The sequence below is a fragment of the Pelophylax lessonae genome (genome assembly GCF_965119305.1).
Source record: "Pelophylax lessonae genome assembly, chromosome: 4".
Taxonomy (NCBI): domain Eukaryota; kingdom Metazoa; phylum Chordata; class Amphibia; order Anura; family Ranidae; genus Pelophylax; species Pelophylax lessonae.
This window is the reverse complement of record NC_138771.1, coordinates 302,816,041-302,888,129: the sequence shown is the minus strand read 5'-3', so window position 1 is coordinate 302,888,129 and position 72,089 is coordinate 302,816,041. Positions and strand designations below refer to the sequence as shown.

The following is a 72,089-nucleotide window of genomic DNA, read 5'->3' as shown; positions in this document are numbered from 1 at the left end:
TTAATATCTCCTAAACCTGCATGGTTTAGGAGATATTCAACCTGCATGCAGCCGCTGACATCTGCGGACCTTCAGAGCTCCTTGCCGGATCTTGCCGGAAAGTGAAACTCGCAGCTCCGGCCAGTGCCGGAGCCGCCGAACCAGGAAGAGACGCAGAGGGAGCATGTCAGTTCCCTCAGCGTTGTCCAGACGACCGTGCCGGGCTTCGTTCTAAGGTAAGTATTTCATAATGAGCTAGTATGCGATGCATACTAGCTCATTATGCCTTTCTCCTGCAGGGTTTGTTTTTTTTTTGTTTTGTTTTTTTTTATGAGTATAAAACCGCTTTAAGTGCACAAAAGCACAGCACCTCTATTCCTCTTATTTCTGTAGCTGATAATAAAGTTAGGCAATCCACATTTCACATGGAGCTAATTTATAGAAAAAAATTCTGTGTGATTGTCTTAGTAAAAGGTCTCAAACAGTCTTAATTTTGTCAATGAAAACATTTTTGTGGAAATTTTCCTTAGTGGCCTTTTTACAGTGATGAAAATGAAATGAAAAATACACCACATTTGCATCCACTGACGAAAACTATAATAAAAATGAATTCCAATTTTGTTAACAAACAAAAACAAAATGAAAATATGAGGAAGGGACGTTTACCCTTGTGAACTTCCAGTTTCCATGCAGCACCGCCTGCTTCCACTCCTAGCAAGCAAGCGACTGGAGTCTGTAGTGGGCTTCACTTAGCAGCAGTTAGCAACACTGTGCAGCCAGCATTACAGGCCTTTGAGTCCTCAGACAACCGTCCAGAGCAGCACTATGCATTATAAGCCTGCTGACGACAGTCCCACTCCCGACAATGATTGCCCAGAGCAGTGAGCACTGTGAGTGTGTACATTACAATTACAGGCCTTCCCTCAAACCACAGTCCATCCAAAGCACTGTGTGTGCATTACAGGCCTCCTCTGACCACCAGCATCCAGACACTGTGCATTAGAGGCCATCCCTCAGAACTGAGACCACCATTCAGCAATCTACAGCATTACAGGCCTCTAATACCACCATCCTGAGCACTGTGCCGCATTACAGGCCTCTCATACCACCAAACAGAGCACTGTGCAGCATTACAGGCCTCCTCAAATGACTACCCAGAGCACTGGGTAGCATTATCGCCACCATCCGTCCAGAGCACTGTGCAGCATTACAGGCCTCTCAGGCCACCTTCCAGAGCACTGTGCAGTATTGCAGGCCTCCTCAGATCAATGTCCAGAGCATAGTGTAGCATTACAGTCCTCCTTACACCACTGTCCAGAGCACTGTGCAGCATTACAGGCCTCCTCATATCACTGTCCTGAGCACTTTGCAGCATTACAGGCCTCTGACCACTGTCCAGAGCAATGTGCATTACAGGCTTCTTCAGACCACTGTCCAGAGCACTGTGCAGCATTACCGACATTTCAGACCACTGCCCAGAGCACTATGTAGCATTACAGCATCCGTTCAGAGCATTGTGCAGCATTACAGGCCTCCTCAGAGCACTGTCCTGAGCACTGTGCAGCATTACAGGCCTCCTCAGACCACTGTCCAGGGCACTGTGCATCATAACAGGCCTCCTCAGACCACTGTCCAGAGCACTGTGTGCATTACAGGCCTCCTTAGACTGTTCAGAGTGGCCATAAATAATACCATAATATTCAATTTTTTTTTTTTTTTACTCCAGGAGTATATAAAGCGTTTAGAAATTGTAGAGAAATTCTTAAATAATGCATCACAATTTAACTAAACCCATGAGATTTTAGATGACTAAAATGTACTGGAGATTTTAAATACGAGTCGAGTAAATACAACGAAAACATTTGTAGATGACTAAAATGGGACTAAAGCTTAAATGGCATTTTAGTCAAAAGACTAAGACTAAACCTAAATCAAAAATTGCTGCCAAAATCAGCACTGCTCACAAATGATACCCATAATGTTTGTGATATGTATGAATTGTCAGTTTCTATTTGTTGCCTTTCACCAGGCAAATTTTACTTTTTCTAACACTGGAACCTAGGAGAAAAATAGCCTTAAAACAGTGTTCCAGCTGGTGAAAAAAAAAAAAAATACTGTAGCTGCTGACTTTTAATAAATAGACACTTACCTGTATAGGAAGCCCGCAATGTCAACACCCCAGCCAATTTTGGGATCGGCTGCCAGGTGCTGCTGCTGCCATTCATTGTAAGATAATGCTCAACAATGAGGCCTTTCAGTCTTTCGGCTTCACGGCCCATTGCCTACTGTGCATGCGTGAAGCGCGCTGCACTTTCTAATTTCCTGGAGGTGGGGGAAGGAGAAGCGGGGGCCAAACATCCAAAGGAACGACACTGTGACGGCGTCTCCCAGAAGTGGGGAATGGTACCTGTCAAAAACAGGTACCTGTTCCCCCTCCTCCTGAAAGGTGCCAAATATGGCATGAGAGGAGTACAGGAAGCTGATCAGTGGAAGTTCCACTTTTGGGTGGAACTCTGCTTTAAGGTGGTCTTAAAGGTAAGACGCCAGCATTTGTGTTGCCCCTCTCTACCCCCTTATACTTATCTGAGTGCTAACTTGATCCAGCTCTGTGCCCGTCTGCTGCAGCACCGCTCTCTCGCTTTCTCTTCTCAAAGGACAAAGCAGTGGGAGCCATTGGTTCCTCCTGCTGTCAATCAAATCCTGTGAAGGGGTGGGGCTGAGCCACGTGTGTGTGTGTCTGTGTATAGCATTTTAAAAAGTGTCCCTGTCTGCCAAATATGAAGATGTATCTGCATTTGATTTTCTGCATCTACTTGTATCTTAGCAAAAACAGTGTTTATTGATTTATCCAAAACACGTATCTTTAAAGTGATTGCAAACCTTTAAAATGAAAAATGAAAAATGACTAATGCATATCCTTCTATAGTGTAGACTAGGCTCAATCCAAAGCACATTAGTGTGGGTCCTATCTGATCTCTCCTCCCTCTGGTATCTGCACGAGTCACCTCTGATAGTCAATGCAGACACCACAGAATTACTCTGTGCATTACAATTGCACAAAGTAAAAAATCTTTATTACTAAAAAAAAAAAAAGAGAGACTTTATAACCACAGAATGTTCAACCAAAAGCGTTAAAGAACATTCAAAAGAGAAAATAGCCTAACATTATAGGCTAAGAATATCTGACCAAAAGAGAATATAATATGAGGGAGACCTCTGCAATGTAAACTAAAGGGTTGTTTTATGAAGAATTTGCATAGTTATTCATTCACTGAAAGTGCATGTACATCTATCTGTGTAAACAGGAAAAAAAACAAATGTCATTAGGCTATATTATGTGCTGTTTGAATGTAAATGAATAATTGAAAACAGAAAATACCAAAGGTGAATCTAAGTATTAGTGTGTGGATATTCCTGTGCTTGCCACTGACAGTGCAATGAACCAGCTACTGCAGACAGTCAGCTATATAGAACTGATACAATGTTGCAGAGACAAAAGTCTATTGTTGGACTAGTTTGCTGGACTAAAGCCTTTTTTTTTTATAGAAGAGCAGATTCCCATCCAGGTAAGGTAAACAATGGAGTTCAGTCTCTGCAACATTGTATTGTTTCTGTGTAGCAGTTATGGCCCCTTTCACACGGGGCAGATCTGTTTGGACGGACTCCATTTTTCTCAGTGGGGATCGTTCCATTAATCCCTACTGAACAGGCGGATGACAGGTCCATTTCCGCAGAGAAGGACATGTCAGATCCCCGCTCTCTTCTATGGGGAGATTGGATGAAAATGGACAGTATGTCCTTTTTCATCCGATCCAATTAGATTCGACCCACTTGATGGATGGCGAACGTATCGGCATATGTCTGTTTTGCAGCGGATTGTCAGATCGGATGCCAGACAAGTATGTCACCTCTGCCTCCCCGTATAGGATAATGGGTGGCCTGATCAGGTCCGCTTAGAAAATGGACAGGCAGACCTGATCGCTCCGATGGTGTGAAAGGGGCCTCACTCTGTGCAGTTGTGCAGTTGTGCAGTTGTTGATACATAGTACCCCAATGTTGGTCTTAATGGAAGGAATAGTGCCCCATCGTTGGAATGGAAAGAATAGTGCCACATCCTTGGTGTCAGTGGGAGGAATAGTGTCCCATCATTGGTGTCAGTGGGAGGAATAGTGCGCCATTGTTGGTGTCAGTTGAAGGAATAGTGCCCCTTCATTGGTGTCAGCGGGAGGAATAGTGCCCCATTGTTGATGTCAGTGGAACGAATAGTACCCAATCGTTGGTGTCTTTGGGAGGAATAGGTCTCCATTGTTGGTGTCAGTGGGAGGAACAGTTTCTATCATTAATGCCAGTGGGAGGAATTGTGCCCATTCGTTGGTGTCAGTGGGAGGAGAAGTGCCCCCATTGTTGATGTCAGTGGAAGGCATAGTGCTCCATTGTTGGTGTGGAAGGAATAGTGCAACATTGTAGTGTGTGTGGAAGGAATAGTGCTCCATTGTTGGTGTGGAAGGAATAGTGCCACATTGTTGGTGTCAGTGGGAGGAATAGTGTCCCATTGTCAGTGTCAGTGGGACGAATTGTGCCCCATCATTGGTGTCAGTGGAAAGAATAGTGCTCCATCGTTGGTGTCAGTAAGAGGAATAGTGTCTCATTGTTTGTGTCAATGGTAGGAATAGTGTCCTAGAGTTGGTGTCAGTGGGAGGAATAGTGCCCCATCAATGAATGCCAGTGGGAGGAATTGTGCCCCATCGTTGGTGTCAGTGGAAGGAATAGTGCCACATCGTTGGTGTCAGTGGGAGGAATAGTGTCCCATCATTGGTGTCAGTGGGAGGAATAGTGCCCCATTGTCAGTGTCAGTGGGAGGAATAGTGTCCCATCATTGGTGTCAGTGAGAGGAATAGTGCCCCAATGTTGGTGTCAATGGAAGGAATAGTGCCCCATCATTGGTATGGAAGGAATAGTGTCACATCCTTGGTGCATAGTGCCCTGTCATTGAATAGTGCCCTGTCATTGAATGCCAGTAGGAAAAATTGTGCCCCATCGTTGGTGTCAGTGGAAGGAATAGTGCCACATCGTTGGTGTCAGTGGGAGGAATAGTGTCCCATCATTGGTGTCAGTGGGAGGAATAGTGCCCCATTGTCAGTGTCAGTGGGAGGAATAGTGTCCTGTCAGTGGGGGGAATAGTGTCCCATCATTGGTGTCAGTGAGAGGAATAGTGCCCCAATGTTGGTGTCAATGGAAGGAATAGTGCCCCATCATTGGTATGGAAGGAATAGTGTCACATCCTTGGTGCATAGTGCCCTGTCATTGAATAGTGCCCTGTCATTGAATGCCAGTGGGAAAAATTGTGCCCCATCGTTGGTGTCAGTGGAAGGAATAGTGTCACATCATTGGTGTCAGTGGGAGGAATGGTGTCCCATCGTTGGTGTCAGTGAGAGGAATAGTGCCCCATTGTTAGAGTCAGAGGAAGGAATAGTGCCCCATCGTCAGTGTCAGTGGGAGGAATAGTGTCCCGTCAGTGGGGGGAATAGTGTCCCATCGTTGGTGTCAGTGGGAGGAATAGTGTCCCATTGTTGATGTCAGTGGGAGGAATAGTGCCCCATCATTGAATGCCAGTGGGAGAAATTGTGCCCCATCGTTGATGTCAGTGGAAGGAATAGCACCACATCGTTGGTGTCAGTGGGGGGAATAGTGTCTTATCGTTGGTGTCAGTGGGAGAAATAGTGCCCCGTTGTTGGTGTCAGTGGTAGGAATAGTGCCCCATCATTGAATGCCAGTGGGAGAAATTCTGCCCCATCGTTAGTGTCAGTGGGAGGAATAGTGTCCCATCAATGGTGTCAGTGGGGGGAATAGTGTCCCATCGTTAGTGTCAGTGGGAGGAATAGTGTCCCATCATTGAATGCCAGTGGGTGGAATTGTGCCCCATCATTGGTGTCAGTGGGAGGAAAAGGTACATTAGGCATTCACAGGATAAATAAGTAAGTGTCGGCCATGAAAGGCCCCAAAAATTTGTCCACATGGGTTTACCTGACAGCTAAGTACGTTGTATTCTGTGGCTGAAGGTACATTAGGCATTCACAGGATACAGAAGTAAGTGTCGGCCAGTATAGGCCCCAAAAATTAGCCCACATGGGTTTACCTGACAGCTTAGAATGTTGTATTTTGTGGCATAAGGTACATTAGGCATTCACAGGATACAGAAGTAAGTGTCGGCCATAAAAGGCCCCAAAAATTAGCCCACATGGGTTTACCTGACAGCTAAGAACGTTATATTCTCTGGCTGGAGGTACATTAGGCATTGACAGAAAAAAACATTTTGGCCATGAAAGGCCCCAAAAATTAGGCATTCAATGGACATGAAATGCCTTTATATGCTGCTGTATTTACCGAAGACAAGGACCATGAATTGTTGTGGGTGGATGGCGGTCTGCCGGATATTTGTGGCCTGTCATGAGGAATTGTAATCAAACATGGTCTACTGGTTACATGTGTTGAACTCCTCAGAGATCCATGCCTCATTCATTTTTATAAATGAGCTAGGCAAGTGCGCTTATCGGTCATGATCCCCCTGCTTCGCTGAACGTCCTTTCGGACAGGACACTGGATGGGGGGCCAGCCAACAGTTTCATTGCAAATTGTGCAAGCTCTGGCCAGAGGTCAAGCCTGCCCACTCAGTAGTCCAGGGGTTCATCACTCCTCAGAGCGTCCACATCGGCCGTTAACCGATGTAGTTGGACCCCTTTCGGTCTAGGCGTTCCCTGATGCTGGATCCGGAGTACAGCTGTTGATGGGTCGGCTGAAATAAAATATCTGAAGTGACCAACACATCTTCAAACCGCCCTCTTTTTGTAGGCGCTGTTGGATTGCTACCCAAAACTGTTTCTCTGTGAGTGGAAATTCATCTGCCAGTGCACGCAAAAGCAGAGTGCAGCATTTCTCGCAGCAAGGCCTGGAAGTGCTGCATTCTGACCGCCCTCTGTGATGGTGGTAACATTTCCGCCATTTTTTGTATGTACTGGGGGTCTAAGTACATTGCCACCCAGTACTGGTCCTTGTCCTTTATGCTTTTTATACGGGGGTCCCCCTTACAACACTGGAGCATGAAGGCCCCCATTCGCACTAAACTGGATGCGGTTTAGTGACCTGTCTCCAGCTCGTCATCCAGGATAATCTCGTCCTCGTTCTCCTCCCCCCTTCCACAGACAACACCAGGGATCCAAGACAGGTTTAAAGCATGCTCTTCTTGCTCCTCCTCATCCACCCTAGCACCATCCTCCTCTGACTCCTCTTCAGACTCTTGTTGTTGTCTTGTCTCAGATGGAGAAGCACCCCCTGGGAATTCATCCAACATTGCGATTGCAACTTCCTCATCTTCCTGCTCCTGCTCCTCGACGGCTTGATCAATGACACGACGCAATGCACGCTCCAGAAAGAAGGCATAAGGTACAATGTCACTCATGGCGACCTGGCCGTGACTGACCAATTTGGTGATCTCATCAAATGGACGCAGAAGTCTGCATGCATCGCGCATGAGCAGCCACTGGCGAGGTGAAAAAAACCCAAGCTCCCCAGAACCTGTCCTGCCGCAGAGTTCGTACAGGTAGTCGTTAACTGCACATTTCTGCTGGAGCAGCCTATCAAGCATATGCAACGTTGAGTTCCATCGCGTCGGGCAGTCACAAATAAAACGCCAAGGCGAGCCATGGCTGTGTAAGATCATCTGAAATGGCCCAAGATTTTCCTGGCCTGCCGCAAGACGTCCTGGACCCCAGGGTATTTGGCAACGAATCGCTGCACGACCAAGTTCAGGACATGTGCCATGCATGGCACCTGTGTTATTTTGCCCTGTTTCAGTGCGCTCAGCAGATTGGCACCGTTGTCGCACACCACTTTACCAACTATCAAATTGAGCGGTGTCAGCCACTGATCTACCTGTGAACGCAAAGCTGAAAGGAGTGCAGGACCAGTGTGGCTCTTGGCTTCCAGGCACAACAGATGCAGCACAGCATGGCAATGTCTCACCTGGTATGTGAAATAGGTTCTGGGGATCTTGGGCGGGGCAGCAGAAGATACGGTAGCAGTGGAAAAGGAGGAGTCAGCCGAGGAGGAGAGGGAGGATGGAGGAGGAGGAGGAGAAAAGAGGCAGACCTGCATGCAATCCGTGGCGGTACAACCAAATCTACACGGGTGCCACGGGTTAAATGCTTGACGGCCGTCAGAAGGTTCACCCAGTGGGCAGTAAAAGTGATATACCTTCCCTGCCCGTGTTTACTAGACCCTGTGTCTGTGGTCAGATGTATCTTGGCACCGACACTGTGTGCCAGAGATACATTCACTTGCCGCTGAACATGGCCATACAGCTCTGGAATGCCCTTCTGTGAGAAATATTTCCTGCCTGGGACCTTCCTATGTGGTGTTCCAAAGGCCACAAATTTACGAAAGGCCACCGAGTCCACCAGTTGATACGGCAGTAGTTGGCAGGCTACCAGTTCCGACAAGCCAGTAGTCAAACGTTGGGCAAGAGGGTTATGCGACGTCATCATTTTTTTCCGCTCCAACATTTGGGCCACAGAAGCCTGCCTTTTTCCAGAACAACGTGACAACGGCATCATGGAAGGTGGAGTGGAGGACAATTGTGAGGAGAGAGGAGAAGGAGAAGAGGCTGGACGGTGAGAGCCTGGAGTGTGGCTTTGTGGGTTCTGACAGCGTGGGCTCGGTGATGGGAGTTCAGGTGCCTTCTTAAGGCGGTCGTCCCTAGGTGAGGGTTGGGCTTACTGCGACTTGTGCAGTTGACTGCAAAGACTGCAGATGGCAACACTGTTGTCAGCAGCGGACACATTAAAAAAAGCCCACACTGCGGAGCCATGTGACGGTGTCCTGGGAGCGCCAGATGTGACTGTAAATGGTTGATGGCTCACTCCTGATACATTTGCAGTCTGCTTTGTCCCTCCTGTGCAATGCAAGTTCCGCCTGCTTATCCTCCCTATCTGCTGGTCCGTCTCTCCCTCTGAACTCCCCTCCTCTTCCTCTCTTGTGGCCACCCATGTGACGTCCATAGACACGTCATCATCCACGTCACCTTCCCCAACACTAACATTCAAGATCTCGGAGTAGACAGCAACAGCGGGGTCCAACCTCCTAGTGCTGATCTGGGTACTGTCGTCAGACTGCTGAGTGGCGGCTGTTGCTACCTCCTCTTCCTGATCCAATGCCAAGAATGGCTGTGCATCGCAAATGTCTTGTAATGGATCGGAAAATAATTCCAGTGACTCAAGCGGAGGGTATGTGGTGGTGGTGTCTTTGGGGGTGCACACAGCAGAGAGTGAAGAGGGTGCAGATAGAGAGGATGAGGAGAGTGCAGAAGAGGAAGGCTGAGTGAGCCACTCAACCATGTCTGGTGCATCCTTTGAGGTAATCGAACGCACCTTCTGAAACTTCACACTTTGGCTCCGGCCTACTGCTCATGCCCTACCAACCCTACGTAAGGGCCTGCCTCTTCCTCTGCCTGTCATTTTTTAAATTACCCTGTGACAAAAGTCTCTAGAGAAGCGCAGTATATCTAGTATATAACACGCCGCTTCAATCTGTGGTATTGGGGGGCCACTGGTATTACCAGTTGTACAAAAAATTGACCAGTGAGTTTGGCACTGTGTGTAGCAGAGTTAACGCAGCAAAGAGACAATATTGTTGCAGAACACAAATACACTTATAAAAGTATACTCAGATAAAACCGCACTTCAATATGTGGTATTGGGGGGCCACTGATTATCACACCAGTTCTACATAAAATTGGCCAGTAACTGTTGTCAATGTGTGTAGCACAGCTAACGCAGCAAAAGAGGCAAAATTTTTACAGGACTAAAACACACTGTTATAAAAGTATACTGTTAAATAACACCCCACTTCAATATGTGGTATTGGGGGGCCACTGGTCTATCACACCAGTTGTACAAAAAATTTCCAGTGAGTTTGGCACTGTGTGTAGCAGAGTTAACGCAGCAAAAGAGGCAATATTGTTGCAGGACACAAATACACTTATAAAAGTATACTCAGATAACACCCCACTTCAATATGTGGTATTGGGGGGCCACTGGTCTATCACACCAGTTATAATTCTTTTTTAAAAGTGCTTTTGTCACTGTTTGTAGTATTGCTGCAGAAACGTTCAACACACTAGTCACAATGCTACACAGTGCACAATACAAATCCACTATAATGTGCTTTTTATATTAGAAAGTATATTATAAGTGTATTACACGCCTATATAGTGCACTGCACACCAAAGAATAGTACAGCTATACCAAATACCTGTCCTTAAAAGGACTTTTGTGGACCTTAACAGAGCGATTTGTGTCACTGGTGATCTGTCCCTGGTGCACACAGCAAACCTCTCCCTACACTGACAAAAGAGACAGTACACCTATACCAAATACCAGCCCTTAAAAGGACTTTTGTGGCTTTGTCGGGCGGGGCCGGTGCCGCCCCCCTAATCAAACCTCCACCGGGGGATTTCTACTGTTACTCCTTAGGCCACTAACTGTTTCTGTTTATGATTATGTTGTTTTGGTCACAGCTTTTCTATAAGGTTCTTGTATTTTTATGAAAATCCAAATAAAATATATTTAAAAAAAAAAAAAAAAGGACTTTTGTGGACCTTAACAGAGAGATTTGTGTCACTGACAATCTGTCCCTTGTGCACACAGTAAACCTCTCCCTACATGACAAAAAGCAGAATGTGAAATGGCCACCAGGTCAGGTCTGTTTATAAGGTAGGGGGTATATCCATGTGCTGAAATGTTTCAATTGACTGTCCCGTTACACCTGATGGCTGTGTCATGGGTCAAAGTTCTCCCCAATGTAAACTAATATGGTCGCCGCAAACAACGCCATATGTTCCCAAAATCGGCGGGCTGCGAACGAGCAAAGTTTGCCTCGAACCGACCGCCGGGAGAACCACAAGGCCATCCCTATCTGCAACAGCTGCAAATGTGCCCTTTTCTTCCTCCATCACCAGTAACTTACTGCAGGAGGCTTTTCGAAAATCCATGTTACCTAATATTGAGGAAGAAAGCACTAGGGAGGGCACATTGGGCTTGGGGCAGCAATTGGCTGTAATGTTGCTGCAGTTTTCTGCCAACTTGTTAACTCAAGTGATGAGGAGGGTGGGAGTGGCAGACGGCTTGGGTGCCAGAGATTTTAAGAGAAAAATGAGGGAGAGACACAACAGCAGCAAGGCAGAGTTTCCTCCAGGGGCAGGGGAAGCTTGCAGAAGCCTGGATGGAGCAGTTGTCCTGTTCCACCAGGTGGTACTGCCCCACATAGCTCATCAATCTGCATTGTGGTTTGCAACCTCTGCCTAGACTCTCCAAAGACACAGACATGCTGTACACGGATCAGTTGTCTTTAGGAAATTGATGTCCTGTGTGGTTGAACCTTTAACTAGAAAAATATTTAGGCAAGTGTCCACCCCAGCCCCCCCTGCCAGTCAGTGGATATTGCTCGTCAGTTATCTCTACTGACTTAGAACTGGATCAGGGTAAAGGTTCTAGGTAAACAGGCTGTTGTGTACAGAGATTGCCTATGCGCTTAAGACCCACTGGGTCCGGGTTGTGGGACCTATCGAGGATGAGGAGTGGGGGGAGGCTCTGGAGACCTGTAGGCAGGTGTCCCCTAAATTGTCCGACAGACTCACCCAAACGTTCATAGTACACCAGGCCTACCTTACACCTCTTCGGGTGGCCAGGTACCACACTGATAGTGATCCTGCCTGCCCGATGTGCCACGAGTTGGGGGGTACCTTTTTTCACTTGCTTTGGAGCTGCCCTTCGATCTCTTTTTCTCCTCACACAGATCCTGTCAGTGAGGGGAAGAAGATGATCTGTGCTGCAGCCAGGGGGATCAGTGAGTTTTTCTAATTACTCACTGATCACAGGGGGGGGGTCTGTGATGGTAATCAGAACATTGATTACCAGTGCAGCCCTGGGGGGTGCCACTAGAGCCACCAGGGATGCCCACCCATTAACCACCAGGGATGCCCACCATGGCCACCAGGGATGGCAATCAGGGCTCAGAGAGCCTGCCAGTGGTGCCCTCCCTATCAGTGCTGCCCACCAATGCCATCTATCAGTGCTGCCCACCAGTGCCCATTATTGCCATCTATCAGTGCCGCCCACCAGTGCCCATTGGTGCCGCCCATCAGTGCCAATCAGTGCCGCTGATCAGTGCCCATCAGTGCCCATCAGTGCCACCTATCAGTGCACATCAGTGCCCATCATTCCCGCCGATCAGTGCCCATCAGCGCTGCCTATCAGTGCCCACCAATGCTGCATATCAGTGCTACCTATCAGTGCCACATATCAGTGCCCATCAGTGCTGCATATCAGGGCTACCTATCAGTGCCCATCAGTGCTGCATATCAGTGCCACCCCATCAGCGCTACCCCATCAGTGCCACCCCATCAGTGTCTCCTCATCAGTGTCCGTCAGTGCGGCGTCATCGGTGCTCATCAGTGCAGGAAAAAAAGTATCTATTTACAAAATGTTATAACCTAAACAAAAAAAAACAATTTTTTCAAACTTTTCGTTTTTTTTTTATTTGTGCACCAAAAAAGAAAAAACCTTTGTGGGGAAAAAATGACACAAATTTTGTTTAGGTACAGTGTTGCATGACCGCGCACTTGTCATTCAAAATGCAACAGCGCTAAAAGCTGAAAATTGGTCTGGGAAGGAAGGGGGTTTAAGTGCCCAGTATTGAGGTAGTTAATAAACTCACTGTTTTGAAAAAAAGAAAATCAGGCTGTTGTGAGACCTGGTCAGATGACATAACCAGTACAGAACCTGGATGAATCATTCCCATTCACAGCCAGCAATCCTCATTGACCTTATGCTCATCATGACTGTACCAGTAATCCTATACTCTGCACACACATCCTCCATCCAGCACTGTGACTGGGAACAGCTTTCAATTTCAAAACATTATGCAGAATTGCACTGGATGCTTAAGAGGCTGAGGCTAACTCACAATGCTATATGAAGCTTTGATCTTAGAAAAACCTCTCTGTAACTTGAGATCTTGTCCCATGCCTGACTCTCCTCCCTCCCCTTCTCCTTCCTGACCACAGAGAGAGAATGGAGTAATGGTGCTGACAGAAAGGGAATGGGTGACCTCTGCTAATCAAAGGATGGCAGTGCAGGTTGTGCTGCCTCGCACTCCCGCTGCCCATTCCCTGCCGCATGGCCTGGCGCCCAGCAAGCCACAGTCCGGCACTGGTTCCTGCCCGGGGGTTGGGGATCCCTGCTTTAGACTATGTTACCAATATGTGATGTTCCCCCAGGTTTGATTTAGGAATATTGCTCTGTCAATCCAGACCAAATACATTTTTGGTCAAATATTTCCTGACTGGATATGGCAGTTCACTATTAGGACACAAAGCTCTATAACAATAACATTCAAAGAAGTGAATATTTTGTATAGAAATTGATTAAAAAATTAAATTGTTAAAAGTATATTTTGGGCCAGCACCCCCTAGTGGAGACCACTGGAACTGTTCATAATCACAGGACCAGCTGGAGCAATACTCCCCCTAGTGGATGATATTGGAAACACATATTAAAGTATATGTTGCTAAGTAAGTGCAAAACAAGCATAGATTACAGGGAAGCAAAATTATGCTCCAAACTTTATACCAATATACGTTTCTTGTATATACAGATTTGACCAGACACGGGAAGAGTTTAATGTGTTTTCTAATCCCAAACTGGCCCAAGCATACATATAACCAGTAAGTACATAAAAATACAACTGGCATATGCACCAATATAAAGTCAACCTCAATAACCTGATTTTATACTTTATATATATCCCAGTAGCGACATCCAGTTGATTCATATGAGGACCCGAGGACTATAAGCAGGCCCAGGCACAACACAGCACTAACCTCTAAAGTATGTACTATATGACCACATGAGAAACAAATGTCTCAAAATGGTCAAAAACAAAATAAATACCTGATTATCATTCAATATACCCACAGAGATATTTGACATAATTCCTTGATAAAGGCTTTCCCGCTGAAACGCGTAGGAATAGAAACTCTCTCATACCAAGATCCAACGCCAATTCAAGACGTTTGGACCCCAAGAGAGAAACCAATGTCACTTCACCACAATGTCACTTCTTTCATATTCCTCTTCACCCTCACCTATGGGTCTTTAACCCATACACTATATGTATCATATCAGCTGTAACTTGAAACGCATGATATTTACTTTATATGTTATTTTGGAATAAATATTATATTACTTTCTTTTAAAATACCCTCTTGTGTACTAGCCCTTTAAAAAGTCCCACACACCTTGACTTGAGGCATCAAACCTCCCCCCTTTTAAAGATACATAGGGATGACGGCTAAAAACGAACTAAAAAACTCTCAGGGAATCGCACACCTATAAAAGTATATTTTAGCTATTTTTAAGATTCCTCCTTTTAAAAGAAGGGGGTTGTTTAAAAACTGGGTTGTTTAAAAACCAAAGCGCAGTGAATGGGGACAAATCAGGCAGATCCCGGCCTCCCCCCTATGTGAATGAGTTGGGGTACATTGTACCTCTACTCATTCACCAAATTAAAGTGTCAAAAATGAATAAAGACAGGAGGCAGTTTTTGATAATTCCTTCATTTAAAAAATAAAAAAACATAAAACAATGTCCCCTGATGTAGATCCATTGTCAATCATGATGCCCGCCACACTGCTAGACTTGTCAGTGATGTCACAAGCGGGCTGTGCCACAAGGTAAAGTCACCAGGTGGCTCCGTCCTTTACTTATTTAAGAACTGTCAGATGGCAGAGCAGGCATTAAGGGATTAGCCTTTGTTGCGGGCGGAGCGTTTTTTGGGCTTTTTTTGGGGGTCCGGCAGCGCGGCAGGCGTCATGATTGACAATACATTTACATCCAGGGACATTGATTTTTCATTTTTTTAATAAAGGAATTGTAAAAATCTGCCTCCTGTATTTATTTTTTGACACTTTTTTCCCCTGATCCTACCCCCCCTTACTCCCCCCCATATTCACAATGGGGGGGGGGGGGATCTGGAAGCTTTCAGATTTCAATAGGCCTTCTGCTCACAGACCCCCACAACCACCGCCCTGGGTTGTCGGAAAGAGTGCCCTTGACCCCATCATCATGGAAACAAGGTGCTGACAGGCTGCATGCTCGGATAAGGGTCTAGTATGGATTTTGGGGAGACCCCACTCTGTTTTTTTTTTACATTTTGGCATGGGGGTTCCCTTAAAATCCATACCAGACCCAGAGGGACTGGTATGCATGGGGGGGGGGGGGGGTAGACCCCACGCCATTTGTATCATTTTCCTTTTCCATTGCGGGCAATAGCTTGCAGTCGCCACTTTACAAGCAGACTAAGGGGACCCAAGGCACTATATTTAAAGGAATTTTTCATTTTTATTGTTTTACTTTAAGCATCTTTAAAACCACTGCTCCTGTAAAAAATGTTTTTTTTTTTTTTTTGCATTGATGCATGTCCCCCAGAACAGTACTAGGGTGTGTTCGGCCCATCACTACCTACCAGTACTTAGATGTCAAAGCTGCATTTGTTTTCGTATTTGTTTTCTTTTTTCCAGATTAAGAGCAGCGAGTATAGAGAATATCTGCTGATCTTGCCAGAAATGTGGTGTCCTTGTCACTCCTGTGAGCTGAGCATAGGCACAAAGTGACAAGAAATGTGGTTTCCAGATCTTTAAAAAGTATAAAAAGAAAAATTGTGTTGTATCCCCCTTGAGCTTCTTACATAAACATGCAACAGCCTGAATGTCTCAGAATATTGACCCAACCTCTCCCAGTCTGAGTTCTACTGCACAGAGGATTACAAGGCCGATATAAAGAATGATTTGGGCAATTACACTTCTTGTATTTAACAATAAATGTCATGTTTTAATAAAAACACAATTGTATTAAATGGTGTTTTAAATATCTGCTCAAAGTTTAGCTTGCAATCATGCTGACTATGCAATAGAGTGCATTTGTACTGAAATTGTATGGGTTGAAAACATGTGCGAAGTAAATAAAATCTAACTGAGAAAAAAGCTCAATGCCTCACTCATAGATATACTGTATGTATTTTTCTATGACATTCAATAACTGCAAACATGAATGTTATATTTTAATTATTCTAGCATACGGATGCTCCTCTATATTGACTTCTAGTTTGTTTAGACCTTGCACATTTTGTCCAGAGCAAAGCACAGAGTGTTCAGTTCATCTTTGATTTGGCTCAGTCCTGTCTGGACTTTTTGGAGAGAGTCTAATACTTCAATACTGCATGTCAAAGGATCATAGCGAAGTAAAAACTGTTTCTTCATCTTTAGGGCATATTGCCTGCAGAGAACAAAAACAATAATTATGATCAACTCCAGATTTTATGCTTATTTACATGTTTTTATTACTGTTACATTTAATAAATACAGTATATTTAGCAAGTTAATGTTTTGGATCTAATTAACCTTATTATGTTTTTCTTCTTTCAGTCCATTTTTAGACCTCTCTTCATGTTGCACCCATATTTTGTGTGTAAGATGAAGCGTAATCGCACACAACATTCCCCAAATCCCCCAACCCCTTACCTGAATCGCAGGATGCGTCTGTCTGCAGCATTTTGCAATTATTAGAATTTAGCAGGACTGTTCATCGTGTTGCCCACACAGCCACCTCTTCAAGGTCTGGAAATGTCCAATTGAAATTACCACAAATTCCATCTTCCACTGAGGCAGATGGACTATGTAAAGCATGCTGTAGATCAAGGGTCTTCAAACTATGGCCCTCCAGCTGTTCAGGAACTACAATTCCCATCATGCCTAGTCATGTCTGTGAATGTCAGAGTTTTACAATGAATCATGGGATGTGTAGTTCCGCAACAGCTGGAGGCCCGTAGTTTGAGGATCCCTGCTGTAGATCCCTCTCCCCACTCTTTATGCACCCTTAATTTAGCCCAATTACAGCAGGTCCTTACATCCATATGAACCCAAGCCTGATAGGACCAATTGCAAGAGTCTGTGCTTTGCACTCTTGATGCAGTGGTCCTGGAAGCATTGCTCTGCAAACTTTATTGCAAAAAAAGTAGTAAATACCAATTATTCATGAGAACAGGTGGACTTTACCTCTAGATTAGAGGTATTTTTTTCTTAGGTACATCCCCCAACAGAGGTTTGCTTTGATTAATTGGATTTTATACTGTACTTAAAATTTTAACGCCATCCTTTTTTTTACAATTGCCACAAACTAATCATGATTCATGTAAAAAGCTAATGAACATGGTAATTAAAATGATCTTTTTCAATTGTGCTAAAACCTAAGGACATTATGTTGCAATTGAAAAAAAGCTAATTTAAAGTAGCTGTGAAGCCGGGAGCTTTTTTAACTTCAGTATGTAGCTCCCCCCTGCACCCCCCCAATACTTACCTGAGCCCGATCCACAACCAATGATGTGCATGAGAACGGTTGCTATCTCTGCTCTCTGCCTCCTCATTGGCTCAGAGACAGCAGCGGGAGCCATTGGCTCCCGCTGCTGTCAATCACAGCCAGTTAGGAGGGAGCAGGGGTGAGGCCAAACCCCATTCTGTGTGTCTTATGGACATACAGAGTGGGGCTTGGGACCAAGCATGCACGGGTGTCCCCCATAGTAAGTGGCTTGCTGTGGTGGCACTTTGCAGGAGGGAGGATTCGAGAGCACTGGCGGGGGACCGAGAAGAAAAGGATTGGGGCTGCTCTGTGCAAAACTACTGCACAGAGCAGGTAAGTGAGACATGTTTGTAATAAAAAGAAAAAAAAAAAGCCTTTAGTATCAATTTAAAGCATGACAAGCTGTATAAGGAAATGCAACCCAAAACAAACATATGCTGTATATTTATTTATTTATTTATTTATTTATTTATTTATAGTGCTGTCAAATTACACAGCCCTTTACATATACATTTTACATTCACATCATGAATATGAATTATATTGAAGTAAATGAATTTATTTAATAATTCTTGGTTTATGCGTCTGTCTGAATCTGGACTTATAGTTAGTTCCCACAATTTCCTGCAAGTTGGAGAAGGGAAGTACAAGATGGTGAGCCAATATAGTCCTACTGCATTGCACAGTTTTTTCATCTGTGTATTTAGCTGCTTGTCTAGAACAGTACTTTAACTCTTAAATAGGGTAAATTGTGTCTTAAGAAAAAGCTATTATTTTTTAAATTGGTAAAAAATGATATATCTACTACATAAATTCCTTCTATATTAAAACGTTGTGGTGCCTAGGGATACAAATGGAGGGCCCCTTAGCACTTACCATACTGAGGATGGAGAAATGTAAAACAAGATCTTTCGCTTGATTAAATCATGTTTATAGCTAAATGATTTACACACAATAGTGATTGTCTCTGGTCATGTGGTGTGAGGCCACTTAGATAGAAGATATCCTTGGTGGTATCTATCTAACTCATTGTTCTATAATTGATTACCTGGCATAGGTGTGTGCAGCCAATTGCATTAAGGTGTGCACACCAAATCTCAAACACATATGCATGCATGATCTTTCCCTTCTCCTCGTTGGCACACATATCGATAATACTAATGTGCATAGGGTAAGTAGGGTGTGCTCAGGCACATCCGGCACACCTCATGCACATGCCTATGTTACCTGGTAATGTCTTACATGTATGACACTGGTGTTGTTACCATTTTTATCACTGGTAAAGGGAGAATGCCCTGTACTAAGGATAGATAAAAGTTATGAATTCTCTCCTTGATCATGTGTTATCACTCTGCTAATACACTGACATTGACAAAATCTCTACATTTCACCTGCAAAGCTGGCTATAAGACGAATAGCCCTATTCACTAAAATTACAGAAGTTTCCTTTAATGCTATTTTTGTTGTTGTTTCAAAACTGTAAAGATGATTTTCTAACTAAGTACCAATAACTGAAGTGTACGGATATTTGAAGGTCAGCACTTTGTTCTTGCAATAAAACATTTGTACTCTACATTTAACCCATTTTGAAAAGCTACTGTTAGTTATTTACAGATATTCCTTTTTTTCTGACCTGTATTTTTATGAACACCAACTCACCGGAGTTTGGCTTTGGAGTCATCAAAGCTTTCTGACACAAAATATACCGGCTGGAAGCAATTGTCTTCATATGGCTGGACTGCAGTCGTTTCTGGATCAAAAGGCCGAAGCTCGGGCTTATTTGATAATGCATACTGAAATGATACAGAAATTAATGTAAATATATGATACGAAAAGGAAATACAAAAAGATCAAGCAAGGGACAAAAAAAAAAAAGAGGGGCAAAGGATAAGAGATAGAAAATAAAAGAATGTTGAAGTTGGGTGGGGTGGGGGGTTAATTACTCAAAGGAAAGTAGCCTTTAATTTGCTTAAGAAATAGTAATGAGTAGGCTACCAACCGAGCAGAGAATAATCAATGTATTAGAGCAGGGATCCTCAAATTATGGCCCTCCAGCTATTGTGGAACTAGACATCCCATGACTCTGACAATCACAGCCATGACCAGGCATGATGGGAATTGTAGTTCCTGAACAACTGGGGGGCCATAGTTTGAAGACCCCTGTTATAGAGGGAATTACACTGTATCCAAAATGACTACATCCTAAAGTCTTACCTTCTGAAACAAAATCACTGTGAAATCTTGGGTCCCCAGTAGGGATGATCGAACGGTTCGGGTCGACCATCGGTTCAACCCGAACATTGGCTGTTCGAGGTTCGGCCGAATTCCAAACTTTTTGCCGAAAAAGTTCGGAATTCGGCAACCAGAACCGACCAAAATGCAATGGTACAGGAAATGGGCTTTAAAAGCCTGTGATTGGACCAGAACCATCAGTAAAAGCCAATTGAGGGGGCAGGAGAATGCTAGGAATGTGATTGGAGTGACTAGGGGGTCCATAGGCCAATCATTAGTGAATACGCCCCCCAGTATATAAGATAGCCCCCGCCAAATTCCTAGCATTGTTATACAGGGACATGGAAGAGAGTGGAAGCAGTTCTGTTACTTCTGCAACAAAGTGTCATTTAGCAATTTTTAGTGTGAGGAAAGGGATATCTAGTGTAGTTAGGGTGCTATTTTCCACTATAATTAGGTTTTATAATTTAGTTTCTGTAGGGAAAGTGTTAAGTGTAAGGGGACCGTAGTGTAGTGTAGGGTTAACTGACTCTGACTGCTATGGCAGGGTGACAAAACCCTTCCATATCAGGGTGACCGCTATAGAGAAAAGATCGTTTCTCTTAGGTCACATTCAGTGCACTGATATGGCTTCTCGCCTGTGAGCATGCTTTTTGCTGCAGGCATTTATTGGGCTTTTTTGAGGAGATGTTTGGAGTCAGGCATGACATCTGAACATCTGTGTAGGTGTATATATACATACACCCATGTCTGTATATATACACATACACATATATAGCTGTGAAAGTTGCAGAAACATATGCTTGCGCTAATTAAATAATTAACAGGCATATGTCTCCGCTCCTATAACACCTATATATGTGTAAGTGTATAAATACATACAAGTGTGTGTGTATATATACCCCTATACAGAAGTTCAGATGTTTTGCCTGCCTCCAAAGACCCCAAAAAAATGCCCAAAAAAAACGCCAGCTGCAAAAACACACCTGGGCGTTTTTGTAGCTGGCATTTTTTTGGGCATTTTTTGGGCGTCTTTGGAGGCAGGCAAAACATCTGAACTTCTGTGTAGGGGCATATATACATACACCCATGTCTGTATATATACACATACACATATATAGGTGTGAAAATAGCAGAAATCTATGCTTGCGCTAATTAACACCAATATAGCTTCTCTCCTATAACACCTATATATGTGTATGTGTATAAATACATATAAGTGTGTGTGTATATATAACCCTATACAGAAGTTCAGATGTTTTGCCTGCCTCCAAAGACCCCCAAAAAATGCCCAAAAAAACGCCTGCAAGAACACACCTGGGCATTTTTTTTTGGCGCAGGCATTTTTTTGGGCATTTTTTGGGGTCTTTGGAGGCAGGCAAAACATCTGAACTTCTGTATAGGGTTATATATACACACACACTTATATGTATTTATACACATACACATATATAGGTGTTATAGGAGAGAAGCTATATTGGTGTTAATTAGCGCAAGCATAGATTTCTGCTATTTTCACACCTATATATGTGTATGTGTATATATACAGACATGACCTAATACAAACAATCTTTTTTTTTATGGTTCTGGACATGCTACAGAGCTGAAACTTCACAGGTTTTTAGACCCCCCAGACACTAAATCCAAAGAAATTTATTTATTTTTTTTTTTTTATTTTTTCAATAATTGGCTCTCTAGCAAAAATGACAATTTTTAAGAACTTTTGTTTGTGTGATTAATAGTCCCTGGGGCATGACCCAGAACTCTAGGCACCTTTTATGGGCATTTATTGGGTTTTAGGGCTTCAAAATGGTGTTTTTTTATTACCGAAGTTCGGGTCCCATTGATTTCAACGGGGTTCTGAAATCCGGGCCGAACTTTCGGGAAGTTCGGATGTTCTGGCCGAACCGAACTTTTGAAAAGTTCGATCATCCCTAGTCCCCAGTATGTTAAAAATCACTGTTGAGTTTCTAAAACTGTAGCTTCTTTTAAATGCCATACCTGCAGGTTTTTTGCAGCATCCCCCACAGCCTGTCTGAAAAACTACCATTGCCAGTGATCCTGTGCCTTGCCTAATGTCAGGGAAGCAAAATACATTGAACCAGCACACCCAGGTGTGAACACTCTTCCTTATTTGAAATCAGCGAATGCACAATGTGGGTGTCTCACTTTGGTAGCAGCAGAAGCTCCCTCTTCCACACTTCCATTATGTGTGGTCATACTTATTGAATGATTCAACTTTTCAAAGATATAACGATGAAGTGTTCCTAAGTTAGATGCAAGGCCTGGTCCCCAGTATCTGGATATGTAGGATCTGCAGTCTTAACAATTTAGGATATACTTTTTTTTTTTCTCCTGAAACTTATAACAGATGAGAAAGGGTCCATTTTACAAAAATACAATAAAACATAGCACATAAAGTATTTGTTAGGGGACCCTTGTTAACTATGCTATAGGGTCCTGCAACTTTTAATTAGGCATCTCATGATCATATTTTTTGTGCTTGTTCTAATCAGACAGTAAATGGTATATATGGATTATAATGGCTTGTGACAACATGTTTAAAAGTATAATATTTTTCCATTAAACAGTAGATAAAATGTAGACCACAAATCTCCAATTAGACCAGCCAACCCTGTAATTTCAGTCTAAAGTTATCTCTAAAATGTTGCTTACATTCACAATAAAGGATAGAAACTTTAGGGTCAATATGCAATAAGAATTTTCAGGAGAAAAGTTTGCATTTTCAAAATACAGTGCATCTGGAAAGTATTCACAGTGCTTCACTTTTTTCACATTTTGTTATGTTACAGCCTTATTACAAAATGTATTAAATTAATTATTTTCCTCAAAATTCTACAAACAGTACCCCATAGTGTCAACATGAAAGAAGTAAGTTTGAAATCTTTGCAAATGTGTTAAAAATTAAAACCACATAAGTATTCACAGGCTTTGCCAGGACACTCAAAATTGAGCTCAGATACATCCTGTTTCCACTGATCATCCTTGACATGTTTCTACAACTTGATTGGAGTCCATCTGTGGTAAATTCAGTTGATTGGACATGATTTGGAAAGGAACACATTTCTATATAAGGTCCCACAGGTAAAAGTAGACGTCAGAGCACAAAACAAGCCATGAAGTTCAAGGAATTGCCTGTAGACCTCCGAGACAGGATTGTATTGAGGCACAGATCTGGGAAAGGGTACAGAAAAATGTCTGCAGCATTGAAGTTCTCAATGAGCACAGTGGCCTCCATCATCCATAAATAGAAGAAGGTTGGAACCACCAGGACTCTTCCTAGACCGAGCCGTCCGGCCAAACTGAGCGATCGGGGGAGAAGAACCTTAGTCAGGGAGGTGACCAAGAACCCGATGGTCACTCTTACAGAGCTCCAACATTTCTCTGTGGAGAGAGGAGAACCTTCCAGAAGAACAACCATCCCTGCAGCACTCCACCAATCAGGCTTGTATGGTAGAGTGGCCAGACGGAAGCCACTCCTAAGTAAAAGGCACATGACAGCCCGCTTGGAGTTTACCAAAAGGCACCTGAAGGATTCTTAGACCATGAGAAAAAAGATTCTCAGATCTCATGAAACAAAAATTAAACTCTTTGGCCTGAATGACAAGCGTCATGTCTGGAAGAAACCAGGCACCGCTCATCACTTGGCCAATACCATCCCTACAGTGAAGCATGGTGGTGGCAGCATCATGCCGTTGGGATGTTTTTAAGTGGCAGAAACTGGGAGACTAGTCAGGATTGAGGGAAAGATGAATGCAACAATGTACAGACCTTGATGAAAACCTGCTCCAGAGAACTCTGGACCTCAGACTAGGGCAAAGGTTCATCTTCAAACAGGACAATGACCCTCAGGACACAGCCAAGATAACAAAGGAGTGGCTACAGGACAACTCTGAGATTGTCCTTGAGTGGCGCAGCCAGAGCCCAGACTTGAATCCGATTCAACATCTCTGGAGAGATCTGAAAATGGCTGTGCTTCGAAGCTCCCCATCCCACCTGATGGAGCTTGAGAGATCCTGTAAAGAAGGGGAGAAACTGCCTAAAAATAGGTGTGCCAACCTTGTAGCATCATACTCAAAAAGACGTGAGGCTGTAATTGGTGCCAAAGATGCTTCAACAAAGTATTGAGCAAAGGCCGTGAATACTTACGTACATGGGATTTTTTTTGTTTTTTATTTTTGATAAATTTGCATAGTTTTCAAACAAACTTTTTTTATGTTGTCATTATGGTGTATTGTTTGTAGAAAGTTGAGGAAAATAATGAATTTTATCAATTTTAGAATAAAGCGGTAACATAACAAAATGTGGAAAAAGTGAAGCGCTGTGAATACTTTTCGGATGCACTGTATACCTCTTTGTAAACCCATGTCATTACTGGGTCTTCCAACCATTCTTGGCTTTTCTGTAAATTTGTGTTTCGTAGGAGGAGCTGGAAGATATCTCTGGACCTGTAAGGTCTGCCTTGTCTCTGATTGACAACAGACAGCGGTGGACAAATTTCATATCTATTATTGGTCTGAATTGTGGCTAGGGAATATGTCCACTGCTGTCTGCTGTCAATGACATGCCTAATTGGAAACTGGTCTCTCAGAGTTCCCAACCAGTCTCCATTCGGCCCAAAACAAAATTCCTTGGCCTTTCTCCTGTCTGTATGACAGTGTTACTGTATGGACACTTTGACCTCAGTGCTGGTCTCCATGTGACTGGTTCATGTACCTGTTTTTGACAGTTACACAAACCTCTTTATGATTTCCATGTTATATTTTTCTTTTACTTTGCACAGTGAATTTTCACCAAATTAAGTTGTGTTCACTTCAATCTGCCATTTTTTTTAATTTTTCTTGCATGAGTATTCAAAGTGAACACAGGTTCACCTAATTGACTACAATTCCCTTAGAAATGTGAACATAAACTTTTCCAAGAGGACATTTACTTTGATAAGTGAATAGCCTTTATTTAGTAAAACAACCCCATTGAGTGTGTTCTTTTGCACTCACTCTATTTGTTATCAACCCTTCCATATTCAGGGAACATTTAAGCATTAAAGATAAATCATTGTAAAACAGAGGACAGATGGAAATGGTTACAATAGTGGGAAACCTGGGCACTCCTGTAAGTAATATGACTGCTGCTGGAATGTATTAAATGAACAAACTGACAAGTTAAAATAAACGTTACTGTATGCATCTACCTACACATCACTATATATACACACAATTTTACTTACATTTATACATATACAATTTCTTATAAACTTATCCAAGGTAGGATATGGGAAAAGGAAACAGGCTAGAGCCTTGGACAACAAGGTTTTGTGCAGGCTTCAGACTGTCTCTTATTTTGTAAGTTTTCAAGTACAAAATTTTGATGATTAAAATTTCACTACAAGTAGCATCACATCTGTAAATACAGATGTTCTTATTTGCGATTAATAAAAAAAACTGAAAGAAATATAAAGCAATTCTTACCTTAAGCTCCCCGTAAGATGACAGCAAGCCAGCCCCATAGGCTCTGATAGAATCGTTCTGCTTGCAAAGTCCAAACTCAATGGTGAACCAATAAAGCTGAAACACAGGATATCAACTGTCTTACCAAACTACATGTGTAGTATGATACTGGTAAATAAGTACTACTCATAATAACCTGTATTCTATACTATACTATATATATACTATACTATATTTACAGTCATTTCCTTGTATTTTCTATTTTTTTTTTATTGCCATACTGTTTTACTGGAAAGAAAAGCTGTTCACCTATCAGATGTGTGATTTATTCACTTTTACACAAGGTACCCTAAAGAAACGTGTTGGACCTGGAAGAACAAGTGGTTTATAGAATTCATGAAAACATATCTATTCAGTCAGGATATACTATCCTAGGACAATGCTGCCAAAGTAAGTAGCTAGCATTATTCTGCAGATGTTATTTTGATCGTGTATGTTTGCGTAATCAAAGTAGCAATGGTAAGACAGAGTAAATTATGTTGTGCCACATACTAGGGGTGAGTATACACTTTGTATATACATATACTGTATAGACAGCATTGGGTTACTAGCAAGTCCTTGATAGTTAGATAGTTGTTTCCATGATGCTTATTATAAGCTTAATATGGGCTAGTAATTACAATTAGGGTTAAAAACTGGGCAGCACAAATTGTACCCAATTTGGCCCTATATACAAACAGGGCAACACATTTGAGAAGATTGGATGTCTGACAATTGATTAGACTTGTGGATCATGTAGGGAAAACCCAAGTAATTGTATGGTAGATAGAACACTTGGTCATCCATTATCTACCTATTTGATGTCCAAATGATTAGTGATTACATCAGGTAAGAGGAGTGGCATTAGCCACAACCTCTAAAGGGTTTTCTTTCATTCTGAATACTTTCCATTATAATATTATTCATGTTTCATCACTTGGGAAAAGAGGTTGCGAGATAAGGACTAACTCTAAAATGTTTTATTGTAGTTTCTATTCTCATTGTAGAGGTCATTTAGGTTGGCAGTGTTGGACTTACTGTTGCCAATTTTTGTATATCTTCATCAGATGCTCCTAGTGAAGCTAAACCAATATCCTGAAAAATTCAAAAGTAAAAACAGTCCTCAAAATATGAACTGTGCATTTGGTAAAATAATTATTTTTTGTGTTTTTGTTGTTATTACTAGTATTGTGGTAGTATTAGTGGTATTGTAAGTATTAGTAATGAAAACAAGCATAGTCAGAGATTAATTTAAAATTAGGCCCTATAGACTTATGCCTATACATAACTCAACCAGCTTTACCTTACCTTCAATGTATTAGGCATTCTTTTTCTGTTACTACTGGAAGCACCTTATATAGGATTATTTACACATTACTACAATATTTTATGTCAGGTTAGCACCACTAAATATTTTGTGTTAACAAGGTAATCCTAGCAAAACAACATTACAAAATATGCCAAAAACTTGTTCCCTACCAGCCTTCTTTAGAGAAGGATATTAGCTCTTGTCCTGGTAAAAACAAACTTTGCACACTCTTTGTTTTGCTGCACATGGAATACATTAAAAACTAAAAGATTCAGCTTTAAATCTCCAAATATACTATTTAGTTACAATTATTAATGTATAGATATGCCTTTTCAAATCTGGTGGCAGATGGTACTAAGTTCAGGCTGTCAAGTTGCTTTGCGAATGAATGTTGCAAGTTCAGACAAGATTTTATCTGGATTATTGGATAAATGAATTTGATAAATAAAAAACAGCATAGGTTCACCTTATTCACAAACTTCTGGGCTTACTCCTTTCAGTACACTCCCCAACCATCCCAGTACTCCTCCTTCTGCCCTAATACCCTCAGAGCTATCTCTGAGAAAACCAGAACCACATCCATCTATAATGTGGAAAATACATTCTGTAGGTCTACTTGTTTCTGTTGTCCTGATACAGAAGGGTGAGTGGGCATTGTCATCCTACTGTTACTAGCAAAGTCACCAGATAAAAATTAAATAAAAACACATGCATTGATTGCATCTATGGATTGGCAAACTACAATATATATTTTGTTTTGCCTTTAGATGTGCTTTAAATTATAACAACCAACCTAAAACTCCCTTTGATGGCTCTTGACCACTTGACCTACAGGAGATTTACCCCCCCCCCCCTTTAATGGCCCTTGCGATACGGCACTGCGTTACTTTACCTGAGAGTTACGTGGATGTTCAACACTGTACCCAAATAAAATGTATGTCATTTTTTTACAACAAAGAGAGCTTTCATTTGGTGGTATTTGATCACAGCTGTGTTTTTTAGTGTTAGTTTTTGTGTTATAAACAAAAAATAAAATGACAATTTAAAAAAAAAAAACATATCTAATAAAAAAACATTCAACAAATCTTATTTCTTCATAAATGTAGGCCAAAGTGTATCCTGCAACATGTTTTTGATAAAAAAAACCCCAATAAAGTGTTTGATTGGTTTACACGAACATTATAAAAAACTAGGGAACATATTTATGGAATTTTATTTTGTATACTAGTAATGATGGCGATCGATGACTACAGCAGCACTGTGATATTCTGGCAACCTATCGGACACTAACTGACACTTTTGACACTTTGCAGGAACCAGTGAAACTAATACAGTAATCAGTGCTAAAAAAAAAAAAAAAATGAGGTTGAAGGATTATAAGAGGTGCATGGAAGTCAGCCAGCCCCCAGTCTGATGGACTCACCTTCCAGTCTGTCACCAACCAAGTAGACCTGTCTCATGATACAAAGAACAGGGGTTTAGTTGACACACATTTGCAAACGCATGTGTAAGCTGCAGAGCCACTTCACGGCACCCTGTTTTATCTGCAGTCCTAACACTTTCTAATTTAGTGTCTCCACACTGAGAGCACATGGCTGCTAATAGATGGATGAGGGAACAGGTGGGAGGGAGTCAGCCGAAATCCCACCGTGCGATTTTCATGCGTTTTTGGAAGATGCAGACTGATTAGACCTTATTTTTTCTGAATACAGGGATAGAGACCAATAGCAGGACCTCCTTGTCTCACACAAAGTCCCAAACAGGAAATTAGGGATTGAAAAGCATTGTGCTTTACAGGCCATGCCCCATATATATAATCCCAATCTGTCTTTATACTGCATTCACCAAGGGGATGGAGGTGTAATGCTTCTCAGCTGGTCCTTTCCAGTTTGTACCATCATTACAACTTAGTTATTTGAGTTTTGAGACAACAGACCAGTCATGGATGGGGGTGGGTTGGGGGAGGTTAGGGCTGTCTCCCTCCCACCTGTTCCCCCATCCATCCATTAGCAGCCATGTGCTCCCAGTGTGGAGACACTAAATTAGAAAGTGTTAGGACTGCAGATAAAACAGGGTGCCGTGAAGTGGCTCTGCAGCTTACACATGCGTTTGCAAATGTGTGTCAAGTAAACCCCTGTTCTTTGTATCATGAGACAGGTCTACTTGGTTAGTGACAGACTGGAGGGTGAGTACATCAGACTGAGGGCTGGCTGACTTCCATTCACCTCTTATAATCCTTCAACCTCATTTTTTTCTTGATATAGGGATGGAGACGCCGGGCACTACCTGCTGGGGTCTCACGTAAAGTCCCACCTAGCCTATTGTGTCTCAGTGCTAAAAATATGCACTGTCACTGTACTAATGATACTGGCTGGGGTTAAACATCTAGCGCTCAAAGGGTTAACCGTGTGCCTAGCCAGTGTTTTTGTGTGAGGCATATCTCAGTTCTCCATCATTTACTAACGATTGACAGGTGCTGGAGAATATTGAGCCCTCGGGACCTGCAGATCAGCTTCTGTGCACACCCCCTGCAGATGAAATTGCAGAATCCCATCTAAATATGTGGTTCTGTCTACAGCTGCCACCCTGTGGCATTAAAATGCTATAGGGCAGTCAGCAAGTAGTTAGGAAACAAGAAAGAAGACTTTTCAGTGATATAATGCCTGTGTAGCAATGACCCCCAATGGAGCTGCCAAAAATGTCAGGTTCTCCTATTGATTCTAGTAATAATGTGCTTGACACACCAGTAGGAGATATTTTGGGTTTATTAACACAGAGAAGCCCTACTGATAAATAATAGCAAATCAATGGTTGGACCAATAAATTACTTAATATTCAGGTGTATGGTATGAAGGGTGCAGTTAATTACTGGGGTCTAGGAACCACCTAACTGTTCTGACTAACCACTGGCCAGTGGGTAAATCTACTTGTAGTACCCTATAGGTAGGGGCTAGGCAAATGTATAGTGGGCCTTGTCTGCCTAACAGCAGGGCCATGATTTCTTTTTGCCAGGGTGTCATGGCTTCCAGGTGTGCCTGCTGAGAGGGAAGTCTCCCCACTGGTCCCTGTGAGAGGGTTCTCATAGGGCAGTGGAGGAAACCCAATCAGGAGACACATTCAGGCTTGTAACTACCCCAGAAGGCAGATTATGCCGCAATGGATTCTGGGAGTGGGTAAAAGTTTGTGGGAAGTGCGTGACTGGGTGTCATTTGCAGGAGCAGAGTCCCAGGAGGGAGAGAACGGCTGTCTCTCCTCCTGTTTGAGGAAGAGGATGTCTCGGGTGCTGCCTGAGAATCCAGAGAGTGCTGAGTAGAGCTGAGGAGGATCCGGTGTGCCGAGAACCAGTGGAGAGCGGGAGGGGTCCAGTCCCAGGAAAGCCTACACAGGTCGTGAGTACTGAGGATTGCCCCTGGGGGTCTGCCTGAAGTGTTAGAGGGGACCACTTCGGAGAAGGCTCTAGGATCCAGATATCAGCTAGCTGTAAAGGGGGTACCTGGGTTGAGGACCCTGAAGTGACAGAGGGGGTACCTATGCAGGGGACCCTGAAGAGTTAAAGGGGGCACCTGCAGTTTGGACCCTGAAGAGACAGTGTGCAGTGTCTTAGTTGAGAGTTGCAGCCATACAGGAATTTATATCAATCTACCTCAAGCCAGTGCAAGGCTAGAGGAAGAAGTCAGTGACTTTGCAGTGCAGCAGTGTTAGAAGCTCATTGTTTTTTAGTCCTGGATCTTCTGGACCCAGAGTCGGGGATTCAGCACTTTCTTCAAGTTACAGTGTGTTCTGAGTGTCAGTGAGCGTTGGCTAGCGTCGGCTGGCGTCAAGACAGCGTTGACAGACATTTTCTGAGAAAGTCCCACGTTGTACTTAGTTGAGCCTAAAGGAGTATCCCACTCATTCCCTTCTCCCATCCCCTTAAATACAATAAAACAACAAAACAAAGATGCAGGAGTTGTCTATGTCTCAGTTCTTACACCCAGGGTCGCAGCTCACAGGGGCTGGAGAGGTAACCAGTAACAATGGCAGACCCATATCAGGCCCAATGCCTGGAAAACCTGCTACATACTATATAATCTGCCTGTGGTGAATTCAATAGTGGAGTGCTTAACCTTCAATCAAAGGTATCTCTAATTCACAGAGGGTTTTCGCAAAGTGCCCTAAACGAACCATTACCAGCAGAGTGATAATTGTCCTATTTAAATCAGGATTCACCCAGCAGTAGTGATTTCAAAACTTTATTGCCAGCATTCAGCACACAGGACCTCTCACCAATCTGATGTCCATTGATGAACCACCTAAGTTCTGTCTGCTCCCTGACAACCATTACTCTGGTTGTCAGCAGTGCCTCTGGCAGATTCCTCCTGGAGCCTTTCTCACTCTCAGGTCTCCTCAACAGAAGATCGAAACCAAGTGACCTCAATGGATTGAGTGACCTTAAGCTCCTACTTTCCCTCATGTCTAGTGTGTATTTCAACCTAAGCAGCTTGCACACACACACACCACTTGTTCCGCCTCTGGTGCATGCGTCCTTCTATCACTGTGCAGCTTCCACAACTTAAAGGGGCTGTCAGCCAAACATACACCTCCCACTGAACATCGTTGGTCCTCAAAGAAGCAGAATTTGCAGTTACAAAATAACTAATTTAAACTCAACATTTGTAGGCTAAGGAACTTCCCACCAATGTGTATCAGGGATATGGGAAAATAAGTAACTGCTAATATTATAAGTTGAGGGCAAAGGGATTATCCACCGTAGTGTGTCTGGAAGAGAGTAGGGGGTACACCTGACTGGTACAGTTACTTGATGCGCCTATGTCACATCAGGTCAATGTACTGTGGAGATGACCTTTTTTGGAGCTGTTCCCTTAACAGTCATATGTCAATCTCATGGGAGGTCAAATCTATAATTTGAGAGATGTTTCTCTGTCAGAGGTCCCTTCTGAAAATTCAGGACACTGTGAGTAGGGTGTCTATGCTAGGTCTTTTTGCTTTTCTTCCACTTGAGCTTGTGGCACAAATTCTAGTGCATCAACTAGCTCTCAAAAACGGAAAGAGTTCTAGCAAAGGGATCAGACTGCCATGGTTATGTTATGTCTAAATCATCCTTCCAGTCATTTTCATCTTATTCTTTGGCCTCAGTGAAAGGAGGCGGTTGCAGTGCCAAGTCTTTAAAGGTCTTGCCTTCCATTCTGAGCACAAACTGACTGTAAGTTCCACCAGTGTTCTAGTTTGTGCTTCCCATGTGGACCTAAGTTTTTCAACAACTTCCTGTCACCTGGTTGTAGATCATGAACTCAACATCATAAAGAGTAAGTCCACTTGTGTAGAAAGATATAGCAATAAAAGAAAATAGAGCATACACAATTGCTATACAAATCATATTGTAATTCATTGTTATTGAGCCTGACCTTTTCAAACTGCAGCACTGCAGTTCTCTGTAATTCAACGAAATATGGGAACCTGGAGACATTCTGTACAGTTAGTGTACTGTACAGAACACCTTCAGAAATCTATTTTCCTGCTAGAGTGAAAAATTCCACAGTAAGATAAGTCAGATTTTAGGCTGTCTCTGCAAAAAAACAAAAAAAAACAAAAAAATGTAATTTTTGCTAAAATACTTTCTAAGGGTTAAACACTTCTAGAGGGATGCAGACACTGCATGTTTTCACATTAGAACACAGAAAGTGCACCAGAATTAGTGTGAAAACAACATAGTGCAACAAACTGATTTTTCTTCAGAGCAGACAGGAATCTGCAACAACGTTTGGTAAAATACTTTCAATGTAGGTTGATCATCCAAAAAGGATTTTTTTTAACATATAGCATAAGCAGTCTTCAGGTTCTTTTGGAGTCAGTCAACACATCGCTTGTCAGATGTAGCCAACATCCTATCTGTGGAGATAACAAAGCCGAGGTCCACTTGCAATCAAATTTGCTGCACCCTATTAGATTGTAAGCTCTTCTGAGCAGGGCCCTCTTAACCCTCTTGTATTTTATTGTATTGGAACGGTTTTCTCTCCCTTTTTATATTGTCAAGTGCTGCGTAAACTTATGGCGCCTGTATAATAATAATACAAATTCCTCTTCCGAACATGAGCATGCAGAGAAAATACCCTGTCACATCATTCTTTGTACTATTTTAGGCATGAATGTTGAGATGTGTCTACCTCAGTTCTACATCTTTTCGAATGTAAATGTGTCAATGTTTAGAAGAGTTCAGTTAAATCAATCAGGCTGTGGGTCCCCTTGAGGATGGTAAGGAGTGAACCATTTAAGCCCAGGGGGGTAATCTTTATATGGAATACCCCCCTGAGCATCCCTAGAGGCTTAAACTTGGAGTGGGATATCACGCACTACTACGAATAGCATGTAATAATATATTTTTCTTCAGTGGTATATTTTTCCTTAGTGGTATTCGTTTTCAGGGGTATATGTTTTCTTCAGTGGTACATTTTTTCTTCAGTTGTATACTTTACTATAGGTAAGAACCTTTATCATAAGATCTTTTCATTAGCTTTCATTTGTAAATCCATCCATAATAGGGATCATACTCTGGACTTACCTGCATACAATATTGGGTTACATCTAAATTTTGGTGCTATCTTTAAGAATTCCTTTATCTTTTTTCTTTCTTCAAGATTTTTTGGTTTGATTTGAACCAATTCTTTGCATTTTCAATAAAGATTATGATATAGATAAAGATAATGATTTTTAGGGGGAATCAATTTGTGACCTATTATTTGTCATTTTTGTTGTTTCTTCACTTTAGTTTTACATTTGTTTGGCACAATGTTTTCAGTGCAGCAGGCTTACCAAGCTTTGTTCTCTGGGAACAGACAGTTCACGTGATAGTCACCTTTTTTTAAATTGATTGATTATATGACAGCCGTTGATGCATTTCTTCTCCCCATCAGCATGGAATCCCCATCCCCATGGTTAAGCTCCGAGGGTGGAGTGAAATGCATTGGGGCATGGTATGGTTGGAACCCGGGCTGAGGCTGTTACAGTTCCTTACACTGGGATTTGCAAAGATGTGTGGCTCATATTGATATTTTCTTCCCTGTATCTTGGTGAGGCCTTAAAAAAATAGGAGCAGAGTCCCTGAAACAATTTCAACTCCCCCACATTCCTGGGTCTTGACCAAGTGGCAATGGGTTCCCACTTCTTGAGGCCTGTGGCTACTTCTTTGGACCTCATGCCACAAATAGGTGATAGAACTGCTTAACAGATCCTGTAATAACTTGCAGAACTGGTACTTCTCCAGACATTGCTCATGCTCCTCCAGCATTCTTCCAAAGACTTTCAGCCCATCCAGATACACCAACTCTTCATTCAAATTCATGTCTCTCACAGTTTGCTCCAACAACCACTAAAAGGTCAGAGAAGGTCCAGTCAAACCCTGGGTTATCCTTTCAAACTTGTAGAAGCATAGTGGGCCTATTCTGTAAAAGCAGGCTTCTATTCATCTTTGGGATGTATAGCAATCTGAGTGCATCTTCTCTCCCTGTTCACACTGGTCGGCATATTTAACTGGGCAGGATTGAATTCTAATTGTGATACATTTAATCCTGCTCAGTACGGGCTGTGTATGAAGATGTTTCCTTCTTGAATGATGCTGTGATCTGTGACGCAGTAGTTGGGAGGTTTAAATTATTTCTGTAGGTGTGACTGGGCGGATTTGAATGCTAAATAGCATGTATTCAATCCCACCCATTATCAGAGCTGTGAAGGAAGTTACATCATTTGCAGAGTTTGAAATACTACAAAAGGGAGTGTTACAAACTCTAGCTGCTGTAGTAAGTGGCTGTGAAAAGGACAGAGTCTATCAGCAGGAGTATCATATGGTACAAAGCCACAATGAAACCCAGAATATCAGGGGATCTGCAGACAACAGAACAACACGGCACAGAGGTATGATATGATCAATGCTGGGATTGATCATTCAACATTCTTTTCACTAGAACTGAATAGAAGTTAAGCTTTAGGCCTGTGTTAATCTCCACAATTAAAGAGCTTCTTGTGGACCCTGGCAACACAATAGCTAATGTGTTCAAGGCCCCTAGTTGTCCAGTGATCAGACAAATGACAGCTCCATCTGCAAGTAACCATCACAGGGGAACTTGTCTCTCCTAATGCTTGCTAATGTCTTTAAGCTCAAATAAAAGCAGGTGATGCAGATGTTTGGCATATAAGTCCCAGTATGGCACTTGAGCACCTGAATCAAGGAGTGCCCTTGTGTAAAAGCATTCTATTTGAACCGGCACTACAGGTGGGGAACTTAAGTTTCTGGAGGCAAGGGAGATTGCAAACTTGACTAGGTGGACTTGCATTCTACTCTTCTCTCTGAAACATCCAAGGCTTTGGTCTGAACAACACTTTGAAGGTTGGTGTACATTTCTTTCTCTCACAGCAGAATTCATTGCTGAAGGAAATGGTTTCAACTTTCTCTTTGAGGTACCGGGTGAGACTCTACTGAAACACTTGGGCCTTCTTTCCTTTCATTCTCATATTGGAAGATGGAGCTAACTAATGTGGCCAGCACCCAATTGGCTTCTTCATGGAGGCCCTCTGAAGTTTCCTGATTGCTTAACAAAAAGCAGATCGTGGTGAAAGTTTTCTGTCAGGTTTCTGATCTGTCCAGGTTCTGCGCAATGAGCCTGATAGTGTTCTCATCCCCACAGTTGTATCACTCATCCTTGGCTGGCATCCCTTACAGAGTGTGATGTTCCATTGCTTTCTGGGAACTGGGGATGACCTGACACAACCTTGCTTGAGTTTCTGTCACTTGCACCGACTTCTGCATCTGCTGTATCTGTGTTACTGCTTGGTGTAAGGCTTTGAAAACAAAAACGATCCCACTCCCCATCACTTTCAGGGCACCCATAGTGGTCAGTGCCAAATACACAATCTTGTGATCACATCGTAGCCTAGCATAGCCTCTGAGTCGTAGCAACTAAAAGGGCCTCTTTCTCTTGAATTGTCTTTAGCGTGTAACATGTAACATGTTATTTTGGAGCAGCTCATAGCCCATCCCTGTGACATCAGGCAGGGGATTCTTTCCCTGCATCCGCTGTCACATTTTAAAAACAGTGTGGCTGTGCAGGGCTCTGTTCTGTGAATGAGTGAACGAACAACAAGTCTTGTCTGCACCTTGGCAAATAGCTTATGATTCTCGATGAACTACGGGGGCACTGGTGCATGCCCTTGTAGTTCAATGACTCGTCTGCCCAAATGGAGGTATAGAAAGACAGCGGTACTGAATGTCTGCAGGTGGGGCCCTTTAAAAATGATGGAGTATATAAACTACAGCTGAAGGTATTTGTAACCCACAAAGGGTAACTGTGTCTTTTCAAGTTATCTTAATTCAACTATTACCAACAGAGTAATGATGTCCTCCTTAAATGAGATTCCATCCACCAATAGTGCTCTCAAAATTTTATAGTGCACAGGAGGTGTCAGGGTTATGGCGGCAAGCCTGACGTGCAGAGGGTAGCCTCTCAGTCACCAGGAGATGGAGCATAGACGAGTCACCCAGGCAGTAGACACAGGCTAACCCGAGGTGCGGAATCTAAGTGCCAACCGGTCTTCACCAGAGCCTCTGATGGTGAGGATGGATTTTGATGCGTGTATAGCACCAGGTTGCGGTCCTCTGGGTCACCCTGCAAGCAGGTGAACAGGTCCGGATCCGATGGCAGATGGACAGACAAGGGTGGGACAGAAGAGTGATCACAGGAAAAGCCGAGGTCAGGACGGGCAGCAGACAAGCAAGGTGAAGGACAAGCCAGGAGGTCAAACAGGAATCAAGCAGGATACAACAGGTCTCAGGTTCAGGAACACAGGAGGAGCGGCAGACAAGACAGCAAAGTGTGAGTGTACCAGCCACCCTTAAATAGGCCATTGGGCGCCAAAACCAAAAAGGTCATTGCGTGCGCATGCGCGTACGCCTGCGATCCCGGGAGAACGGCAGTGGTTCACGACCGTCGCGCATATGTGTGTGCGCATTGGCGAACGCGCATTCGCGATTAAATGGGCAATGGAAAGGTTTGCCCCTGCGCACATTAATGTATACAGGGAACATTCCTAACTGGAGGGTTGCCAAAGAGCCTCTCAGTAATCCAATGTCCAAAAATGGACCACCTGCATGTCGGAAGGTTAAGCCACAGTGCTTTGGCAGATTCCCCTTGAAACCCTCCTCTCTCCCAGGTCTGCTCCATAACGGATCTTACACAGGGTGACGAGTGGGATTGATTGACCCTAAGCTCCCACTTTCTCTATTGTCAGGTGGGTCTCTTCCTTTCAACAGTCTGCACACACACATTAAAAAAATGCCAATGAACCGAGGTGAAGGACAAGCCAGGAGGTAAAACAGGAATCAAGCAGGATACAACAGGTCTCAGGTTCAGGAACACAGGAGGAGCGGCAGACAAGACAGCAAAGTGTGAGTGTACCAGCCACCCTTAAATAGGCCATTGGGCGCCAAAACCAGAAAGGTCATTGCGTGCACATGCGCGTACGCCTGCGATCCCGGGAAAACGGCAGTGGGTCACGACTGTCGCGCATATGTGTGTGCGCATTGGCGAACGCGCATTCGCGATTAAATGGGCAATGGAAAGGTTTGCCCCTGCGCACATTAATGTATACAGGGAACATTCCTAACTGGAGGGTTGCCAAAGAGCCTCTCAGTAATCCAATGTCCAAAAATGGACCACCTGCATGTCGGAAGGTTAAGCCACAGTGCTTTGGCAGATTCCCCTTGAAACCCTCCTCTCTCCCAGGTCTGCTCCATAACGGATCTTACACAGGGTGACGAGTGGGATTGATTGACCCTAAGCTCCCACTTTCTCTATTGTCAGGTGGGTCTCTTCCTTTCAACAGTCTGCACACACACATTAAAAAAATGCCAATGAACCCGCGCTTAGGAAAAAAATTGTGTTTCCACAATATGTGCTCTATTTAATTATCTATAGTAAAAAGTGACCAATGTAAATATAAAAAATAAAATAAAATATGGGCTGCTGATGATAAAAAGGGGGTCCCTTGATAATGGTATAATGTATATATATCAGCTCTGCTACCTTTTTATCAACTATTCAAAAAGTGTTCGGTGTTTATAATAAATAAATATTCTCTAAACCCTGTGTGTTAAATTATTATGTGTTGACCTTATATATTGTATATACGGTATATATCAACCCTCCAGATAATTGTAGTAACTGTAAGATATTTCTATGATTCTTCCTGATGAAAATCTGGCCCTCCCTGGACTCCGGGACCTCTTTACACCAATGGCTTTCCCCCGGGGCCCGACTCCCTGCTCATGCTGCTCCTACACTGACACTTCATTGCTTCACTACTTTGTTTCACATTGCACATGTTTTCATTATATAGTCACTACAGACTATAAGGACTGTTTTTTTTCACTTGGCACTTTTTGTATATGAATTTATTTACTACCTTGCTGCACTTTATATTTATGAATCTACCTCTAATTTGCTGTTTTGCACATTAAGAAACACACGGTTACTACAATTATCTGGAGGGTTGATATATATATATAGATAAAATGTATATATGAATTAACACACAGGGTTTAGAGAATATCTATTTATTATAAACACACACGGTTCATTCTTTCCCTGGTGCATTTGGGATTTCATTGATAGAGGGAGGGCTTCCCATGGCTGCCCTTGCAGTCAGTTATGTCCTTCCCTTTTTTCACTTGCCCATCACTAGTGCGAAAAAAATCATGCTAGGCTGAGAAGCAGAGCCCTCAGCGCGGGGGGGTGGGTGGTCTGGGGCAGATCACAGTGCTGCGTAAACTGTCGGCGCTATATAAATCTATATAATAATATACACGATCCTATACCTACAGTAAGTCCAAGGCAAAAAAAAAAAAAAACAGCAAAGCATGATTCAATTTCCTTATCCCCCAAGAGGCAATCAGATATTCCCTGGATCAACTTTACCTATAAATGTTAATATCCAGTTATATTATGTACATTTAGGAAAAAAATGTTGTAGTGGCCTTTAAAATAAATGAATGGCCTGAAATGCACTTCTCAGTGGGTAATGCATCACCATATACTGCAGTAATAAATGGTAAAATGCTTGCTTTGCAATATGTTACTGCAACTGTAAATGGGACCTAAAATTCTTTAAAGTATAGCATACTGTTTGCCCTGCAGCATTTTCAAAAACAAGAGGTTTATTTCACATTTTACAGGAGTGGTGCCATTACTATTTTTTTCTTTGCCTAAATAAATTGCATGATATGCATGAGATGTACATGATATCACACTGATGATTATAGATGATTGTAGCAATGTTACACTAGTTGTTTAGGTATAACAAAATCTGCCCCAGGCCCTTTAATCATACACCTTGGGTTTAAGATGTTTTCCTCAAACCTGTATTCTTGATTTATCTATAGGTGATTTAAAAATAATTTTTCTCAAGCTCTCCATGTTGTGGCACAAATGTTCAATATACTAACATAGTTCAACATATTAGTAAAAATGTCTACCTGTGAGAACTGTGCAAATTCTTTATCAGCAAGCATGGGGATATGGCCCAGCAATTCATGGCAGCAGTCCCTGAGGGAAGAGGGACATACAAGAGGGACATTTTTTTTTTACATGCTCATTGAATAAAAAAAGTAAACAACAAAGGACACATTTATCAGAATCACAATAAATGTGCATGTGTACAATGCCCAGAATGGTATTTACAACAAGGCCCTTGTAGATCATTGTCTGAGACAACAGAATAACAGAAGGCAGTTCCCAAACAGAACTATTTGTGTAACATTTTATCTTGCCTTCTTTGGCTACTAAAGGCTACTACTTCTAAAGGCTTAAACTAAACTTTTCATTTTGTACTTAACTAAAGTTGGCCATAGAGTATCCTGAGGAACCAGCCAAAATGTGCTCAGTAGTTGGCCGTGTCGGCCGCCTCAAGCCCAATTAAAGGAAATCAAAGAAGTCACGTCTAAAATTGCCAGCCAAAAAGTGGCTGCATCCAATCAAATCGGTTCTTTTAAACACCCCCAAGCATGTTTGTGTATTTTCATTATTGACTTCAAAAGCACATGAAAAAGACTTTCTTCCGCTGTAATGTATTTTTTAGAACATTTTTCATTACATAGTTACATAGTTAGTGAGGTTGAAAAAAGACATCAGTCCATCCAGTTCAACCTGTGATGTGTGTGTGTGTGTTTGCTGTTAACTGTACATTGTATACCCCCCTATGTTGTGGTCTTTAAGGTGCCCATCGAATAGCTTTTTGAAACTATCGATGCTCCCTGCTGATACCACTGCTTGTGGAAGAGAATTCCACATCCTTACCGCTCTGACAGTAAAGAACCCCTTATGTAGTTTGAGGTTAAACTGTTTTCCTCTAGTTTTAGTGAGTGGCCACGTGTCTTATTGAAGAGTAAAGAAATCCGCGCTTATAGACGGGGGATGGGGCTGCAGCCTACCTCAAAATATGGCCCTAAGGCTATATCAGGATGTGTGGGTAAGGTGAGATAAAGTGGCGCTGCCCAATACAAAGTGTTAAAGAAGTATGAATTTTTTCGCTTAAAGTGCTATAGTGTTGATTAAAAACTCATTATCAAAGAATTCCTAAAAAATGTACTCCTATTGGAGTGTGATAAAGTGTTCCTAGTGCAAATGATAAATAAATAATTTATTTGTGCTAATAAAACGAGTGTATATAAAAAATGTGAGTGTATGACAACACACTTAATGAGATGTGTGTATAAACCAATTAATATAAGTGAACCGTACAGTAAACCACCTCTGTACTAATGGTAAATGAATATAACAATAAATATAGCAAAAAATATAGTATATAGTAATGCTCATGCAGTGAAATAATAGTCCCAAAATCAGCAAAAACCAAAAAACAGCAAATCAACAGTCTTTCTCTTGCTGGGTGATTCAGTGATGTGAAAAATATGTATATTCAATAGTCGGTGAACAGCAGCAATTTCGGTGACATTAAAGTGCTTCAAAACCTTTAGGGGTGATGTGAGTGGTGAGTGAAACACACAGGTGCACCCCTCCAATTGCTCCCGCACTCACCGGAGGTATGTACCCCTACGGGGGTAGCGAGCCTTATTGCAGCGTGGTCTGTGAGGCTCCTGAGGGAGGGGGAAGGGGGATATCCCCCTGTTGTGCCAGGGTATAGGATCTCCTTATCGGATGAGGTAGATGATGATATGTGAAGAAGAATATTCCGATATAGTGATGTACCGTTTAAATAGAACTTTATTTCAAATGTATAAAAGCAGGTACTCACATTAAATTGGTAATAACAGGTATCTGAAGCAGTAGGGGCCGCAAGTCCCTCGCTGGCGGCCGCTTCCGGGATGCTGTGCGCTTCAGCGACCGGATCTGCGTTGCAGTGGGGCGGAAGTGACGTTATCGCGCACGACGCGTTTCGTCAGAGCTGACGTCATCAGGTGCGTGATGACATATTTTTCACATCACTGAATCACCCAGCAAGAGAAAGACTGTTGATTTGCTGTTTTTTGCTGATTTTGTCACTATTATTTCACTGCATGAGCATTACTATATACTATATTTTTTGCTATATTTATTGTTATATTCATTTACCATTAGTACAGAGGTGGTTTACTGTACGGTTCACTTATATTAATTGGTTTATACACACATCTCATTAAGTGTGTTGTCATACACTCACATTTTTTATATACACTCGTTTTATTTGCACAAATAAATTATTTATTTATCATTTGCACTAGGAACACTTTATCACACTCCAATAGGAGTACATTTTTTAGGAATTCTTTGATAATGAGTTTTTAATCAACACTATAGCACTTTAAGCGAAAAAATTCATACTTCTTTAACACTTTGTATTGGGCAGTGCCACTTTATCTCACCTTACCCACACACGTGTCTTATTGTATTTCCTTTTTCTGAAAAGTTTGTTCCTTATGCTAGGGTCACCAGTACAGTATTTGTACATAGATGTCATATCCCCAAGCGTCTCTTCTCCAGAGAGAATAAGTTCAATGCTTGTAGTCTTTCCTCATAGCTGATGTTCTTCATTCCCCTAATTATTTTTGTTGCCCTTCTCTGGACTCTCTCCAGTTCCAGCACATCCTTTCTGATGACCGGTGCCCAGAACTGGACAGCATACTCCAGATGTGGCTGGACCAGAGTCTTGTAGAGTGGGAGAATAATCTCTTTATTTTTGGAGTGAATCCCCTTTTTTATACATGTCAGTATTCTGTTGGCTTTGTTTGCAGTGGCTTGGCATTGCACGCCACTGCCATTCCTGTTGTCCACTAGTACCCCCAGGTCCTTTTCTATCTTAGAATCCCCCAGAGGTTCCCCCCCTAGCAAGTAGCTTGTGTTCGTGTTTCTGACGCCCAAGTGCATTTTTGTGCATTGGTACATAGCCAAAATGGCAGTACCCAAACCCCAGGTCAGGCTTGTTCATACTAGCCAAAGTGGGCTATGATGTGTATAATGCACACCCACTGGTATTCTAAGTGGGAAGGGGTTCGCTGTTTTGTTGCTATGCATTCCACTGTTTACCAAACCCGGGCAGATTCACTCATCCCTAATTGTCCAAACTTGCTGTTTTCTGTCCGCTTATTGTAATGATTGCCTATTTACTTCCTTCTTATTGTAACAGTGGACTTTTGGCTATGTATTGTATACATTTGCCTATTTGCGGCCCGATTCGTCAAAATAGCTATTTCTGCCAATGTATTGTGAATTCACAGTTTTTTACAGTATCATATCACTAGAATTTAGTGCCCTTAAGGGTCCTTTCACAGGAACGATCCTATCAGATCCGCCTGTCATTTTTTTAGGCGGATCTGATCGGATCCTCCATGCATCCCTATGGGCCGCAGATGTCAGCTGCTATCCGATTCTGATCCTGTCCATGAAAACCGGACAGATGGGAACCCTATTTTCCATCCGTCCAGCGGATCAGATTGGATGGGATCAGATGAAAACGGACAGGCGGTCCGTTCTCATCCGATTCCCCCATATAGAGCAGCGGGGCTCTGACACCTCCCTCTCCACACAGAGCAGAGACGGAGCTGTCCTCCGCCTGCTTAGCGGGGATCAGTGGATCAATCCCCCGCTGAGCAGCACGGAGTCCGCCGGCGGAGGCGGACCGTGTGAAAGGACCCTTAGGCTAGTCACTATCAAAGCAAGCTGGCATTATTCTGTTCTGCCATGGTGCACAATATGCCTCGCTTTAAGATGAATTTAATTTTATTTAACTCACCATTTTTTCCCTCATGCTTCACCACTATTAAACCTTAAAATATATTTTTTACTAACATGATTATATATATAAAACATTCAGATAAAGAATATTTTTACTGTTTTTTTCTACCCATATTAAGTATTTATTTAATTTCATGGTTACTACTGACAATACTTTTTACATAAATTTGATATATAGAGGAGCATGGGGGAGAATGTTAAAAAAATAATCCACCCTTGGTGTCAGTTATGCTAGGCATGCCACTGCATTAAATAATTCAATATGAGAATTGCATGTTAAGCAAACAGCATGTTACCAGAAATAACACCTTCTAGCATACTTTATGATAAAGAATAGCAGTAGCCATATGTGCTTAAACTCCACTTTCATGGAAATTTGGTTTACCAAATTTAAAAAAAAAATAGTATAGCATATACAATTGCTATAAAAGCCATATTGTCATTTAAAGTTATTAGAAATTATCTTTCCTTTTCAATCGGCAGCACTGTAAATTTCTATAAAATGTAATGCAATATGGCTACCTGGAGGTGTTCTGTACACAGTAGGTGGGTGTACAGAATGCTCCCAGAAGTGTAATTTCCTGCTTGGATGAATGACTCTGCACTTAGATACAAGTTAGGTTTTACACATCCTCTGCTACAAAAATGTCATGTTTGCCAAGATACTCTCTAAAGCAGCCTTTTTCAACCAGGATGCCTTGAGGTTTATTCAGGCGTGCCTTGGCAAAATGCCTAAAAATTGATCAAACATTTTATACAAACCAGCTGGTGGCTCAATCCTGCCCTTTAATTACAGAAAGCCACAGGTTTTATTATGCACCATTACAACTAGACACTGGCATCCTAGCAGCCAATAAAGTCATCAGTTGATATGGAGGATGTCTGTTGCCTCTACAGCATCCTGGTTTGAGCCTCCTGTGCCCCTCTCCCTCAGCACTGGGGTAACATTAACTGACTTATGGAGATAAATTGAGGGAAAAGAGAAACATTGGAATACTAGTCAGTACCAGTGTGCAAAAGTGTATTTGCTTTGGAAGAATAAATCATCTTTAACATTGGGAGTTCTACATGTGGATGTTGCTGCATTATGTAAAGCTATAAGCATAGTTTTTTTTACATTTTAGAATGGAGTACCTTGAGACTGTCCATAATTCGAAAGGGTGCCTTGAGGATGTCTATAATTTTAAAGGGTGCCCTAACTGCAGAAAGGTTGAGAAACGCTGCTTTAACCACTTTACCACCGGAGGATTTTGCTGTCTTATGTCCAGGCCACTTTTTGCGATTCGGCGCTGTGCGAATTTAACTGACAATTGCGTGGTCGTGCGACGCCGTACCCAAACGAAATTTACGTACTTTTTTTCCCACAAACAGAGCTTTCTTTTGGTTTTATTTGATCACCTATGTGATTTTTACTTTTTGCGCTATAAACAAAAAAAGAGCGTTTATTTTGAAAAAATAACAATATTTTTAACATTTTTTTATATGAAATTCCCCCCCAAAAAAATGTAAAAATCAAATTTTTTTTACATTTTTGGCCAATTTGTTTTCTGCTACCTATGTTTGATAAAAAAAAATCACAATAAGCGTATTTTGATTGGTTTGCGCAAAAGTTATTGCGTTTACTAACTAAGGGAAAGATTTCTGTAATTTTTGGTGTTTTTTTTTTTAACGAGTAATGGCTGCGATCTGCGATTTTTTTTGCAGGGCTGCGACATTGCGGCGGACAGATCGGACCCTTGACTGACATTTTTGACACTTTTGGGGGTACCAGTGACATTACTGCAGTAATCAGTGCTATATATATGCACTGTTACCGTAAAAATGACACTGGCAGGGAAGGGGTTCATTTTATTGGAGAGGGAGGGGTTAATGTATGCCTGGTGCTTACTGACGTGTGTGGGGGGAAGTGACTGAGTGAGTCAGGGACAGATCGCATGTTCAGCTATGCTGTCACTGCCTGTCACTTAGGAGATCCGCCCGCTCTGTTTACACAGGCGGGCGGATCTCCAAACTAGATTCCCCGACGATCGGGGAAGAGCAGCGGCGATCGCCGCCGCTCCTCCCCTGGCCCGACTCCCGCTGTGACTGAAAACAGCGGGAGCGCACCTCCGGTGGCGCGCGAGCGTCACCTACAGGGGGAGGAGTCCAGCGACGTAGTACTTAACCACTTGCCGACCGCCGCACGACTATTTACTGCGGCAGTCAGCCCCTCACAGGCAAAGCGACGTAGTACTACGTCGCTAGCCTGTGAGGGTCTAGGTCACGGACCCCCCCCCCCCGCACGTGTGACCGGCGGACCCGATGTCCGCCGGTCACTCGCGTTCGTCGGGTAGAGGGAGAAAGGCAGGCGGCTGATGTAAACAAGCCGCCTGTCATTCTCCCCTGTGTAGGAATAGTGATCATACGGTTCTACTATGTAGGACCGTTGATCACTGTTCCTACACCTCAAGCCACAGCCAATCACAGTTAAAATCACGCCCCTAGGGACACACATAACCCCTCCCTCTCAAGAAAAGTTAACCCCTTCACTGCCAGTGTAATTTTACAGTAACAGTGCATATTTATAGCACTGATTACTGTAGTAATGTCACTGGTAACCCCAAAAGTGTCAAAAATGTCAGTCAAGGGTCCGATCTGTCCGCCTCAATGTCGCAGTACTGCAAAAAAATTGCAGATCGCCGCCATTACGCGTTAAAAAAAAAACAACAAAAATGACAAAAATCTTTCCCTTTGTTAGCAAACGCGATAACTTTTTTTTTTCAACTCTTGTTGAAAAAAATTACATTTTATTTTTTAATTTTTTTTTGCCTTTTGTGGTCTTTTTGACCCTGGATCTCAAATTAAAGAGGTCCTGTCATGCTTTTTTCTTTTACAAGGAATGTTTACATTCCTTGTAATAGGACTAAAGTGCTAAAACATTTTTTTAAAGGGACAGTGTAAAAAAATAAAAGGAAAAATAAATAATAAGAAAAACATTTAAAGTGCCCTCTCCCTCTAAGCTTGCGCGCAAAAGCGAAAGCATACACAAGTCGCGCCCACATACGTAAACGGTGTTCAAACCACACATCGTTAGAGTGAGAGCAATAATTCTAACCCTAGACCTCCTCTGTACCTCTAAACTGGTAACCTGTAGACATTTTTAAAGCGTCGCCTAGGGAGATTTTTAGGTACCAATATTTGTCGTCATTCCACCAGCGTGCGCAATTTTGAAGCATTGCAAGTTGGGTATCTGTTTACTCAACATAACATTATCTTTCACATTATAGAAAAAATATGAGCTAATTTTACTGTTTGCTTATTTTTTAATTCAAAAAAGTGTATTTGTAAGAGTTTGTAAGATCGCTGTGCAAATACGGTGTGACATAGTACCGTATTGCAATGATCTTCATTTTATTCTCTAGGGTCTCTGCTAAAAAAAATATATATATAATGTTTGGGGGTTCTAAGTAATTTTCTAGCAATAAATACTGATTTTAACTTGTAAACAACAAGTGTCAGAAATAGGCCTGGTCCTTAAGTGGTGATGTATGACCTCTAGACATAGTATAGTGAAGACTGGAAGTTGTGTCAGTATACTTACGGCTCTGGAGAGTGCATGACAGTGGAGGGATGTCTCAGGTACTGCGTTGTCGGAAATACACGGAAAGCTAGACAGGCCAGGAAATCCCTAGCAGAAAGCAAGCCAGCTGCTGGTCTCAGTTTGAATCCTGTTCTTTCTATACAATTGAACGCAACAAAATGAAAGTCTGTAAGAATAAAGGGAACCTGTACTGAAAGACCTACATAGAATGCCATCACTCTCTCCTGTACCTCTAAAAAATACTAGTCCACCACTTGCTATCATTGCTAATCGAATGGGTTTAATACATTGTGAGTCGTGACCTGCAAGTTTGCAAACTGAGTGTTTTGACTTTGGCTATATTCCCTATATTAGATATAGGCAATTAGCCTCTGCTATGTGCCACATCCCTAAAATTCAAATAGAAAAGAAAGAATTCCCCTAGTGGTGGGACTTTTCAGGCACTGAAATGTCCCACCACTATTGGAATTCTTGCTTTTCTACTTGGCTAATTTCCCTGAATCTCATGCTTTTTCCTGGTCTATGCATTAGATAGGAAGTGATGTATGTGGTCACAGAAGCTGTTAGATCCCAACACCATCAGAATAAAGAATCAATATGCGCTCACCAGAGGTTGTAGATCCAAATTACCCTACAGTAAATGGGTCAAGCAAGGCTCACGTAGTATGTGATAGGTTGCCCCTACTTGTGCTGTATCCTTGAATGTTCCAATATGTGGCCTTATGGTGAAGATCGGGAAGGTGGAATCTCCCAATCAACCAGTGACATATAGGGATAAGCCAAATGACACAAACATAGTGTAAATCCGCTAAAAACACAATTTATTGGCAATATCCTTAGAAAAAGTAATCTGTGACGAAACGCGTCATAACCATGCCAGAGACAGCTTAAATCCATTGTTCATTACATGTGCTGTTACCATCGGATGTTTGTAAGTGTATTTCCTTTATAAATAAATTGTGTTTTTAGCGGATTTACACTATGTTTGTGTCATTTGGCTTATCCCTATATGTCACTGGTTGATTGGGAGATTCCACCTTCCTGATCTTCACCATAAGGCCACATATTGGAACATCCAAGGATACAGCACAAGTCGGGGCAACCTATGACATACTACGTGAGCCTTGCTTGACCCATTTACTGTAGGGTAATTTGGGCCTACAACCTCTGGTGAGCACATATTGATTCCTTATTCTGATGGTGTTGGGATCTAACAGCTTCTGTGACCACATACATCACTTTGGACAGTCAATCTCACCTTTCCACTTGGGACTCACTTCCTATTTTTTATTATCCTTATAAATATTAGTATATTTTTTGGACTTTATATATATTTTTCTAGTGCTGCACTGTATTTTTGCACTTGTATTTAGCAATGTTTTGTCAGTTGTTTGTGCTAACAGCTTAATTATATGTATTGCTTGTATAGTTAGCGCAGTATATCACCTCCCCCTATGCATTAGATAGTACTGAAGCCAGAGTCAGACAGGTAACTAGTGTTTTCTAAAGGTGGTTAGCAATAGAAGCCTGCTCATTTTTCCCAATGCAGGTTTCCTTTAAAGCAACGCAGTTTAAAATATATTAAATTGATATCAAACTCTGAGTTTTTTAGGCACTTTCAGCAGCTGATTTAATCAATTGCAGAGTATGGAGCTTCTTTATCTTTTAATCCTTGCTTATGTTTCAGTTTAAGCTCATACAATGACCACTGCCCCAGGTCTCCTGTTTCAGGTTTTTATACAGCATACTATAGAGCCACCTTTACCTGCAAGGACTAGAGTTGTGTCTCCCAACACTATGTGCATCAATAGAAATACATTGTGCCATAGCCTAGGATGGCAAGGCACTCCCCTGCTCCTCCCTCCTCCCCCTCCCTCTTTCAAACTAACACACTGCACCATCCACTGTTAACTCTTTCCTGCGCTATTTTATCATGCACAATGTGTTAACCTAAACAAACTATGAGGGTTTAATACTACTTTAAAGCTACATCCTACTGCATAGTCATTTGCCCCACCAAGACCCACTCCTTATTTAATGTATGTTCCTTGATTTAGAACATTAATTTTTATCAATTTGGTATGGGTAAATTCCTGCTTTAATAAAGGGGACTTATGTGTCCCTGAAACATTAGTTGCTAAACATATGAGCAACATGCTTCTTTGAATAAAACACTTTATTGACTTGGTCATCGACATGCTGCCCTTTTTTTGCAATTAGTCTTCATGATGCCACCATTGGCTGTGCACCTACACTAGATGTGGCTTAGAGATATGGTACAAGGATGGGAGAAAGAGAACCAGAATGCTGAGGGTATAAGATTACTAACTGTGTTACATACCGAATTAGTATTCAACAAGTCAGATAGTGTAAGATGAGATTTTTAGGGTATATTTTGAGTACCATAAACACAAATAATTTTAATTAAAATAATTATTTTATTTTAACAAAGTTAAAAAAAAAATCTGAATACATTTACAGCATATGCATTTTGCAAGTATAATAGAGAAAAACAAGTACAAATTTTGACTATGCGTGTGTTATGTTGTTGTTGATCCTGGGTGCACTTAATTTCTTCTACATGTTTCACTAAAAATGGCTTCTTCAGGAGTTATCTTAGAAGCGAACAACATAGCTAAATAGAAAGAACACAATTAATAAACATACAGTACACACAAAATAATGTTTTATATAAGCATACCCAATTTGTATCACGTACCATGGACCCCAATGATTAAACCCAGATAGAGAAGGAATAAGTGCCGTGGAGAGAGGAGAGAGCACCTCCAGATGGCCAGGGGCAGGGCCACCCACCCCCAGCCCAGGTTGAATCCTCCAGACCTCTGCTCACAAAGCCCAAATTTGGGGTCAGTCGCAAAAGAAGCACAAGTGCCACAGGACAAAAAAATCTAAGAAAGAAAGGGGAATACATGTGTATTTGTAACAATAAACTATAAATGAATAGTCTATATTGACCTTGGCCAGTTTAAATGGATGTTAGTGTAAAGTTCTTATGCCTACTAAAAACTAGTTTGTAGAGAATATGCCTGAGAAGATAACACCACCCTTGTTTTGGTGTAAACATCATCCACTATTGGAAGTTCAAAGCTTGTTCAATCTCTACAAGCTATAATGAGACAAAGAAGGAAGTGGAAGATCTAGGACACAAATTTCAATCAAAATTTTGTCCTGTGACATTTTTGTTTCTTCTGTGACTGACCCCAAATTTGGGCATTGTGAGCGGAGGTCTGGGGGATCCAACTGGGGACCAGGGTGGGTGGCCCTGCCTCTTGCTGTCTCTGGGTGCTCTCTTCCCTCTCTATGGCACCCATTCCATCTCCATATGGGTGTAACCAATGGGATCAATGGTACGTGATACAAATTGGGTAAGCTTATGTAAAACATTATTTTGTATGCATGTTTATTTTTATGTTCTTTCTATTTAGTTATGTTGTCTCACCTAAAATAATTTCTGAAGAAACCATTTTTGGCGAAACACGTAGAAGAAATGAAGTGCACCCAGGATCATTAACAACATAACAAATGCATGGTTGAAATTTGTACTTGTTTTTCTCCTTCTGTACTTGCAATATGTACATATATATGTATTCAGAATAGCATATACGTTGGGGTGTTTTCTTTCCAAAATAGGGTAATTTTGTGGGTAATTCAATTATCCTGATGCTCCAGGGCCTTTAGATGTGTAATTTATGCCCTTAGAATGCCTGACGGTGCTCCTTGCACGTTGGACCTCTCTATGTGTCTAGGCTGTGAAAATTCTCACACATGTTGTATTACCATACTCAGGAGTAGCAGAATGTATTTTGTAGTGTAATTGCAAGTATGCATATGCTGTGTGTGAGAAAGGGCCTCAAGAAATGAGATAGACCATCAGTACATCAGGTGTGATCAGGTGTGATCAATTTTTAATGATTGGCACCATAGCTTGTAGACTCTATGATTTTACACAGACTAAATAATATACACTAAGTTGGGATATTTTACAAAGATTTATAGCAGTATAAATTTTGGTCCACGTTTCACTTGTATCGCAAAAAAAAACAAAATAAAAGAGTGATGATTAAATACCACCAAAAGAAAGTTCTATTTGTGTGAAAAAAGATATAATAGATAGTAATAGATAGAAATTTTGTTTGGGTACAGTGTTGCACGACTGAGTAATTGTCATTCAAAGCTTGAGAACACTGAAAGCTGAAAATTGGTCTGGGCAGGAAGAGGTAAATGTGCCATGCATTGAAGTGGTTAAAAAAATAATTGATTTTATTAACATTTTTAGTATTTATGGTACTCAAAATGCACCCTACAAATCCCATCCTAGGCTATTTAAATGCTTGTAGGGTGGCTTACTATGTGCATCAAAAAAAATTATCTCATTGCAGATTCTCCCAAATAAATAATTGCTAATCTTTTTTTTTCCCCAGTAAGTTAATTTTCATGTCACAAGGAAAATCTGTGAATACCAAATCGGTGATGATGCATTTTCTAAGTATTTGCTGTTAATGGAATCTGTATAGCATCAGATAGAGCACATTAGGAGTGTACAATGTAAAATGTTTGGCTTTTCTTCCATACCTGGAAAGCACTAGTGTTGCTTATAGTCTCCCATAGACATGTATGATTGTGCTGTATGTAGTTCTTTGTATAAACCCATGTATAGCATACAGATGAATTTCCTGAATTCAGAAAATCAGTGTGCTATAGGCAGGTGTACATGAGTTGAGGCACATGTCTGTCAGTAAAGTCTGCATTCTGGGAATATGCCCATATGTTATATACAGTTGTACTGGCAAATACCCTCATACAGCTGCACACAGCCGTTCATGGCTTCTGTACTCAGCACCTGGGTTTCCCGGGTATGCAAAGAAACCAGATTTTTTTTTTATTGTATGCCTCAAACAGGCCATTGTGCATGATGCCTAAATGTTGCACCTTCCTACACGCTATCTTTTTGGCTATAAACCAACTCAATTGATGTGATTGCTTTAATTTTATTTCTGTTTAATTCATTACCTTTAAGAAAATTAGACACATCCTGAAGTTGAGGTATAGAATTTTCTGTAAATCCGCAATATTTTTCCAGCTGTTGAAAAGCATCTAAGTATTGCTTGCAAGCATAGTTTGGATAGAGAGTGCTGAGGGATTTGTAGACTTGTTTCCTAGAAGAATAGTAGTCATGAATAAGATATTAGCATTACCGCCATCTACAGTTAACAAACTGATTATTTAAACACATTGGACAAGTGACCTTTGGGTGAATTTGCATTTGCATCCTCAACTACAAAGAGGTAAAAAGCAAATAGTGCCTTATAGTGTAAGAAATGCATGGTTATTAAGGTAGGTTTTCTCATAAGTTTGATAACAGAATAAAAATATAATACAGGTTACATACTAATGACAAGTTAATAAGCATTGGCATAATAGTCCATACTGTGGTCTTGCATCACTCCTTTCATGCTTTTAAAGGTTGGTATGTACTCACAATCTTTACAGTGATTTTCTCTATATTGCACAGATTCGATCCACCATGGTATGGCTACAGTATACAGTATATACTGTAACTATATGTAAATATACAATTTGGTAAAGGTGCTGGTAAATACAATTAGTTTTGTTTGCTTGGCTCCAAGCCCTTCCATGTTCACCTTACTTTAAAGGCTATTTAAAAATTTAGATCTTTGTCATTTTTGTTTAGCTTGGAATTAGTGTAGAGACACATTAGATACATTCAGCTGCCATTGTACATTGCAGGGCTTCTGGTGTGTCCCTGCACCTTTAACCGCTTGCCGACCGCCGCACGACTATTTACTGCGGCGGTCAGCCCCGTACAGGCAAAGTGACGTAGGGCTACGTCACTTGCCTGTGAGCCTCTAGGGGGCGAGCCCGCCGCGCCGAAGGCGCGTTCCTGCCCCCACTCGTTCCCTAACAAGTCCGCGCGTGTGACCGGCAGACCCTATGTCCGCCGGTCACTAGCTATCGTCCGGTGCAGAGGGAGAAAGGCAGGCGGCTAATGTAAACAAAGCCGCCTGTCATTCTCCCTTGTGTAACTGCAGAGATCATACGGTCCTGCTATGTAGGATCGTATATCTCTGTGGTTACACAAAAAGCCACGCCCCTTTACAGTTAGAAACACGCCCCTAAGGACACATTTAAGCCCTGCCTCTCCAATAAAGTTAACCCCTTCCCTCCAGTGTCATTTTTACAGTAACAGTGCATATTTATAGCACTGATTACTGTAGTAATGTCACTGGTACCCCCAAAAGTGTCAAAAATGTCAGTCAAGGGTCCGATCTGTCCGCCGCAATGTCGCAGTCTCGCAAAAAGAATCGCAGATCGCCGCCATTACTCGTTAAAAAAAAAACACCAAAAATGACAAAAATCTTTCCCTTAGTTAGTAAACGCAATAACTTTTGCGCAAACCAATCAAAATACGCTTATTGCGATTTTTTTTACCAAACATATGTAGCAGAAAACAAATTGGCCAAAAATGTTAAAAAATTTTGAGTTTTACATTTTTTTGGGGGGGAATTTCCTATAAAAAAAATGTGAAAAATATTGTTATTTTTTCAAAATTGTCGCTATTTTTTTGTTTATAGCGCAAAAAGTAAAAATCGCACGGGTGATTAAATACCACCAAAAGAAAGCTCTGTTTGTGGTAAAAAAAAAGGACGTCAATTTCATTTGGGTACAGCAAAATCGCCGAATCGCAAAATAGGGCCTGGTCAGGAAGGGGGTAAAATCTTCCGGGGCTTAAGTGGTTAAGGAGGAATGGGCAGCCTCCAGACATGCCTGCCCTAATTTATCCTTTGCTATATTGGCTCCAATATGGTGACTCTCAAAGTCTAGATCTAGGACAGCACTATATAAAGGGGGCTTGTCAAGGCAATGCAGCTTCCACATATTTTTGCAAATGTTTGTATATTGTGTAACTACACCTTTAAACAATTTGATGCAAATTGTTAGACGTGTCATTTTTATTACTAGTTGTATGGTAAGTGTGCTGGGAGATACATTTTGTTTTGTTTGCTCTGTGTATAGCCTCTCCATGTGCACCTTACTCTATATTCTAGTTAAAATGAAGGTCGTTGCCATTTTTGTTTAGTAAATATATAAAAGCCTATCTGTATAGGATGAATTGTATATTGGTACTTTGCAATGAGAAAAATAATGGGATGGGCGTATGCCTGTACAGTACTGTAGCTAACATACATATACTACACTACTGCCACCACTGATAGCTCTGTAGATAGACGGTAATTGTACAGCACAAGAGAAATGTCTGTAAATACCTACTAGATTAGGAAGTATGGTGAAGGCATTGCATTCATGCCTTAGGTATCATCATGATTAACCATCCCACCGCAATGTCTCCTGCTTACCATGGCTATTTAATTAAAATTTTATTGAAATATGTCTTACCAAGTGGCAGTTTCTTCTGTTGTGTATTCAACCCTTGGCAAAGCATCTCCACTAAAGAAATGTAAAACAATGTATTACTCCCTCAGTTATTTTGTCAGTTACAATATTGAAGGTCAGTTGATGATAATGTATACAGCAGAAAAATAGCATTTTCTTACTAGTAAAATCCGTTTTTTTGGAATACAGGATAGGTAGTCATTGCCATTGGTTTACACGCAGCTACCTTCAGATGGCTAGACACTGGCAAAAAAAGAAGGTTGCAGGGGCCCTTCCCCTAAATAACCCCTCCTACACTAATCTAGCCTCGGTTTTTTAACAGGCAATGGTGAGATCATAGGAACAGGACATGATATCTGTGTCCCGCGCTGTAGTCCAAGAAACGGTTTTTGCTGGTAAGTAAAAATCTTACTTTCATAGTTGTATGGTATGGAACACAGGATTTGTATTCATTACCATTGGAACATCCTAAAGCAGTTTGACTGAGGGGTGGGAAGAATAGCAATGCACGGCATCAGGCCTAAAAAAACAAATGAGTCAAGAAGGTTCAACAGACTTTTGAAGCATCCTGTAGCACCTTACACCCAAAACTGGCATTAGAGGGGACCTAAACATCCACCTGGTACAAATTAACAAATGTAAGGAAAGAAGCCAAGATGGCAGCTTTTCAAATCTGAGAAACAGATGCTTGCTGCAGAAAAGTACTAGGGTACTTTGGGGCAGGGGGTGAAGGTGTCCGCCACCTAAGGACACTAGCAAAAAATTGAGGCTAACTAAGAGTAAGGAGGTTGTATAGAGGGATCTCCCTGAAGCCTTCTCTTTTTGACAGTGTCCAATCACCTGAAGGTTCCTGCATATAACCTAATGGTAATGACTCATAAAAACTGGTGTTTAACTCATAGCACATGCTTCCTAAAAAGGAAGCAAATGAAAAACAAGTGAAGTCAGTACTCCTGATGTGCATATTTCATTTAAAGTCAGTAGCCTACAATGTACTGAAGCCGTTTTTCCCATTAACAACCAGAGAACTTGCACTTTTGTAGCCCTGTGTTTAACCATCAAGAAAGGAGCAGCTGCAGAGACACTGTGCTGTTCCGTGTATGTATGCACACCGTTATAAAGCCAGTGTTGTTTTCCCCTTCATTCACCAGTGGGTGCCTGTTGGACATGTAGTACAAGAGAGACTCTGATGAAAGATTATGGAGGACTGTGGGAAATTAAGTTTGCAGTAAGGACTGTGCTATTCTACAGACTGCCTGGAAAACCACAATTCCCAGGGCAGAGACATAAAAGAGGAGGGACAACAGTGATTTTCCTGCATTAAAGGAGGAAAAACTCTCTCTTTTTGCGGGGAGACCAGGTTGATACAGACCATAACCCACCTGTTCAGTAAGAGCAGTAAGTGGGGCATCTTTATCTGAAAGCAAGGGAAGCAGAGGGGACCGTGATCTGGACTGTGGAGAACCTGAAAGAGCCACACACTGAGGATACTACCAGAGAGAGAAAGAGGGTAGCCCTTTTGCCAGGCATATGGGTTAAAGGCCTCTGTGTACACAGGACTGGTTAGTGGACCCTGGCCAACCGTTAAGTGCAGCTACTAGCAAAGATAGAGTTTTGCTGGTAAGGAACACTTGACTATTGCATAAATAGATTCTTGAAGGGACAGTACTCCGAGAGCTCCAACGCAAGGTCCTGGACCCCAACTAGCTGGCCAGCAGAAAGTTTAGAGCAGGTGTACTATTGATTGCAAGAAATGCAAGAAAGAAAAGTGGCTATCTGATGAGGCCATACAAATAGCTGAACAAAAAAGGAAGGCAAAAGACAATGGAGAAAGGGGAAAATATACCCAACCAAATGCAGACTTCCAGAGGATAGCAAGAAGAGACAAAAAGACCTTCTTAAACAATAAATGCAAAGATTTAGAGGAAAACAACAGAATGGGAAAGGCTAGAGAGCTTTCAAGAGAATTGGAGATATCAAGGGAAAGTTTTGTACAAAGATGGGCATTGGGCACAATAAGAGACAAAAATTACAAGCACCTAACAGAAGCAGAAGAGATGAAGAAGAGATGGTAATAATACACAGAAGAACTATACAAAAAAGATTTGAATGTCCCGTATAACCACGATGATGCAGTCACTGACCTTGAACCAGACATCCTGGAGAGTGAAATCAAGTGGTCCTTAGAAAGCATTGCTAATAACAAAGCTAGTGGAAGTGATGGTATCCCAGCTGAGTCATTTAAAATCCTAAAAGACGGTGCTGTAAAAGTGCTGCACTCAATATGCCAACAAATTTGGAAAAATCAACAATGGCCACAGGGCTGGAAGAGGTTCGTTTACATTCTGATTCCAAAGAAGGGCAGCGCCTAAGAATGTTCAAACTACCGTACGATCGCACTCATCTCACATGTTAGCAAGGTTATGCTGAAAATTCTACAAGCTGGGCTTCTGCAGCATGTGAACCGAGAGCTACCACAGGTACAAGCTGGATTTTGAAGCAGCAGCAAGAACTAGAAATCAAATTGCCAACATGAAGAAAGCAAGGGAGTTCCAGAAGAAAGTCTACTTCTGCTTTATTGACTACAGTAAAGCCTTTGTGTGGATCACAACAAGATGTGGCAAATACTGAAAGAAATGGGAATGCCAGACCACCTCACCTGTCTCCTGAAAGCAACAGCAACACCTCACCTGTCAAGAAGCAACAGTTAGAGCAGGACATGGAATGACTGATTGATTCAAAATAGAGAAAGGAGTGCAGGAAGGATGTATATTGCCATGCTACCTATTTAAACTTTATGCAGAGTACATCATCCAAAATGCCAGGATCTACGGATCACAAGCCGCAATTAAGATCGCAGGGAGAAATATCAACAACCTGTGATATGCAGATGATACCACGCTAATGGCAGAAAGTGAAGAAGAACTAAAGAGTCTCTTAATGAAGGTGAAAGAGGAGAGCGCAAAAGCTGGCCTGAAATTGAACATTAAGAAAACTAAGATAGACTTGGAAAATAGAAGGAGAAGAAATGGAAACAGTGACAGATTTTATCTTCTTAGGCTCCAAGATTACGGCAGTCGGTGACTGTAGCCATGAAATTAGGAGATGCTTGCTTCTTGGGAGGAAAGCAATAGCAAATCTAGACAACATTATGAAAAGCAGAGACATCACCCTACCGACAAAGTGTCGTATAGTCAAAGCTATGGTATATCCAGTAGTAACCTTTGGCTGTGAAAGTTGGATCATAAGGAAGGCTGAACACCGAAGAATTGATGCTTCTGAACTATGGTGTTGGAGAAGACTCTTGAAAGTCTCTTGGACAGCAAGAATATCAAACCAGTCAATCCTGAAGGTAATTAACCCTGAAAATGAAGCTGAAACGTGAATACTTTGACCACCTAATGAGAAGAGAGGACTCATTGGAAAAGATTCTGATCCTGGGAAACATGGAAAGAAAAAGGAGAAGAGACAGCAGAAAACAAGATGAATAGATAGTATCATCGAAACAATGAACATGTAGTTAAGCAAGCTCTGGGAGGCTGTGGAGGACAGATAAGCCTGGCTTGCTATGGTTCATGAGGCCACGAAGAGTCGGACATGACTAAACGACTGAATAACAAAAACAACTATTGATTACTGACTTGTTGCTAAGGTGATCACCTTTAGGTCCTGTCACCAGTTAGGGTTACCCATAGCTGGTGTAAGAGACATTTATTGTTTGCTGTCTGTTAAGTAAACTGTTCAGCTGTTGTACTTTTGTTATTGCATATATTTTGTAGTATATTCTTTTAATTGTTTAAAATGCTGAGTTATATCTTCCAACTGTAAATCAATATATAGTATAATATTTTTCTGGATGATTCACCATTTCACAGTTCTCTTTCACATTTATCTGTGGCAATACACTTTGCTACTATTTAAATGGTTCCTGTCATTTACACTTTTGGTGTCATTTTGCACAAGGGTTTGCACTTTTGCTGAGTGCAGGACTAGGGAGCTTTGTTTTGAATTGAGAAAACTGCTTTTGCAGCTTTCTCCAGGTTTTGGTATTCCTGGATGGGGCTTCATAGTTTGGAGATTTCATAGTGTTTTGGGTGGGATGGAATCTCCAACTCAGTGTCTGGGTTTTGTGGAGGACCAGCAGGGTGTGTGCTCAGGTCCACATGGGCCTTATAATGGAGGTTTAGGAATACCTCAGGGCTCCACCCAAGAGACCCAAGAGGACTAAGGCCAATGGAGTTTTGGGCGTTAGAGTGAATCTGTCTGCATTAAAGAACCTATGTTCTGGGAAACCAGCGTAAAGAGCAGAAGTACTGCGATTAAAGCTGAGTGAGAGCTTAAGAACCAGATGGGCTAGGATTTTTCATTTGTGCCAATTGCAGGAGAAGAACCCTTGTTTGGGAATGGTTAAAGATGCATCAACCACTGAGCTAATGATCCCCCATGTCACATTATATACATACACAGGTATCTGCACCTGTATCCTCAACCTAGCAAGGTGTGTCATAGAGTACAGAGCTGTTCGCAGAGTCATGGGTACAAGAACAGAAGCCATGACACCTCATGTGGCTCCTGAAAGGGTAAGCACTACCTTTTAAAAGGACAGGCTGGTAATGGGAGACTTTTATTTTTCTAAATACAGGTTTTCTTTAAAGGAATCTATCCAATTAGACACTTTGATTTGCTACCTGTTAAGTGAAAGTCACTTGCAGCTTCAGAATGCTTGATCCTATTATAGACTTCTCACAGTGGCATTTTTTTAATTAACCTAAATACCTACACTATATACAGTAAATGTGTATGTCACAAATAAAACAAACTCACTCTTTGTATGTTAAAGCCAGCTCTGCAAAGTATGATCTTCTCTTTTTATACTCTTGGTCACCATAACCCTGTGAATATAAATGCAAATATGTTATAACATTATTAACTAAACATATAATAAAGTTTAGCTCAGGCAAATATAACAGCAGCATTCAAACACAACTTTGTCCATGTGTTCAATCACTGGAAATTATTGGCTAATGATGTAAGGTTTATCCTCCATCCAGAAGGTAGGATACACATACTTGTGTGTACCCTACACATACAACATGGACATTACAGTTCTTTACAGTAGCTTCAGGTTTTAGAACACATTGGCAATTTATGGAAGCAGCATCGCAGTGAACAGGTGTCTAATACTCTTGCCTCCCCACAGTGAAAATAAGCAACATAACAATAAATATTGCATACATTATAAAGTATACATTCTGCATACAATACCCTTAAAAGTGTATACATCTCAATCTTTGCTATTTAAAACTTTGATAAAAAAATGATCCAATAATCTTTACCAAAGTTCAGTGTTTGGATTCATCAGTAAGAAAATATTTAAATTCCAGGCAAAAAAAAAAAATGAAGGTAATTAATTTTAACTAGTGTATACCTGCCCTTTAAATCAGCTCTACTTTCAGAAAGATATTATATTTGTGAATATTTGGAGATGGCAATTGAAAATGACATGTAATAATTAATGTGGGTAAAAACTCTTCAAGACATGAAATGTGATCATTGTTGTTGATCTTATAGTAAAAGAGCATGCAAAATACATATCTCCCAGCTGTACCGAGCAGTGCGTGCAGCCATGGGAACGAGTCCTGTTTCCTGCCATATGGTGTTAGTTACTCAGCACATACCCACCCAGGGAAATAACCTCTCCATGCCTCAATGGATGACATTTTCTTGGTTCTTGATCTGAAAGAAATGGATGTAAAACATCCTAATTTCTATGTAAATGATCTGTCTGGGAAAATTATATAATACTTGATTCACATAGTAATTATGTGAGCCAAAGGTCTTTGCAATGTGGCTTCCCTACAATTCTGCTGGTAAGGAGATAAATGTCCCATTAGTTTGAGGTTTGTGTATAAATGGGTCTGTCAAATGTTCATCATTCTGGATAAAAATCATTTTGGCACCTATGGTGATTTTCAAGCAAAACAGTGGAAAGTAAATATCCTTTGCTGTTTTAGTAAATGTGAAAAATGATTTTGGCCTTTTTCTCTGTTAATTACTAGTAAGTATTAGTTCATTAAAACTGTTAAGTAAACCCTATAGGTCCGGAGAATATGTCATATGGAAAACCAATTTTCATAGCAACGGTAGTAGCATTATACCTGTACACATTTCTCTGTCTTTTCAGAGACATAAGTGTTTGCTGCTTTTATAATTTAGGACCACACAGCCCCCACGTAGTATTGTTACATAGTTGACAGATTAGGCTAACAATCTGATATATTTTGGTTGCTAAATAAATCTGAGCAACATCATTAATAGTCAAGCAGTAGGGTTAACATTTAAGTGATAGTTATCTCACAGGATTGTCAGAAACCCTTATCATTGCATGATGGGATTTCCTTGCAAATTGGGAAATCTTTGAGAAATATATACTGTAGCTGTCTCCACTGTTAGTGGATATTTGTTTTTAGCTGCTTATGGAACTCATACAGTAAATGGGGAATATTTTTTTTTTACCAGATAAGAGGAATTCTGAATTTTTAGTGGCTACTTGAGTGAAAAAAATCAGATTGGAGTACTATATTTGGATTAGTAGTTGATAAACTTTTAATTGCTTTATATTTGCAACACACTTTGCACATAATTGCAGGAGTATTTCAGGCATGTTACAAGAGTATAGTATAATAGACTGACATTATAAAGATGTTGAAAGGAATGTCATAGTAGAGCCTGTTTCCATGTGAGTGAAAACTGGTAAGAACTGCTGTCATGTTACAAGGTACTGTGACTGCCCTCATTCTACAAAAGACTGTTGCAAGAAATTGCTAGAGTGCTAAGATTGTACAGGATATGTGAAAAGAGGAGGGGGGGGGGGTTACAGATCGACCGATTAGGTAGAACTGTACCAAGGGGGATTTAAGTGTGCCTCTAAGATAATTATATGTGCGTATATACCAAAGACAAAAAGGAAGAACTGATTGTAAAAAAGTATTACAACATTTTTATTTTAATATGACAACAAATAAATTACATAAAGTGATATTAAAATCTACAAAGTGTTACCAAGACAGATCATTATATATGAATTATCCTATAGAGAGTAAACAATGGTGCATAACAGTTGCTGGAACTACGCGTTTCGCAATGGGTGCTTCCTTTAGGGTCCAGCAATATGTTTACATACAATCATGTTGGACAAGTCTCAATGTTCCTTGTTTGGTGGTCAAGATGGATAATGTAGAATTTATGTATGCGATTTAAAATCAAATGGGGGAATCTGCCACAGATCCCTATATATATGCACAAAAAATTACTATTTTGGTGTAGGAGAAGAGGGAAAAACAAACCCCTATTGTATTGTTACACTGATATTCGATCAGTGAGGTGAATATCAGGGAGTGATAATGGAACAGCAGATATAAGGGAGGCAGAAGAATAGGTGCAGACAGAGAATCTGCCAAATAAAGATCTTTAGGCTCCGGTCCATCTAAAAGCTGCTGCAGTCAAAGCTTATTGTCTAAACCAAAACAAATTCCATCTTTACAGCAGAGATGCGACCAGAGTACTGTACACAGGGCATTTTTTTTTTTCAGAGAATAGGTGCAGGTACTAACACTTTCAAGTCACCCCTTATCTCTGCCGCTACCCACCTCAGAACACCATCCCTTGGTTCCACCCCTTACCAACCCCCCAGTACTGTCCCTTTTAGAGAATACAGAACCACGTATCATTTTTGGTGCTAAGTAGTTCTATGTAATCAGTTAATAAAAATCTGTAAAAAAAAGAATCCCCTGCAGCCAGCAAGAAAAGACCCTCAGCAACATTAGATTCGGATAGAAAATATTGGCGTTAAGCACCAATAGTATCTGCGCAACAGAATAAACTAATGGAACCACTCAAATTAAATAAAAAAATAATGTGCCAAATGAAATATAAATATATGTGCAAAAGGATTATATATATATATATATATATATATATATATATATATATAATGATAGGTATGTAAAACCTAAGTGGGAGCTGCAACAAAAACGTGAAAAACTGGAAAATTAAAAAATTATACTGTGATGTATAACAGTGCTGCGCTCGCCTATTAATTGCACCTTTACCTCTATAGAAAGGTGAATAAATATATAAATAATATGTGCAAATATACAATAGTGCAGCACTGTTATACATCACAGTATAATTTTTTAACTTTATATTCACCCAGCTAGTATAGATCCTCAACAACAATGGACCTTCTTAGCAACAATAGATCTTCATATCAACAATAGATCCCTCCCAGCAACTATAGACACCCCCAAAAAACAATAGATCCCGCAGTAACGATTAACTCCTGATAACAAAATATCCTCTAGCAAAAATAGACCCCCACCAGCAACAACAGATGACAGACCAACAATAGACCCCCTCGACAGTAGATATCCCCCAGAAACAATAGATCCCACCAGCAGTAACAGACCTCTCTGGCAACAATAGATACCCCAGTGACAACAGATCCCCCCAGAAGCCAGCAGCAATAGACCCTCCAGCACACCCCTGCAACCCTTGGCACTATATACTGTACATTCAGTGCTGGAGGTGCCAGAACTGCATTCCCCCACGTTCCCTCTGAAAAAAAGCTCTGACTGTGCAGATGCAGTAAACTTTAAAAACTCCTGACAAATCACTTATGTATATTACAGATAATGTAAGAGGTTGTCTAAATGTCATAAGTGACAGATAGAGAGTGCCAAAGACTTTTTCTAAGTTGCAAAATTTTAGAAACATCTGTCATGTTACTAGACAGGAAAAGCCCTCATGTTATAAGTAACCGTTAGAAACTGGCAACATATTAGAGAAGACCCGAAGACCTCCCAACAGTTTGCAGAGTCTGTTTTATGGGAGACTGTTTCTTACATTTAATAGGAACTATCAGAACACTAGGGTTGATTTACTAAAACTGGCGAGTGCAAAATTTGGTGCAACTGTACGTGGTAGCCAATAAGCTTCTAACTTTCTGCAGCAACATCTGTATAGCTATACATATCTGCTTTGTAGTTGGTTGTGACGGAATGAGCTATGAACCCTGTACTTCTGATTCTCTAAATAACATTTTCTGGTTTCACCAAAAGAAAAAAGAAAAAAAAAACATTATTTTATCTATTTTAATTTAAGTAAAACTCAATTTCAATCCATTCCAAAATATTGGGGAAAAAAAAAATCTTTTTCATTTTGCAAAGTCTTGGGAAATACTGTCAGGGTTTTATTGCTGTCTGCGACCCCATTGAAAACATTTTTAAACACATTCCTGTCAAGAAAGGACTAGAAATGAGGAGAGTGGTAATCACTGAGACAGGATGACATGGACAACAATTACAACCTGATAAGGGTTTTTAGCTAATCTAAATTTTACTAAAAATTGTTAAATTGTTGAAGTTTTTCCCCCACTAGAGGGATGACCTACTATACCACTTCATGTCCTAACAGAAAGTAAGGGGAAATCTCCCCAATTGATATACAAGTAAATTATGAGAACCTGAAGGAGTTTCTATCACTTCCCCAGTAAAATAAAAAATTGTTAGACCTTGTGTAGAAACCATGCATGTTTAATTTAGCCTAAATATAAATAAACTTTGGTTTTATAATGAACTTTTCAGCTTTTGCCAGATTTTCTGGACTGGGTTTCCAGTTTTGTTTACTTACTGGATGGTCCTGGTCAAAATTTGGCTCAAATTTCACAATTAAATGCTGCTGGTACATATCCAGGTCTTGAACTTTTTTTGGAAAAGAATGAGCTGTATTGAATATATAAAAATAATATATGCATCATCAATTATTTTCTTTTGCTTTTAGAATGCATTAGCAAACACAATATAACAGTTGTAAATGTGCAATGTCATTTAACAGTGTAATGAGGAAATGGCTCTGTAAGATTGCAGTAGACTTTGTGATAGAAATTTTTTACATTATCATCCATATCAAAATTTGGATAGGGCTCCCGTAGGTGTCAAGGTGCCTATATTGCACTTCTTCTTTATTTTTGGTAATTAGGCTGCTATAGCTGTAGTTATATGCTTGGTTATGATGGGCATACATGACTTGAGATCCTCCCCTGACTTAACAGCCTGATGTTACCCTCAGGTGAGAATCATCCCATTAAGGGCTTATTGAGGGAACAATAACTAGCACTACAAGATCAGTAGAACTCACTAACACAGAAATTCTCCAACTTATTGCCGAGGCCGATCCTCAAGAGCAAGAAAGAAGGGCATTCTACACCATTTAAGCACCAACAGTTGAGCTGTAAATGGTGCACAGTGGATAAACAGAAACAGACAAGTAAATGAGTGAATGAATCAATCAATCAATTATTCTTTTATAGGAATCCAGTAGAGAAAGTTCACCTGGCAAAGTGAATATTTACTTGCAGTAACTTAGTGAATAAAGTAAATAAATATTCAATTCAATCATCCCAAAGGTAAAATCCTGTTTTTTTTTCCCAATTCTCTGGCCCGTGAATAGGTATTTAAAGATAAACAGCTTTTATTCACTAAGCTAAGTTCAAGAATACATAAACCCAAAACCAAAAATGTAATATATTACAGCTTACTAGTCCTTGGTGTGGTGGCTACATTTCTTTTATTTTTTAAAGCTACTTTATTTTTCTTATTACATATTATATTTTTTTTATAAATTTATATTTATATTATATTTTATTTTTCTTTATTTTCACCTGGTAATCCTACAAATAACACACTTCCTGTTTCTGGTTGGCTACGTCACTCTTCCACTGTATCCATGGTGGGAGCCATGGTTGTCACCCTAGGCTACTCTCCTGATATGGACTAAAAACATATCTGTATCTCTTCATCTTCATTACATGGTGAGCAGGGCAAGTGATAGGTTATAGAAGATAGCTAGGAAGGAAGATATTCTTCAATGGAGCTCACAGAAAATGACAATGACACTGCATCTCTGGCAAGATCAACAGATGGTTTTTGTATTTGCTAAAAATGTTCTTAACTTGAAAAAAAAAAAAAAGAAAACGAATGCAGCTACCACATCTAGGGATTTTGAGTTGCAATATATTGCATTTTTGTTTTGGGTTTAGTTATCCTTTAACATCCACTATACTAGCCAAAAATGAAGTAAGTTACCCAATTTCTCTTTTATCTGCTTACTTAATTTACACAAATTAACAAAATTTTCTGGATTAAAAGCACAGAGAAAATTGCTGAAAAAATAATCAAGTAATGGCTATTGCGTCAAAAGCATCTAGATTTATTCCTAAACAAAAACTAGATTAAATTATCACGAAAAAAAAAAAAAAGACAAACAATAAACATAATTATTCTCTTACATAATTCATCTTTGAGTATTTTTACATCTCCTGCCACCTTTTTCAAGGAATGTATGAGGTTGTTGATGGAAGAGCTGGGAATAAAGCATTTCAGATAACATTCTAGATCTTCTTTCTTCTTGTATTTCACAGCAGGTCTTGTCTCCATGTGAAAAACATAGGTTTCGTATTTCTGAAAATGAATGAACAAGTGAATGAATGCCTGAAAAATTTAAACAGAAAACCAAAACTCTGGTGCCGAAGGGTGAAAAGGGAAAAAAAGGAACATTGCAGCCGAGTTTGTATCAAACAATTAACCACTTAAAGAGGTTGTAAACCTCAGAAAAAAAAACTGAAAAAAAAAAACTCAAAGACAAAGGCATAATGAGCTAGTATGCATCGCATCAAGAATTACTTGAGGAGGCAGCTCTGGGTTGAATGTGAATATTGCAGCAAATGCAGCTTTTTTTCTTTTTTTTTTTAGAGCTGCACCACAGCATTGTTAAAGAAAATGCCAGTGCTAAAGTAACCAAATTATAATAGTTTAGAAATGTAGCAATTTAGAAAATGCTTATAACTTGGATAGATAAAATATTTTCAAGCACATGTAAATAAAAATTAATGGTAGGGTGGCATAACAAGAAAATACTAATGTTTGCATTGCATTAACCAAGGTAACAAACCAATAATAATTTTTCTTTGTTCTGGCTGCACTAGACTGGGATAGGGTTTTAGGTTTGCTTAGGTTACTGCACTTGCATGGCAGTTGCTTATTAGACTGTCATTTAAGAAATAATAATAAATACTGGTAGACATTTTATATTTCACAACACATATAAAGGCAAACAAATTGTATACTCAAGGTGAGCACATGTTTAAAATGTGAGGTATTTAAAAAAAAACTTTATATCATAGAAGTGATAAAGTTTTTTTATTCAAACGCCAATTAAAAAATACAACTTATCAGAAATCTATATCGTTAAAGTGGTTTTAAACCCAAAAACAAACATTTTTTATAATGCAGCTTACTATTTCTTAAATGTGATGGCTGCATTCATTTTCTTTTTTAAGCTTTTTTTAAATTTCAATTTCACCTGATGATCTGGCCAGTAAGTCTGTATTATATTCCATTTTTGGTAATGGGTTTATTATCGCTTTAACACTATATTAGCAAAGGCATTAATGACAAAACATTGCAAATATGTATCATTTACGAAAGGCAGAACACTTTTACAAATTGAATTAAAGTAGAAAAACGATAATATACCTACAAAAAAAGCCTAAACTATTTCAATACCCAGTTGAAATTTTGTTTTGATAATTTACAGTACATAAAAATAAATCATTAAATGCTAATAACTACTATTTATTCTTACACAAATGATGGAACAGTTCATATAAGATTTAATACCTTTTAAGTATATTACGGTTACAAAAAATCAACCTCCATTCATACAAAAGAATTTGTAACTCAGTAGATTCGAAATACATAAAGCTTTATTTGTTTTTCTTTGCATTCTATTCAACATATTGTTAATTTTATATTTGTGTACTTTGTTGTTGTCCAATGTTACTAACCTCTTTGTGTAACTACAATTAAAACATTACAAGTAACCATTATGACCTGTCCTTTATCTGTTTCTTAAATATTCTATGTGAAGTGGGGGTTTATAATCTGGTTTATTCCTTCTAAACGCATTGATAGTAATGGCAGAGTCTGCTTTGTGACAAAATTTGGGGCTGAGCAAATGAGGAATTGTCAAGATTAATTACTTTACATTTAGCACCTGGGATCTTCAAAAACACAGTTAAAATACAAATAACAAATGTGAAAAATATCAAAACTGTGGTCACCTTACCTCTAAGATCTTTAAAATGGCATTAAATGAAGTAGTGCTAGGGCTCCTGACTGTAAAAATCAGATTTAAGGTGGTGCCATTGTCTTCACCCAGGTCTCCATTATTTAATTCTTGAGGCTCTGGTGCAGGCAGGGCTGAAGCTTCTTTCTCCTTGCGAGCATCTTCAATGAGACTCTGCTTCCTGCATTGACAGGCTCCCACTTCAGCCTTCATGTCAAACCTGCTCTTAGAAGACAGTGGAATAAAGCTTTTTTGAAATATATAAATAATGATATTGGTTATTCTGTACAACAATTTCTTTTTTTTTTAACAAAAGAACCAAAACCTCCACATACCTGATTTTTTTAACTGATGTACTATCAGCAAACCAACAAACTGACCTGCAGTAGAGTAGCTTGGGTCCTTCTGCCCCATACAACTATGTCTTATATACTCATTGTTGGAGGATTGTGTTATAAATATTCATTACGTTTTGTTATCAGATATATTGTGTTTGTCATTGAGGCTCCTCATTATTATTGTAAATCCACATCATAAGAGTTGAAGCAGTGCTTAATTTTCAGAAAATAAAGATGAGCAATTAGGATGTTGTTATACTTTTTTCCAATCACCTGGATGTTTTCAGCAAGTAAGCAAACTGTGAATCTTTCTAAACAAATTTAAATTATACTGCATTTATAATATATACAGTTACTTAAAAATGGAAAAGGAGATTTATCTCATAGGGTATTTTGAATGTGCTACCTTCAAATAGTAATCAAACATACTCAGACGTACAGTATAAAAAGAATATATATATATATATATATATATATATATATTAGGGCTGGGGAATATAATCGAAAGATCAATGCATCGCAATTCGACCCTTCGCGATTCTGCATCGATGCGGGCTGCCGGCATAATCGATTATACGAAGTGACGTCATCAGCCGCGGCCACGCCCTATCGCGCAAGGGAAAAAAAAATCGCAAGATCGGCAGCTGATTGGTGGGTTAGTGGCGGGAGCTTAATAAAAAGGCTCCGCCCCTCCCCTTCCGTCTCTTTGACCCGGGCCGAGGCGCAGCAAGACATCCCCCGCGTGTATCGGCGTCCCACCTGCGGCCTTGCAGAAGCCAGCCAGCCAGCCATCCAAGCCAGAAGCCGCCAGTCCAGTGAGTCCACACACAGGAGCGAGGAGCCCCAAGTGCGTCCCCATCGCAGCCAGCCAGCGCCGCCAGCCTCACCTCACTGTAGCCGACAGGCCCTGGAGGCCCAGCCTCCACGCCACTGCCAGTGACGCCAGCCGCCCGCCACAGAGCCCAGAGAGCAGCACAGCACCTGTCCTCCTCTGCAATGCAGTGCACAACAACCCACACAGTCACACAGCAGGTATGTCCGAATAAATTGTGTAATCATTCATGGGGGTCTCTCGTCTGTATCTCTGGGGGATGTCTGTGATGGGGGGGGCCTGGGACAGGGGACGGTCGGTCGGGGCCCGGGGGTACTGTTCTGCTGTGGCAGGCTGGCAGCCAGGGGGGTCAGTCAGTGTCAGTGGGGGCCTGTGGGGGTCTCTGTCAGTGTCAGTCAGCTATGGGGGTCTGGGCAAGGGGGGGACTCACTCAGTGTTTGTCAGTGCTGTGGGGGATTGGGGAAGGTGTGGGGGACATCCAGGTCTCTGTCAGTGTGGGAGTCTGGGCAAGGGGGGGGACTCACTCTCAGTGTTTGTCAGTGCTGTGGGTAACGTTTTCTGTAAAGTAAGTGACATAAAAGTGACATAAGTGAATTGATAAGCTTAAAGCTTATATTTGTAACTCCCCTCTAGCAGCCAATCCATCAACTCACTTGAGTTGACTGGCAGTTGCAGAGGGAAACAAACATCACGGTGAACATGGAAGTTATGCAGCAGTGCACTATTGCCAGGTTCACCCTTGATGTTTGCTACTAGTCAGGAAGTGCTCTGTTTTGTAGAGGACAGGTTATGGCACACCTGGAATTTATTGCAATGCATATTCACATAAAAGGATTTATATATAATGTTTTGTGGGAATTTATGATGACCATTTTCACAAGAATATTAGCTTGGCTGGCTGGCTGGCTTCTTCTATCTTGGCTTGCCTTAAAGTACAACTATAGGCCAAACTTTATCCATAATCCAAAAAGTTTTGCCTTTAGTTGTACTTTAAATGGTGGTAGGCCTGGCTGTGGCTTATATTAATATTTTCTTTTATGAAGCAGTAAACTGCACTACTACAGTTTTTTACTAATTTTACTGTTACTTCTAGTAAAATACTAATGTTGTTGTCTGTCTCTGCTATGCTGTTTGCATTTTCAGACCTTCCTATATGTTTGCAGTGCAAGTGCACTAAAGTATGCAGGGCTTGCAGGCCATGACAGGGTCCAGGAAAGTGTAATTTGAAGCAAATGAAAATAAAAAGGATTCTTTTATTTGTGACTGCTTGATTGTTTGTTTTTTTTTATAAAGTTTTGAAAACCATTGGGCAGTGGGCTGGGCATGGGCATTGGGCAGTAATCGTGATGCATCGTGATGCATCGCAGAATCGAATCTATCGAATCGCGACCCTAATAATTGTAATCGCATCGAATCGTGAGGTAAGTGAAGATGCACAGCCCTAATATATATATATATATATATATATATATATATATATAATTTTTTTTTTAGGCAGATGCCTTAAAAACAATTACATCATGCTCACAACAAGGGTGATACCTGATGACTAGCCAATATACTTTCTAAATTACTCAAAGATGTCACAATTTAATTCAATCACAAGTTTGTATATAGGCTGGTTATGGGCAAAGTCAAAAACTCAACATGTTTCAGGAGGACTTCAGGGCTTCATCAGGAGTTCAGAGCGAAATAATTATATGTTGTGTTGTACACCTGGTGTATATATACCATGAAGGTCCAAAATGAGGAGGAGCCCATTCCAAGGCATGAGCCATTGGGGGGGGGGGGGGGGGGTGTGACAACAAAAAGCAGCAGAGCAGTAATCTTCACTGTATTTTGACACAATGCTGCCAATCACCCACCTATGTGCCCTATTGAAAGCATTTTTTATACCTATTTGACAAGTGCCAAAAAAAAAATAATAATAATAATAATCTGTCAGAAATCTATTGAGCTGATAACTTTCTGTGCTATCTGCCTTTTCTGCATTGTTATCAGATGTTCCAAGGTCTCACTGACGACTACAGAACACCTCCTACTAAACAAAAAATAACAAGAAGGGGGCACAAAATCCTAGAACATTGCCATTATTATTTTTTAATGTAGTAGAAAGATTTTCCCAATCGGAAGAGGGCTGCGTTGTCGAAGCTTACCTGGTATCAAAGTGCATGGGAAGGAATATGATGATTCCCCTTCATTGACACAAATCACGGTCTCAGCATTACCTCAGTGCTATGGTGTCAACAGTTTGGATTTAACTGTTCATTTAATACAGAACACCTCCCCCTATTTTGTAGAAATGAGGAGAGGGGTGCATTCTGTAGTTGTAGGGTGACAATGTTGTTTCTTTGCTACACCACAGTGAGTTAGCATTTTTACCCTAGGACAAAAAGAATGTTACTGGCATTATTACCAATAACAAAGGGAAAAAAATGCTGAAGAGAAAACGAATGCAGCCACAATGTATAAGGACTGCACTATAAGGCTACATTCACATCTTGGCGTTGCTATTTACAAGCATTTTTTAGGAGTTTTTTCAGGCGTTTTTATGGGCGTTTTTTAAGGCGTTTTACAGGTGTTTTACAGGCGTTTTTACAGGCGTTTTTGTGCAGGCGTTTTTAGGTTGACAAATGACCAATGGAAAAAAATAAAAACGCCTGTAATCTGCCCAAAAAGAAGCTCATGTACTTTTTTGAGCGTTGGGCGTTTTGCTTAAAACGTCAAAACACTCAGATGTGAACAGGGGCCATTGAAATGAATAGAATTTGTCTTGTTGGGCGATTTTGATCTGATCCTAGAGCAGAAAAACACCCAAAAAATGCTTCAAAACGCCTACATGTGAACTTAGCCTTAAGTAAGACTTATTGTTTTTATTCCACTGTGTATTTTGTTGGGTGAACCAGGCTCATTTCCAAATTTTGTTATGCAGATTGTAGGAAATTAATTTCCATTACACCTCCAAAAACAGTTGCAATAATCAATAAATCTTTAAATCCTTTATTAAATATGGTTACAATAAAGGCGTGGGGCAGTATTGGCCACCTAGGCTAGAGCAATCTTTTAATATTTTGTTAAAAAGATAAAATCTGCATTTTTGACTAGAAAATTGCTTAAACCCCCAAACAATTATATCTTTCAGGGGCAGAATGACATCACGTGGGGTGGCAGAATCCAATCAGATAGCTTCCCCTTACCCAGTGACACAGAAAACCATAGAACAACCATGTTCCTCTTGATTTTCCTCCAAATGCCATTCTGCTGTGGACGAGTGTCACCTACAGTGGAGAAAGCAGACTGCTCCTGCCTACATGGCTGTTTCAGGCTTTTGAATGATCTATCATCAGATAGATTTTTTAACATTAAGTGTGTGCCTACTAGGTTACTGGGTACACGACAGAAATCACAGTACTTTCCCTGGGAATGCCTCTATTTCAGGGGAATATGTACAGGGGTCACCATTGCAATCCAGTCCTATGCCCCAGCTGGCCCATGTGGCTTTCCTGTACACCTAGGTAGGAGGGCGATGGGGTCCGCGGCATGTAGAGGAACTGATCCCTTCATGTAGCTGCTGAATGCCCACTTCTCCTCTTCCTCCCACAGACATTCAGTGGCTACAGGAGGGAAATGGAGGGTACCGGGTTTCTCTACATGCCCCTCCTGCCACCTCCCTATCCCTGTACCACTGCAATGGGTGGAGGGCAGGGAATGGGCCGGTAAATGTGTCATTTATAGAGATGGCCTTGCGGTTCGCGGCAAATTTAGCTTGTTCGCAAATTCGCAAAAAGTCAGACTTTTGCTGATGTTCGCGAATATGCCAGCGCCGCCATTTTCTTTTTCATTCAGAAGAACTTTGACCCATGACACAGCCGTCAGGTGCAATGGGACAGCCAATTGAAACATTCCAGCACATGGACAGTCCCCCTACCCTATAAATAGACCTGATCTGGCGGC

The 72,089-nt window shown here is 41.0% G+C and overlaps 1 protein-coding gene across 1 annotated transcript; it reads right to left on the bottom strand.

Moving 5' to 3' along the window:
• Positions 1-16,198: 16,198 nt before the first annotated feature.
• LOC309553160 (tyrosine 3-monooxygenase-like) lies at positions 16,199-67,356 on the bottom strand (the record flags this gene model as incomplete). The annotated part of the gene is made up of 13 exons (XM_082254085.1): positions 67,301-67,356; positions 66,966-67,190; positions 65,128-65,299; positions 63,471-63,562; positions 58,605-58,672; positions 53,784-53,834; positions 51,378-51,523; positions 46,347-46,482; positions 39,013-39,082; positions 26,222-26,278; positions 25,166-25,261; positions 19,104-19,237; positions 16,199-16,364 (listed from the first exon to the last, which is right to left on the bottom strand). The coding sequence occupies exons 2-13, from the start codon at positions 67,176-67,178 to the stop codon at positions 16,199-16,201; spliced, it is 1,401 nt and encodes a 466-aa protein (XP_082110211.1). The 5' UTR covers positions 67,179-67,190; positions 67,301-67,356.
• Positions 67,357-72,089: the final 4,733 nt, after the last annotated feature.